The sequence below is a fragment of the Grammomys surdaster genome, unplaced genomic scaffold (assembly GCF_004785775.1).
Source record: "Grammomys surdaster isolate TR1022 unplaced genomic scaffold, NIH_TR_1.0 266, whole genome shotgun sequence".
Lineage (NCBI taxonomy): Eukaryota > Metazoa > Chordata > Mammalia > Rodentia > Muridae > Grammomys > Grammomys surdaster.
Window position 1 is genome coordinate 4,647,463 of NW_021604707.1, and position 69,003 is coordinate 4,716,465.

A 69,003-nucleotide genomic window follows, 5' to 3' on the forward strand; every position below is an offset into this window, starting at 1 on the left:
TTGGGGAGGTGTGGCCCCAGCTGTTGGGGAGGTGTGGCCCCAGCTGTTGGGGAGGTGTGGCCCCAGCTGTTGGGAGGGTGGTGGGCTGAGTGAATAGAGAAGGCAGATCTTCTTAGGCAACTCAGCCCTCCTCTTCAGACTTCTGTTGTCTTCTCTAGGTCTGCTGGTCATTGCATGTTCCTGAATGCTCTCACAGCTTCCCATCCCAGCCTCTCCTACTTCAGATGTGTTGTGCTTATCCATTTCTCTACCAGTACCTAACGGGGCCTCCTTCCTGCACTGGCCTGACATCTTGCTGGGACAGTGCAAGGCCATAGAAGATACTCAGCCTCTGCAGGCCCCTGACAGTCAGGTGCCAGTGAATTTCTTTTTTTTTTTTTTTTTTTTTTTTTTTGGTTTTTCGAGACAGGGTTTCTCTGTGTAGCCCGGGCTGTCCTGGAACTCACTCTGTAGACCAGGCTGGCCTCGAACTCAGAAATCCTCCTGCCTCTGCCTCCCAAGTGCTGGGATTAAAGGCGTGCGCCACCACCGCCCGGCTGCCAGTGAATTTCTTACGATGGAATTTCTGAAACTGACCAATCAGGAAGGAAATATTTGGGGCTGAGGATCTTCTTAAAGCCCCCAAAGTACGCTAGCCTCCGAGACTTTGGAAAGCAAGTGGGGGATCATTGGGTGAGACCTGTTGTGTGTGATAACTCCTGTTTGCTCTCCCGACATCTTAAATCTTTCTGTATTGAATTCTTTCCTTTTCAGTTGTCCATAGATTGGGAAGGGGACAGGTGAAGACAGAAGGAGGAACCAAACTGTAGATAAAGCAAGGGACACAGGAAGAGAGAGCTCTGATACTTGAAACACCAAGAGTATGGTCAGGCACCTCCCTTCTGCAAACGAGAAAGTGAGAAGTGAAGCCAGTGTCCCCATGCCACTCAGTACTGCCCGGTGATGTCACACCACTCAGTACTGCCCGGTGATGTCACATCACTCAGTACCCGGTGATGTCACACCATTCAGTACTGCCCAGTGATGTCCAATACAGACCATAGCCGCCAGCCACATGTGACCACTGAGCACTTGAAATGAGGCCAGTACACATTGAGATGAATGGCAACTTATAAACAGGCTGCAATTTCAAGATGTGGAAAGAATGTTAAATAACCCATACGTAACATTGTTACAAGGGAAAGAATTTTAACTATAGTAAATAAAATGTTTTACCTCTTCTTAGTTTTTTTTTTAATGTGGCAACAAAAATTACGTGTAGCTCATATTATTTTTTTATTGGACATCACTGACCCCAACCAACCTCTCTCATTGTATGGATTCAAGGGAGGGGCTGGTAAGATGGCTCTGTGCTAAGGAGCTTCCCACCAAGCCTGACAGCCTGAGTTCACATGGACTCCTCAGAATCCACATGGAAGGAGAAAATGGACTACCAGACACTGTCCCCTGACTTCTACAAGTAGAGTGAGTCACACACAGACACACACACAGACACATACACACACACACAGAGACACACACAGAGACACACACACAGACACACACAGACACACACAGACACATACACACATATACTGAGACACATACAGACACACACAGACACATACAAACATACACAGACACACACACACACAGAGACACACACACAGACACACAGACACAGACAGACAGACAGACAGACACAGACACACACACAAAGTAAATAGTTTGAGCTCCTGGAAAGTGAATCCATCTCTCTCTTGACTCACCTTTGCAACCTAGCACTGCCCACCTCTAGAGCCCCTAACCCTGGTTCATAAGGGCTTCCCCTGCCCAAACCCCAGAACTATGACTAGATCCTGCTCACCCAGCCTTATCTGGCAGTGGGAGCCGGGCGCCTTGAGTGGGTGAGAACCCTGGCAGGTGAACTCTCTGCCCGCCAGATCACTCTGAGCCTGTAGAAGGTAGACAGCCTGCGAAGAGCTCAGGTCACCCAGGGACTGCTGATGTCTGTCCAGCCAGCTCAGCATTGCAGGAGGTTCACCTCCAGGCCACTCACAGCGCAGCATGATGAACTGGTTACCTACTGTGGCTGTGGTCCAACAGGCAGGGCTCCCAGGAGGTTCCCCTGGAAAGGAAGAAGATCAGTGTGGCCCCGTGGAAGGGGAAGGGCTTGACAGGCCCACCTCTCCCCTAGGTTACCCCTCCACTCACTCTCTGTCCATGTCATTTATCCAGGGCTGGCCGTGGGGCAGCACAGAGGTGGGGGACAGACACTAAGCAGCCACTATAAGTTGGTGAGTATTAGATTATAGGTAGGAAAACAATCTGGGCCCTTTGAAGACAGAACCACATTGGAGCTCTGTCTTGGGCATGGGTGACAGAGGAAGATATGGTGGCAGAAGAGAACACTGGCAAGAGAGCTCTGAAGGTCTATTTCCAGATCAACATATAATAGGCAGAAGCGGAATGTGAGTTTGAGGATGTCACAGGCAAGGGCTTTAGGGCAGAAACTGAAAAGAACGGAGTCCATGATGGGCAGGAAGCTGAGAACTAAATGTTACCATCTCCTTGTTCCCTGAAATGTCCGAGAGGCAGAGCTTAATTCCAGACCCCAGGTCCTTCTAGATGTCCCCTGGTTTATCTAGGTCCTTCTAGATGTCCCCTGGTTTGTACCCACACTGCCTAGAATACTAGCATTCTGGGTATTACCGGTGTCTACTTACAGAGAGTAACCCTGCAGAAGATGGGCATAGCCAAGGTTGGGTGCTGTCCCATACAGGTGAAGATGCTGCCATTTGGAAGTCCGGCGGCTGTATAACTCCAGGTGACATTGCTGGAGGCACTTGGGCCAATCCCCTGGGGCCCTTCCCAGTGAAGTTGAGCATTTGGAAAACCCCCAGGCCAGGTGCATAGCAGGGTCACACCCCCAAGGATGGGGAGCACAGCACAGGAGGGCTGCCCTTCAGGGGGATCTGGGTAGAGAGGTGGGTGAGAAGAAGCTGAAGCAACTTTCCTTGCCAGTGCCCAGCAGGCCTGACCCAGGTCAGGGCATGGAGAACTGGGGCGACAAAGGAGAAGGAAATAGACAAGTGGGGTTGGTAAAGAAATGCTAAGCCTTCAGGTCCAGAAACAAGGGGTTAAGGGTTAGGCAGTTCAGAGGTCCTGCAGGTTCCCAGGGGCCCCATGAGAGGTCCTTGGCTTTCATCTTTGCCCCTGGGCAGCTGGCCTCACTGGCATTGCAGTACCCCTCTCTGTGCCTCAGTCCAGGTCTTGAGACCATGGGGACAACGACTTTGGGAAAGAACCGTGGAAGGCTAGGACCTTCCCGTCCGTCTCCCAGTCTCTCCCCATGGTCTCCCTTAGCCTTTTCCTAGTTCTCCCCGCCCCAGCCAACGGTTTGAGACTGTGTCCCCCCAGGGTGGCTGGAGACCACCTGAGCACATGCCTGGCTAAGCTCCAGATTTGGATGCCCTCCCCACCCAACACTCACAGTATATGGTGAGCTGGACCGTGGTCTGGGTGTGGGTATCTAGGTGTCTGTTGTGGGCCAGGCAAGTGTACAGGCCCGAGTGGGTGCGGCTAGCACTGGCAATGATGTAGGTGGGCCCAGTGTGGACCTGAGAGTTATCACGGAACCACGCGTAGTGACTAGGTGGATTGGATACAGCCAGGCAGCTCAGCGTCACCTCTTCCCTCTCACTGGCCCAGAACCCGTCTTCAGAGATTCCCAGTGGTTCCACAGTGATCACAGGCTTGTCCGGACCGTCTGGAGGACAAGAAGGTCCGTCACATCACCCCACCCTTGTCTTCTCGTTCCCTCACACTACTGTTGCTGACTCTCTTCTCCCATTTCCAGGAGCACATGGTGCACACTGGCTGTCTGTAAGCCCTGGCTGTGCTGGAGCATCCAGTTGCCTGGAGACTGGGAAGGATGGATCTCAGGCACAGTACAGAACTGAGTGGGCCAGGCTCCTGGAGGCAGGAGTCTCATGTTGTGAGAATTGAGCTTGGAGCACAGGATTGGGCTGAAGCAGGGACCCTACTAGGAAGATGAGAAAGAGGTCCAATGAGCAGCTTTCTCTAGGAGTCTGGGAGTGAGGAACGGTTGGCCACTCTATACTCCAGAGAGAAATAAAAGATTCTGGGCCAACCTTCTGAGCATAGACCCTACAGCCAGCGCTATTATTCACTTCACTGGGTGCCTGTCTTGCCCTCTCTTGTTCTCCAAAGTTGGGATCTCCGTTCTTAACATTCTCTCCAACTCCCAGAGAGTTTGGACATTGCTGCTGACTTCCTTTCTGCCTCCACCTCTTTCCCCAGGTCTCCTGCTCACCTCACTGTTCCAAGTTCTCAGTTTGTAATCCCCACACACTACCTAGTGTATGATTGAGACGGTGCCATCTTCTCCTGCTCCTTAAAACCTCAGGACCACTGGGCAAGCTAACATACTCGTGAATACCAAGAGGTAGAGGCAGGAGAATCAGGAATTCAAGACCAGCCTCGGTTCGTAGTGAGTTTGAGGCCAGCCTAGACTGAGGAAAAAAATGCAAGAAAATAAGCAGAGCTCTCTAGACCACCACTGCTCTATAGATGCAGGGGGCTACTGTGTGGATTTAAATTGCAATAGTCAAATCTTAGTAAAAAATAGCAAATTCAATCAATCCACGCACCAGTTTTTACTTTAATACTTATGTTATCTAAATACATCCGAAACAGTATTCCAGCAGCTACTGAATTTCAAAGTTATTGTTGTGCTATTTTGTGTTTTCTTACTTCAAGGAGGTTTTCAAAATCATGGGAGTGGTTTTGCCCTTACTCATAACGCTGAAATTGGACACATTCTCAAGTGACCAAAGACACACGTGTGACCACCGTACTGGATACTGAAGAATCTTTTTCCTCCTTCAGCCTTCACCTTCTGGTTTCTAACTGGTGCATGCCCTCAGCCTCAACTTGTGGACCAGCTTACTGCCCTCTCTGGGTTATGGTCCTTCTTCCCGATCCTCCAAGGGGTCTGTGGCTCAGTTAGAGCCCTACATACTCAACATAAAGACCAACTTCTCAGGCCACTCCGCAAGTTGTAAGTAAGCTCATGAATGCGAGTAGATACCCCTTCCCTTAGGAGAAAGAACTCATGACTTTCGAAAGTTAAAAACCTTGACATGAGAGACATATTTGGCCCCCATGGGAAAAGCATCCTCTACTGCATGTCTTTTGGAGTCTCTGGAAGGCTGGGGGACTCTTGTGAAAGAATGTGGGGAGTTCTGGCACGGGACCAGAGGCCAAACTTGGGGAGTAGGGAACATCCAGTGTTCAACTCACAGATGACATCTAGGAAGACTCCATCACTCTTGAGCTGGTTGACTGTATTGCCCACACTGCACGTGTACCAGCCTAGGTAGGTCCGGTTGACTGGATCTAGCTGGAGCCGTGGCTGTGAAAGACCCACCAGGACCTCTCCGGGGCCTTGAGGCGTGCGATGGTGCCAGGAGAAGGTCAATGGCTCTGTGCCCTCCCTCACAGCACAAGTGGCCGCCACGGAGACGCCTTCTACTGGGGATGAGTCATTCAGTTGCACCCGAGGCTTAGACACAGGCACTGAGGAGAAGACGGAGAAGCCTTTGGTTTGCTACGTAGATCAATCAATGTCCAGGAGCTCACGCCCTGCTGTCTGTGGGTTTGTCTGGAACATCCCTTCCTCTAAACGTCACGTTTCCCGCACTTCCAGAAGTCTGGTGCTCACCATATGCAACGATAACGGAAAGTGCATGCAAAGAGATAGAAAACAGGAGGCAGGTTAGCCGAAGGCTGACCACAATCAGGCTCGGTGCCTTACCCAGCACGGTGAGCGCGAAGTACAAGTAGGTGGTGTGGACCTGGCTACCGGACACGAGCAAGGTCTGGCACAGGAAGTGGCCACGGGCACCCTCTCGGAGCTCCTCTATCACCAGGCTGCTGTTCCTCAGACTCACGACCCCCAGAGCTAACGCCCCGGACTCCACCTTCGAAGAGGCTCCGTTGGTGACTGCCACAGGCCGGAGAACCAGGGAACCCAGTGGACTGAAGCTCCAGAGGACTGCCACCGGGGCAAGCCCTGCTCTGCACTCCAACTCCACAGAACTGCCCCGCACTCCTTGGATAGACAAAGCCTCCTCCCCAGGGGTGTTCGAGGTTGGGTAGGGCTGGTCTAGGAACACAAGAGACAACCGTGATATCTGTGTTGCTAGATTCCAGTATTCCACTCCATTGTCTGGAGCCTTTTTGCATTCTGTAGGCCCAGGCAGCCCAATTGGGGCTAGCGGGCAAGAAAGTCCCTGAAAGAGTCTGCGGAGTTCCCTGTTTAGATGCTCTGAAGGGAGCCTAGCTGTCATACAGGGGCTTCCTGGAGCGGAGTTTCCTCTCCCCACCCCCGCCAGCCTGCATATCCATCCATCAAATCAACTGCTAAAAACACAAAATCATGGCTTCCATCTCAGACTAAGTAAGCAGTTAGAATCCCAAAATTTGAGAGAGTCACGGATCAAGAGTCTGTTTTTTTTTTTTGTTTGTTTGTTTTAAAGATTTTATTGTATTTATCTATGTGTATGTATGGACATGTACATATGTGTCCGTGTGAGTATATGTGTACTTGTGTGCATGCAGAAACCAGAAGAGGGTATTGGGATCCCTCAGAACCCCTCAGGAGAGACAGGTGCTTGCAGGGACGCCTAGTTTGTTACATCTGGGATCCAAACTGGCCTCCTCACGATTGCTTAACCATCAACTCATCCCTCCATCAGTAAGACTGTGTTTTCCACAAGCATCCTAAGGTCAGCCTGATTAGGCTGATGACTGTGGCAATCCTGGGGACACAAGAGAGCTACACAGAGTCTGGAGGTTTCTCTGTAAAGATTCCAGACTAGAATTCTAGCTTCCTCAGATCCTACTGTGGTCCAGGGAAAAGAAAGCAGCTGTTACCAATCCACCCAGTTCCACTGATTTATCAGCTAACAGTGGAGCAGTGCATTGAAGTATTAGAGCTAGCGCATGCTAAGTAAATGTTAGCAGATGGATGGTATGAATGGATGCTGTTAAATGACCATGTGAATGCAAAGGAGAAGAAATGATGCAAGGTGGGGATGGAGGAGGGTCTGAGTGTCACTCACCTGAGGCCCCTGGATGCAGTAGGCAGAAGAGTATCAGCAGCCAGCAGCTGGGTCTGTGACGGGCACTCAGACCCACCATGGCCCCATTAGGGCACCTGAGGCACTCGCCTAACTTCCGACTCCTGCTCTTCAGAGCACAGGAGTCCTGGGAAGATGGGGATCAGGCTCAGGTTGCCAACCTCAGCCCTCCTGATATCTCTGCTCTCCTGTTACCCTCCCTGCCCTGATAACTCATGAATTATTTACCTGATAATTCACTCTATCTATAACGTAGGGTTAGGGAGGGTTGGGCCTGGCTGAGAGGACCTGCATTTCCAACTGAGTGATATCAAAGAGTGTCACCTAACGTGGTGGTGACTAAGGCCTCCAGCCTAAAGAACTGCCACTTGTTCGACATTGGGCTTCTAAGGAAGGGCACCTAAGGTTCAACACATTGATGAATGACTTTCATCCCTTCTTGGGTTGTGCCCCTCCCCCCATTTTGTGAGAAGAGGCTGGCTTAGCAGGAATCAAACATAAGCGGATGAGTATGGGATTTCAAGAAGTTTCTAACTTCTTGGAATTTTGGTAACTTCATAGATAAATTTTGGTAACTTCAGGATTACACGCTAAGTTATAATACATTGTGAACATTGCATGAAAATTTATATTAGTATGTTGCGAACATTGCATGAAAATTTACATTAGTATGTTGTGAACTTTTGGATTTTGGTAATGTCCTATTTCTTGATTTGGGTAGGGCCATAGTTCCTAAAGCCTTAAAATTTTATGCACTTTATGTTTGATGTGATTCATACATCTGTACATGTGAACACATACACAGGTGAGCCTTGCCTAGTATACACTAGGTGCACCATTTGTGCTCCTGACTGGGTTTAACTGATGACATGTGGCATCTGGAGCTGTCACAGAACAGCATTTTCTCCAGGGTTCTCTTGTTCCTCATCTTGGGTATCTGCTATCATGTCCTGCTGCCCTCGTAGTCTTTGAATGACAGTCTGACACGGGGTCAGATTTTTCCATCCTCTTTGGCAGGGTTGAGGGGAGGGTGAGATTCCCAGACCCCAGTGAGACAGGAGATCCGATGTCTGGTGTCAGGTTCTGGTGACAGGATCACGGTAGAGGCAAATGCTAGCCAGGCAGGTTCTTCTTGGGTCCAGAGGTGCTCTTTGCAGCACACTGACCATTTTCATTTTGTCCTAGGACACCCTGAGAACAGACTCTAACTCCCTTTTCTCCAACCCACAGCCAAGGTCTCCAGTGCCCTTTGGGAGTCTTGACTCGCCCCTCCATCCCCTCAGCTCAGATGGAGAACAGAATAGAAGGTGGTTTTTGAGACTCCGATTCTGACTATGTAGTGAAGACGGGTGCTCCGGATCCAGAGACTAGTTCCTACGGGTCAGTCGTTTTGATCTCCTTATTTCTCAAAGTTGGAATCTTCAGAACCTCATTAGATGCTGGAGAGATTGCTCAGTGGTTAAGCACTTGACATGCAAGCTGGAGGACTGGAGCTTGGGTTCCCAGAACCCATGTCAATGTCATATAGGCATGGTGGCCCACCTGTAATCCCAACATCAGAAGGCAGAGACAGGAGATTCCCCAGACCAAGCTGGCTAGAGAGGTGGGCTCTGAGTTTGACGGAGAGATCCTGCCTCACTGAATAAGGTAGAAGAGTGACTGAGGCTTACTCTTGACACTAACCTTAGGCTTCCACATCCATGGGCATTGCCCCCCTAGATGTGTGCTCTCTCTCAAATGCAAACATACACACACTCGTATAGCTAAAATGGGGGCATAGTAGAGGACTTTGTACTGCCTTCCACTCAAGGTATTCAGTAGCCTGTCTCTGAAGAGAATGTAGAACTGAGCCAGTATGAATTGGGACATTTTTACAGAATGCTCCTGTCTGTGAGAGGGTTTGTGCTGCCCCAGAAGTTACTTTACGCTGCCCGCAAAATTAGTCCCGATTTCTCTTTCTTATCTAGGGCCATCAGGATCACAGAAAATTCAGGTGGGTTTCTCAGTTCACACATTTATTTTTTTAAATAAGGGACACCCTAGGAGGGAAAGTTGGGGAAAGAGGGATATTTACCAGTTTTCTTCAAGGAAAAAGAACAAAAAGATGTGTGTATTCTATTTCAGGATAAACTGTTGTCCTGGGGATGACACAGGACCTTCCACATGCTAGGCAAATGTTCACCACTGGAGCACACGCTAGACTCTCAGGAAGAGATTTGTTATAAAGACTCAGTTCATGTGATTCTTTGCATGGATAAGCTGTGGGACCCGAGAGAGCTGATTTATCCTTGGGGGTCTGAAGGTAGGAAGAGATGGATGTTTCAGCAATCCCACGAGGAAGCTCTGCTAGGCACATTCTCCGAACATGCTCAAATTCTCTCCACCTTTGTTTTCCTGGTGCCACACAGCTCTCCAGGCCGGGATAATTTCCAGTTTGTCCCTGTCTGCTCTTGCACCATGGGTCACTCTGCGTAGCCAGGGTTCTGTGGAACTGCTGAGTTACTTCTCTTCTGATGGGAATACTGAGAGTCCTTTCAGCTGTATACAGCGTGAGGGTGTTTATTGTTCCTGTTAGGAGATACGAGTTGACCATTATGAAATGCTTGCATTGCTGCCTCTTGAGCCTTTAGCCAGGCCCATGAAGGAGGCTGGGAAGACCTTATAGCTGAAAGGACATGGTTCTTTAAGCATTCCCTTGTGTCTCTTGACTGTGTAGCAGCGTGAATGACACAGGCACCCAGGTTTCCTACTACTGCCTCCCATTCCCACCTCTGCCCCTGCCACAGGCAATAGCTACATCACACTGGCTTCTTGTTAAACTCAGAACCAGGTTAACTCTCGCCCTTCAGCCTCTTGTCTTATCCTCACCTCCCTGCCTCTTAGACACAACTGCAGACTCAGCCTTTTGTGCTGTGTGTTTTAACCCAGCTCTCCGGCCTGTGGTGACCATTGTGGAACATGACTCTGCAGCGTCAGGGCTTTAGAGGCAGAGTGTGGAAGGATGGGGACAGCTGGAGCAGAGGAAGCAGATGCATCTGGAAGTCGATAGCTTTTCCATGTGCACCTTTTGGAGTCCGACATGGGCCCTTGGGGACACCAGCAGGAGATGAACTGAGGAGCCGGAGAGGACATGGGTCAGAGGCTGCACCGTCGGCATACCCTTGCTGTGCTCAGAATGGAGAGAAGGAAAAGAGGGACAGAGGACCAGTTAGGGTCACTGATCAGCCACTTGGTAAACTGTCCCTCGGAAACTGGAGAGGAAATGAAGGGGAAGCTAATTTGAGTGGCGGGGAAAGAGGAACGAGCAGGTCACAGGAGGAAGGAAAGAGCAGACATATCCAGGGCGTGAGAGGAGCTACCATGCCTGCTTGGGCTGTGGGAAAGAAGGTCTTGTTTCTGGTGCCAGAAGTGTCTGGAAATTGATAACCTTCCACCTGCTTCACCATTCCAGGGTCCTCTTCACACCAGGGCTTTCCTGGGTCAGTTTACGTAAAGTCTTCCCTTTCTCCGTTATTAACCTACATTAAAAATAAAGAAATGTGTATTTTTTGCACACGTAAGTTGAAAAGAGTTAAGGTTAAAAACGTGATTACAGGGCTGGTGGGTAACTCAGCAGTACAGAGTATGTTCAGCTTATGCAAGGTGTTAGCTTCTATTCTCAGTAAAACACACACACACACACACATTTTATTTACTCACTTTTCCTGTGTAATAATTTATTAGATGATGTCAGAAAATTACTGTTATTTTGATTACGTAATGTAATACTTTCGTGAATATGTATTGTGCTCCTCTTTTAAAACAAATACTAAAGTACCCATAGATGAAATATAATAATGTACTTTATATACCTTAAAATCATATGCAGAAATAAAGTCAATGATCCTTCAGCCTTGTGTCCAGTTCTACGTTGCCCACAGTTCTACAGTGCTACATTTAGCAACAGAGGCTAACATTTTCCTTAGTTTTTAAAAGTCTGAATTTATGGAATGGTTGTGCGTGGTGTGCTGGGGGCCGGTAAGGACCAAGGCCTGTGGAGGTGGTTGCAGCAGAGATGTAGTTTTCTTCCTCAGAGGTCAGGAGGCACCAGGAGAGGATAACCCTAGGGCAAGCATGGCCCAGGAGCTGAGAAGTGAATGCTACCCTTGATGCCCAGGCCCCACCCCAGGCAAGCAGGAAAACGTCAGCAGCCTGGATGGAGATGGGGGAGGTGGAGTGGGGTTAGAGGTCTTTTCCCATTTTTGTTGTACCTCCCACATTTCTTAGTCTGCTAACACAGAAGAGCAGAAATGGCGATTTAGAAGAAGCAGTCTCGGGCTGGGATGTTTTAGACTAAGGTGCTGTCTGGGTGTGATAGCTCACACTTTAATCCCATCACTTGGGAGGGAGAGGCAGGTAGATCTCTGAGTTTGAGGCCAGCTTGGACTACAGAGTGAGTTCCAAGGACATCCCAGGGCTACCTAATGAAATCTTGTCCTGGAAAATCAAACACCAAAACAAACAAACAAACAAACAAACAAGCCGGGCGGTGGTGGCGCACGCCTTTAATCCCAGCACTTGGGAGGCAGAGGCAGGCGGATCTCTGAGTTCGAGGCCAGCCTGGTCTACAGAGTAAGTTCCAGGACAGCCAGGGCTACACAGAGAAACCCTGTCTCGAAAAACCAAACAAACAAACAAACAAATAAAAACCCAAACAAATAAAAAGATCAAGGCGCTTGAAGGCCAGACTGACTGGCAAAGACTGCTTTCTGTTGCTAAGACTGTGCCTTGATGCTTCTGCTCTGGAGGAGACTAGCACCATGTCCTAATATGGCAGACGGGCAAAAAGGAAAAAGCTCTCTTCACCAAGGACACCGATCTCACTCCCAGTGAAGGAGTCCTAACTGCTTTCTAAAAGTCCACCCCCTAGTTAACGTTGCCTCAGCAACATGTACCTTTTGGAGAAATGAACCTCCTAGATTCTGGACATTGGAAGGGAGAGGAAACCCCTGGGACCAACTCTGATTTTAATGGAATAAAGAAATGTGTATTTCTGCACACTTGAGTTTGTAGGGTAAGAGTCACTGTTGTGATTGGCATTGCTTTTGTTACTATCAAACAGAGCACGGGCTGTGACATTCGGTCTCACAGGCTGTTAAGTCCTGCTCGGTGCCAACAAAACGTCCAAGTTTCCTTCGCCAGCCTTCAGCTGCCAAGTTCTTCCCTGGATTTTCCCTAGATAAAAGCAGCAGGGACTTCTTTTAGGCCTGAGGTGACGGTACAGGGACAGTAATTTTCTGGTCCAAGGCCTGTCAAGAAGACACACCTGAACTAAATCCAACGAGCATCTCTTGTGTGCAAAGCAGAGGGGGCATCCATCAAAGTCACCCCTCAACCTTTGACTGCAGGCCAGGCACCTGGGATCTGTGGAGAAAACCAGAGTCCTTGGAAATCTCCAACCTCTCTCTCCATCTTTCAGCACTGGCTGGCTTTCCTCTCCTCCTTTCAAAGCCCTCCACCCCAACCTGGCCCGGTGTTCCGAATTTTCTGGCGAGGGCTCAGGAAGGAGTAGGGAGTTCCCAGAATGTCTCCATAGGCTTCAGGGGGAGGCTTGGCAACTGGAAATTGTCAGCCGTCTCCTTGGCAACTAGCAGCCAAATAATTCTGGGAATGGAGGAGGGAGGGGAGCTGTGTGCAGGGCAGCCAAGAGAAGCAGCCTCCAGCCCCAGAAAAACCTCAGTTCCTCATTATTTGTGCCAACTGGGTCCTGTCGGGAGACAGAAACCATGCATTTGCTGAAAAAGAACATTTAGCATGAGGAATTGATGACAAAGCTCAAGGTTAATTAGGTAAGGGGAGGGTAACAAGAGAAGGCTAAGCTATGAGGAGGCTACACCTGCAAGATCACCTTCCGCTCTCGGGGCTGGAGAAAGCAGAGGAAAAGTTCTCCAGACAGGGGCTTCTGAAGAGGGGACGCCACTCAGTTGGTGGTGGAGTCCCGGAGTGAGAAGGAAACACTTAAGGTGTACCCCAGACCTTTGAGTAGCCAGCTGGCTTTGGAGTCTCTTGGGTTGGAGTATAGGGATGGCTGTGGATAGTGGGGTACATGATGATGTTACAAATGTGGGAGACTGGGTGCACCTGATGTTGTAGGACGAGCCTGACCCTGCTGGGAGGAAGAAGGCACCATCTGGGTACAACTTGCTGGGAGCACTTGGTACTTGTCTAGCCTTCCACTCCAGCCTGCACTCTCCCTCTAGTGGCTGAAACCAAAAAGGAGCAGCTGGGAGAGCAGAAGTAGGTTCAGAAGCCTGTTACAAAGTGTCACAAAGTAATACAGAGCTGAACATAGAGACGAAAAGCTCCGGGTTGAGAAACAAGAGCCTACTATTTGCCAAATACCGGAATGTTGGGACTTCCAGCCTTGTTGCTTATAGAAAGAGCAATGCTTTTCGTAGTAGGTGTTGGTTCCAGAAGAAGTACATGAGGAAGCACCCTTGAGCTCACCTCTATGGCCCGAATCTGGCTTGTTTTGAAGGGTTACTGGTATTCTCAGGCTCTGATAGCTGGAAAGCTATCAGAATTCAAGCTGGTTTACATTTATTTATTCAAAGATTTTTTTAAATTTTAAATTATGTTTGTATGTGTGTGTGAGTGTGTTCATGCGTGTGCCTGTATGCATGTATGTACATGTAACTCACATGAATGCAGGTTAGAAGGGTTAACCTTAAGGGTTAGAAGTGTCTGCTTCCAGCCATGCAGTGGTGGCGCACACCTTTAATCCCAGCACTTGGGAGGCAGAGGCAGGCGAATTTCTGAGTTCAAGGCCAGCCTGGTCTACAGAATGAGTTCCAGGACAGCCAGGGCTACACAGAGAAGCCTTGTCTCGAAAAACCAAAAAAAAAAAAAAAAAAAAAGTAACATTTAAAACATTTTCATGAGAAAACAATGTTAGGAGACAATACAAGCTAGAGTCTGAGATTTTTCTTAACAAAATAGAATATCTGAACTCTATCGAGCAAAAGGAAGATAGCAGCTGTAAATAGAGCAGAGAAAATATTTCAATATAGATCATGAATAAAGTGTTCACATCTGTAATACACATTGCAATCCTTACTCCATCCATAAGAAAGAATCACATAACCTAGCATGAAAAGGGCAAAAGATATGAATAGATTATTTATAGACAAGAAAACTGAATGGCCAATGAATTTATGAAAAGGTGCTTCATGAATAGTCAAAGAGATGCATATTTTAAAATGTGATACTGCTTTTCATGTACCAGGAGACTGAAACTTCAGAATGAACTCACCTGGTGCTGGGGAAGTCGAAGGAGAAATAGTCCTCTTAGAAGTTCTGGGTAGTGCCTCAGCCTTTTGAGAAAGGTACCCATCAGGGCATATGAAAACTAAAAATGTGAGTTTCTTTGGCCAATCTAAACAAAGTCTGGGAATTAGGCCATAGGGAGAAAAAAAAAAAAGCAAGAAGCTATATGAGTGTATTTATATATACATATATTTCATATAGTAATGGCAGAATAATATACATATGTCCATATAATGTAACATTTTGTGTGTATGTTTATACATGTTTACATGGGGACATGTGTGTGCATGCATGTATGCGTACATGTGCCTCAGGTGACATACACGTTGGTTTTTGAGGCAGACTCTCCCACTGGCCTGGGGCTCACTAAGGAGGCTAGAATGGATCTGTGTCTGTGTCTGCATGCCCATAGATGGACTTAAAAGTGCAGCTTTTTACATGGATTCTAGGCATCAAACTCAGGTTCGAGTGTTTGTGCTGCAAGCATCTTATTAAGCTATCTCTCTCCCCTATATAATATACTGTTATGCAATTATTAAGACAATAAATCACAGAAAGGCAATTGCTGTATGATTTCACTGATATGAGATCCCTAGAGTAGTCACAATCACAGAAATGGAAAATAGAGTGGTGCTTGCCAGGGTTTGGGAAGAGGCAGTAGGGAATTGTTTAACTGAGAGAGAATTTCAATTTTGCAAGAGGGAAGCATTCTAGAGATGAGTTATATTACCATGTGACTATACTTAAAGCAGCCCTGTTTCAAATATGTACACACACACACAAACACACACACACATATTTGTAAGATAGTACATATTACTTTATATGCATATTACAAATTTTAAGATGAGTGAATTGAAGCGATTTTCTTTTTGTTAAGCGAGAAAACCGGCTACGTGGCATTTGTAAAATAACTGACAGTAAAGGTAAGCTGGGTAGTGGAGAGTCACCAGCCTTGAAGGTGTCTTCTGACTGCATAGCGCTGTGTGCTTTCGCCCCAGCCTGAGTGAGGCTCCAGGTAGAAGCCGATGTCGATGTGAAAGCTTGCTGACGACGTGTGCTTTGGTGGCTAAGCATCTTTTCCACAGACTCCTGCCCTGATGTTCTGGCATGTCAATCCCCCTCCCCCTCTGCTGGCCCCCACAGGTCCTACAGGGCCAGTGGAGCCCCACAGCTGTTTCTAATATTCTACACAAACTTTATTGAAATGAAAAGTCCCGTTTATCATCCCGCAGGCCCAGCTACTCCTGATTAGGTGCAGATGACTGGACGAGCTGTGGGTGGGGCTGGCAATCAAAGAGGAGATTATTTTGAGCCAGGAGGTGAGAGGGGCAGGAGTCTGGGGAACAGAGGAAAACCCCAAGGGAGTCCCAGGCAACCAGGCGAGGAAGGGTGGTGTTCTCAATCTGAGGGGAGAAAGGCATGGTGGGACTGAGGCAATTCAAGGGCCACTGTTTGGTGGCTTCTCTTCTCTGGCCGTATCTTCCCTTTCTGGCCTCCTAACTTCTTTCAAAAGGCATTTCCTATGTTAGCAGCAACTCCCATTTCCACAGAACCATGCTTTGTCTTCAGCTTGATGGTCTGCCAGAACACCTTTTTGGGTATGCAGGAAAGGACATCTTTCTCTGCTTGGCGTCTCCATAATTCCACTCAAACACTGAACCTAACCCAGGCAATAAAGGTCTGGATGTGGGCTCAAGGGGACATATTGTTGGAAGTATAGAGTTCATTAGAAGAGTCATTAATGCCACAGACAGACAGACAGACAGACAGACAGACAGACAACAGAATGAAGGTGGCTCTGAAGGGAGAAAATCGAGATCCATGTGGCAGGTGTGTGTGTGTTTGTGTGTGCGTGCGCGCGCAGATGGGGGTACTTTTACAGCAGAGACCTGTAGCCACGCCCCTCTGCTTCCCAGGCAGGAAGCAGGGAGGGTGGGAACAGGAGGCGTGGCCACCAATACTGCCTCTCTTTGGTGTAAACTCACTTCCCCAGGTGAGAAACCCTGGTACCTGGAAGTCTGTTAGCCAGAGATTCAAGATGTTTTGGTAGGGTGTCCGTCCTGGTATCTGTGAAGGCTGCCGTGGAGGTACCACGGCCTGAACAGCAGCTTTATTCTAACAATACGTTCCTTCAGATGGGTTCTACGATACATCCGCCTCTCAGAGTGGCTGCAACCTGACCAGGGGCAAGGACATTCTATACCGGGCTGTTGTAACACAGTAGTCCCTTGTCAGGTGCAGCCATTTAAAACGAAAATGGAAAATCCAGTTTTGTAGTCATGCTCAATCACATTTCCGGTGCTCAGCGGTTTCAGTGTAATGACGAGTCAAGAAATAGAAGCCAAGCATGGTGGTGCACACCTGTAATCCCAGCACTCGGGAGGCAGAGGTTGGCAGAGCTCTGTGAGTTCAAGGCCCAGCTTTGTCTACGTAGTGAGTACCAGGACAGCCCGAGCATATAGTGAGACCGTATCTCAACAAAAGCAAGCAAGCAAGCAAGCAAGCAACCAACCAACCAACCAACCAACCAAACAAACAAACAAACAAACAAAGAAATAGGAAGGGTCTCTTTTTTTACCCTGATTGCAAACTAATAAGTTAGTCTGCTAGTTTCACGGATTCTGCAGAAGACACTCCTGGGCCAGAAGCAAAGGACTTCCTAGGATAATCAGCAACTAGAACATCAGTATTTTCTTGCCTACTTCCGTGAACTCCATCCATCCCACTGGGCAAGGTGAAAACAGCCAGTCCCTGGCCAGACATGTGACAGAGTCAACTACTAGAAAGGAAGCCTGAGTCTGGAAAACATGGGTCTATTGAGGTTTGGGTAGTGCTGTTTCTGGAGAGATCTGAGCAGGCCACAGTCTGCAATGAGGTCACTCAGGCCTCAACTGCATTTGTAAAATCACACCAACTGTCTGCCCATAGCGCTTCTCAGAACTCATTCAGTCTCTTTTAAGATGGCACACTTCTTTCTCTTAGGTTTCTTACCGACAGGCGCACATGGTCAGTTAGGTACCCAAGTGCGAACGGCTCTAACAGTTCCACCGGCCTTCATAGAGGATCCTGGAAGGGGGAACTAGGCTTAGCATGGGGGAAGATTGGAGGGTTTTATGGGAGTGTTCTTGGATGGGCAGATGTAGAACCTGGGCTGCAGTGTGCACTTCTTCCTCTTCCTCCTCCTCCTCCTCTTCTTCTTCTTCCTCTTTTTCTTCTTCTTTCTCTTCTTCTTTGTCTTCTTCTTCTTCCTCCTTCTCCTCTTCCTCCTCTTTTCTTCTCTTCCTCCTCCTTCTCCTCTTCCTCCTTCTTCCTTTCTCTTTCCTCCCCCTCCCCTCCCCCTCTCCCTCCCCCTCTCCTTCCCTCTCCCCTCCCCTTCCCCTCCCCTTCCCCCTCTGTCTCTCCCTCCCTCCTCCTCCTCTTCTTCTTCTTCCTCTTCTTCTTTGTCCTCTTCTTCCTCCTCCTCTTCCTCCTCTTTCTCCTCCTCCTCTTTCTCCTCTTCTTCCACCTCCTCTTCCTCCTCCTCCTTCTTCCTCTTTCCTCCCCTTTTCTTCTTCCTCTTCCTCCTCCTCCTCCTCCTCCTCCTCCTCCTCCTCCTCCTCCTCCTCCTCCTATGTGCATGGGTGTTTTGTCTGCATGGATGTCTGTGTACCATATGTGTACCTGTGCTCTCTGAGGCCAGAAGGTGGTATTGGATCTCCCAGAATCTAGACTTACAGTGAGCTACCATGTGGATAATTGGAACCCATTCTGGGTTCTGTGGAAGAGCAGCCAGTACTCTTACCTGCTGACCTCTCTCTGTGCTTTTCTGGTCCTGCTTCCTTAAGATGATTTACTTATTTATTGTGTGTCTGTATGTGCATATGAATGCACCTACACCACTGCCAGCAAGTGAAGGTCAGAAGACAACTTGCAGGAGTCATTTCTCTCCTACCTTGTAGGTCCCAAGAATTCAGATCATCAGAATTGGTGGCAGGAACCCTTTCCCTCCAAGCCATCTTGCTCACTAACCCACATGAGAGCGATAGTCTTGCTCTGGCCCAAAAGTCCAATTAGGAAGAATTCATGTTCCTTCTTCTGGAGTGACCAACCTTGTTCCAGGGTTTAGTGATAAGACAGTAACAGCTTAGGAGGAGAGAAGGCAAAATATAGCATGGAACTTGTGGCAGTCCCCTGCCTCTGCTGCATCTCCTGTGTTCTAGCTATAAATGTGTGGCCAGTGCCCAGCTAGTGAGAACTTTCTGGAAGAGCTCTCCTGAAGCTAAAACTCAAAGCAACCAGCCTTCCTCCTGTCTCAAAGGCGGGCGACTGGGAGAGAGAGGGTAGAGCAGACAGCCTTCTCAGTGAACCACCTTATCCATGCTTTTGGCTGAGTCCTTTGACTTTATCCTACTGGGATTTCCATCACACCATCCATTCCTAGGCCCTGCCCCCTGCCCACCTCGGTATAATGATCTCAGATAGACATAAAACGGGCTGAGCTCAGAGTAAGTGACTGAGACGTGAACATTGCCTCAGGTCCCCGCGGACCCCAGCTGGGTACCACGCTGCCCTAGGCTCCATTTGGAGGGGATGAAGTGAACTCATTTACTCAGTTATTTCAAGTGAGCTAACAGGAAGCAGTGCCAGAAGACCAAGACATAAATCTTTCCTAGAACCCAGGTTCCCTGCCAAACACCTTGGATAAAAACTTTTCTGCTTGCTCAAGAGAGTTTTCCCACCCCCATAAAAGTGAGGAGAGAAAAATGGACCAAAGAACTAATGCAAGAGGGGTGAGGAGGGAGGGAGAGGCTTGTGCCTGCAAGTTCTGGGAATGACAAAGTTGTCAACACTTTAGCCTCATAAAAATTCTTCTAGTAAAAAAGAACTTTTCTTCTTGTGGTGCTAGGGATCGAATCCAGGTCTTTACACTTAACACACAATCACTGAACCCCCGTTCCCCCTTCTTTCTTTTAATCAAGATCTCCTTATGTAGCCTAGACTGGCTTCAAACTCATGATCCTCCTGTCTCAGTATCCCTAGTGTTGGGATTACATGTATATGCCACCATGCTCAATTTAATCAGAGGGGTGTGTGTGTTGCTCGAGTGCATGTACATGTGTGCAAGTGTGTGCTCTGAGAAATTGAAGCTAGGACCTCACACATGGTAGGCTCTACCACTGAGTTAGTCTCTTTCTACCTCTCCCCCTCCCTTTGGGACAAGGTCTAACTGCCCAGGTTGCCATTGAATGTGTGCTTCTCCTGCCTCAGGCTCTTGAGTAGTTAGGATTATAGCCCTTCATGAAGTGGTCCAGCATTCGGGTTTTTAAAATAAGGCTCTTGAAAGGTGTTGAGGCATCACTGGTCAGCTGGTTTAGCTGTTTCTTCTGTCTTTAGGATTTTTGTTTGGTCCTGGTGGGACAGCTTGTCCCATGTCAACCTCGGGGCTGATCATACCTGATCATCTTTTTTTTTTTTTTTTAAACAGGGTCTATGTAGCCCCTGGAACTCACTACGTAGACCCCTTTGACCTTGAACTCAAGAGATCCTCCTGCCTCTGCCTCCTGAGTGCCGGAATTAAAGGTTTATGTCACTATGCCCAGCTGTGATCATAGTTTTAATGCTTCCAAACTCTAGCAAAAGTCAAGCAGGCTGTCCACATACACTCTGAAATTCTTCTTAGAGAGAATTTTCCCCCGAGGAGCACAGAGCAGCTCAGAGCAAGGCTGTTGAGAGCTGCCCCACGAAGGCTTCAAATGCGAGCTAATGTCTTCTCCTCTTTAACCAGAGCTTCTTGCAAAGCTTCTGGTTTCTGTAGGAGACAGCGACAAGCATGTGGGAAGTCACCCACAGTCAGAGAGTTCCCATAATGTGTCAAGTGGTTTTGTGTTTCCAAGCTTGTCTGTGCCCAAATTTTATATATATATGCTTTAAGTATGATTGTGACCAGTACTGTAGCCCCTTTCTTCCTTTTGCAGTCTTACCAGGTAATCACTCTGGAATTGTGGGATCCAGAAGCTAACAGGATCCCTGAGATCCCTGTTTTTACACCGAAGTCAGTGTTGCAAAATGCACTGGCCCACACCGACCTGTTCTGTACACAGAGGCTATCTGCTTTTTCCTTTTCCATTCTCTTCCCATGTCTGGGGAACACATGTTGGGTGCCCAGTACTGGTTAGAGTATTGGCCCCAAAGAGAAGAAATACAGTAGACGCTACTATCTGTAGACTGAGGAATCAGCAGAGGCTGGTAAAGGATCTCAGAGCTGGATAGGACCTGGAAGACAGGCCACAGAAGGTAAAGGGCCTTCATCAAGCCAGGAGCTTGCTGTTGAGGCCCCTACCCAAGCATAACTCTCTATAGTGAGATCTGGTGCCCTCTATTGGCCTGCAGGTGCATATGCAGACTAAATGTACATGCTAAATAAATCTTAAAAACAAAACAAACAAAAAACTGGCACAAGAAAAAACAAATTCACAGATGCCCAGGATCTTATGTGTTCAGGATATAGAAACCTATTATGAAAAAGGAGATAGCCGAAAAAAAATGCAAAACAGATTTCTTTTTTTTTTTTTTTTTTTTTAAATTTTTTTTTTTTTTTTTTTTTTACATTTTATGTTTTTTTTTTTTTTTTAGGTTTATTTATTTATTATATATGAATACACTGTAGCTGTCTTCAGACACACCAGAAGAGGGCATCAGATCTCGTTACAGATGGTTGTGAGCCACCATGTGGTTGCTGGGATTTGAACTCAGGACCTCTGGAAGTGCAGTCAGTGCTCTTAGCCACTGAGCCATCTCTCCAGCCCGCAAAACAGATTTCTTAAAGGAGGTGTTAGAAGTATTAGAACTAAACTCTACCACACCCCACCCCGCCCCAGTGTGTTGCAGGATTCTGAATGGAGGGCTACATCTGCAGGTTCATAGATAAATGTATATTTTCAGAGGAAAAAGTAGAATCAGTTTGCTATGCCTCACACTGCAGTGTCTCAGATGGACTGAAGTGAAGCCGAGGCACTGGCTACCAGGTTGACAACTTTAGTTCAGTGCCTGGACCTGATATGGGGTGACAGAGAGAACTGAATTCTGAAGATTGTCCCTCAGACCTCCACACCCATACCGTGGCATGAGAACACACAAACGCCAAGTAAGAAAATGCAATATTAAAATCACAAAATAACCTAGCATAAAAGTCAAATGTTTCACCTTTAATCCCAGCACTTGGGAGGCAGAGGCAGGCAGATTTCTGAGTTCGAGGCCAGCCTGGTCTACAGAGTGAGTTCCAGGACAGCCTGGGCTATATAGAGAAACCTCGTCTCGAAAAACAAAAGCAAGCAAACAAACAAAAAACAAGAAAAATTCAAATGTTTCTAGAGTAGTGTTAACATTTTAGAATAGACTAAGATTATGAGCATATTACAAGATTAAATAATTAAAATATTTTTAAGTGTATGTGTGTGTGTGTGTGTGTGAGAGAGAGAGAGAGAGAGAGGAGAGAGAGAGAGAGAGACAGAGAGAGAGAAAGAGAGATTGTATACTTGAGGTTAAGTGCCAAGTGGATCAGAAGCATTGGAATCCCTGGAAGTGAAATTATTAGTAGTTATGAGCTACCTGATATGGGCTGAGATTCGAACTCGGGTCCTCTGCAAGGGCAGTCTATGCTCTTAACCTCTGGGCAATATAATTTTATGTTGGGCTGTTATCTAAAATTGAAAAGGCGGGCATGTTGGGAAAAATATATTCTCGATAAAAGTTAATACCTTTATTGTATCTAGAAAAAAAACCCACACGCATGTTTCATACAGTTTGATGACATCATGATCTTACAGGACAAATGATACTACGGATGGTTTTCACATGACGGATCACATACAAAGAAATGATCTTGTCTGCCTGGGGGGCGGGGAATGTGAATCAAAACAAGTGCGCACGCAGCCTGCAGTGAAAACATCAGCTGAGGGTAAGGTAAGGACGGATAGACGGACGGTGATGGGAGGTGAGGACAGACTGATGGCATAGTTTTGGTCTCAGGAGGTAGTTTGCTACTATCTGCTGACTGTCATAAAAATGCTCCAGTCTTTTTTTTTTTTTTTTTTTTTGATTTGGCGCTCAAACTTAACATCTTTAGTTTTAAGAAAGAATCCACAACATTGTGCGGCGTTACTTCTCATGTTGGAAAGCCGGATACCGCTGGTCATGCACAAAGATGGGGTGCAGAGTTACTGGACGAGATAATCTAGCTAATTGGTGGTAATAAATGATACTCCCGAAGACTGGGAACGACAGGCAAAACACACTGGATTATTCACTCTCAGACATGCACTAGGACGGACTCTGTTCCTATCAAGATGGAGAGCAAGACATAACTGCTGCAGCCGAGGACAGTTTTCCATGGGGTCTTTGTTACTGGCACTTGCTGGTTTATTGTTTTTATGATAGAAATAGGACGCTAAAATAACCTATATTCCGCATAAAGACGCAGTCGTGCGGGGATGAAGCTAGTAGCTCTGGAAGGAAGGACAGTACGATTAGGAGCTAATCCCCACCCATCCCTCGCACTTGTGAGCAGCAGTCTGTATGAAGCCTCCGGGGCTTATACTCTTCACACCTATTGCTTCTTTGTGGTACTGTGGAAACGTGGTGTCTTAGTGGGTCGAACCTCAGAGATCATTTTAATGCCAGATCTGCACCGATTCTACAATCCAGTACAAGTAACCGTTTGCTCTTTGACTGACCGTTCATTGCGGCTTAGGACATTATTAAAATAGGACATTATTTAAAATTATTAAAATAAATTATTCAAAATAGGCGAGCAGCCCTAGTCCTTGAAGACGCATTTCAAAATGGAAATAAACGCATAGTTATTCTGATCAGGAGGAACAGTGAAGTCCTTGGGTTGTCGCTCATTTTCCTTATAGCATTACAGCTTTTTGCTTGTTTCTAACTTCCCCAGAAGTGGAAGGCTTAAATGCTGGTCAGTGTAGATCTGGGCCCTGGGGCCTTCTGTGGGGCAGCTAGACAGTTACTTTTACCAAGCTCCAGGACTCTTCATGTGCACTTCCGGTTATTTTACTAGAAGTGTGTTAAATTCTGTCGGAAGCAGAAACTGCGTACAGTTAAAAGTGGAGAATGGGCACATGCCTTAATCTAACTCAGGGGGCAGAGGCAGGTGGATCTTTGTGAGTTTCGGGCCAGCCTGCTCTGAATAGCGAGTTCCAGACTGGCTAGGGCTGTACGATGAGAGCCTGTCTCAACAACAATACTCCTGGCAAACATGGAGGGGGTTATGAATAGGGGCCAGGGAGATGGCTCACTAGCAAAGGCACTTGCTACTAAGCCTGAGTTCCGTGTCGGAACCAACATGGTGGTAGGAGAGAATCAACTATGAAAGTTGTCCTCTAAGCTCCACATGTGTGTTGTGGCATGCATGTGGCCCCTCCCACATCATTGTAGAAGATGTAGTTACAACTGTGAATGATGCTTCAGTCTCACTTATAAACAATTGTTTGTAAAGCAACAGGAGAGGTCAGAACACTGTCTAGAGAGAACGGGCCAGGCAATACCATATGAACAGGCCAGAGCCTGGCTCAACTGACCTGGGATACCTATGGCAAATAAGAAGGCAGAATCTGCATGAAAACGTTATCCCAGAAGTGAGGGGCAGGAGGAGAGGGGGAAGCAGCCAGCAGACAGGCACGAGGGGGGTGGAGTGATATATCATTCTCCCAGTGTGGAATATAAAAGTTAGCGTTCCTTAAAGCATATAGCTAGGCTGTATTTCACGGGTTGCGGAGCAAAGTGACACAGGTCTTAGCAAGGTCTCCTGATTATTTCCTGGAAGTGGCTGAGGGCTGGAATGGTCGGGATTGAAGAGATTAGAACCTTCTGTAGCTCCCTTGAGAGACTAGTAGACACCTGGTGCTAGCTCTGCGAGGCCCACTGAGATTGGTAGGTATGACTGACTGTTTAATGGTGCCAGACAGAAGAAGGTCCAGGCCCAGCCAGAGAGGCCCTAGGTCTGGACATGTGTTTCTGTTTCCAGCCCAACAGCAGAGAGATCTCTGCTTAGGTCCTTTTTCTAATCTAGGTAACCTGATGAACTAAGAAGTCCAAGAACCAAATGCAGGTTTGGCACAACCAGCACTCCATCCCGTGTCCTGTAAGGAGCTGTTCACTTCCTCACTCCCACAATCCTCTAAGAATTTCCATCATTGCGCATATGTGCAGACTGCCGCCAGTGGCTTTCACGTGACCAAGCCCCACTGAGGAAGATCAACACTTTCTCTAAATACAATAGCGTCCCTTGAGCCGTCAGGCATCCTACCAGACCGTGGGGCAACTCTTTTGCCTTTCCAATTATTAATAGCTGCCTTAGATCCTGCACCTAACATCATAGCCGCGGGGCTCAGGCGAGGTGATCACTCACAGTTCCCCTGAAAATCACAGCCCTGCCACATGTAATCACTGAGTTCAGTGGGCTAACGGTATTGAGATGGCCAATATAAACCTCCTGGGTTTGGTTTAGTCTCTGGTGCCAAGGAACACACAGCTGATTAAGCCAGCTCACAGATGCTCTGAAACCATCTGGATCTTTCTCGTTTCTCCATTTGTTCCCTCTTCCAGCCGGCACTCAGAGAGAGATGACCTCCGCCATGCCAATGTGGAGATATGAAAACTGCTTACAGCTCTGAGCAAGGGGACGCTCCTGCAGAGTCTCTGGATTGTTGACTCACCAAACAGGGACAGCAGTTTAATACGGCTGTGACCTTGTTGCCTCCTGGGTGGTGAGACAAACGGATGGGAGGAGGGAGACAAAGGGCTAGACAGAAGACTGTCTAGTGTTTGCAGGCCCTGGGGAGGAGTGCTGCCAGGTGGAGCTTACCAACGCTCTTGTAGTTATGGGGACCTGCTCAGGCCTTTACCAGAGATCTACACTGGGAATAGTGCATATGTGGGGTTTATTCAGGATACACGGAGGCTGAGCTGGGTAGGATGGAGAACTCCTTTCTCAAACCGTGAGACAAAAATACCTTATGTCTCTCATATGTATCGTGTCTTACTGTTGGGGCTCCAACTGGGAAAAATGCTACGGAGGAGACAGCAAACGAAGAAGAACATTTCCTTATCGGGAGGAGAGTGATACTCATTGCTGTCATGGGTACTGTCGTGCATGAGGTACCGAATACACAAGAATGATGGTTTCTAATCATAGAGAGGAAAGCAGATTCAGTGTAAACAGTGGAGCAGAGATTCCCCAGTGATGGTGCCACTGGCAAGCTGTCTCTGAGAGTCTGACTCCACGTCTTGTTAGACAGTGGTCTTTCTACCCATCACTCTGCCAACACTTTCCGCTCTCTACCTAAACACTTCCGGATCCTATCTTGGCATCTGCCTTTGTTTACCCCGGACAAGGGACTGGTAGGTTTTCCTAGGATCTCTTGGTAATTGCCAGGATGAGCTGGTCAGGAACATTGCCCCCACTCCCCTGGGGACCCACACTAGGAGACTGCCATGTTGCTAAGTATGTCCCACCCCTCTGCAGGAGGCCTGGTCTAGCCTCTCTACGGCTGGCCTAGAGGCCATTGGGGACCCATTGGTGTGACGTCAGATACATGTTCTCCTCTGATGCTGGCTTATGCTGGGTCTCTGTCATTACACTCTCTCTGCTCTGGTGTCTTGCTCCTTCCCCTCTCCGTGATGGTTAGCGCAAGGATACATGATACATACCTAGTGTTGCATGAGAAGCCTGCAGCTTGGGGATTAACTGGGGCACCGTGATATCCAAGTGGAGCGTCCCAGCAGGCTGGTGCTAACTCACTGGAGGTACCACTGGCAGCGTGGGGTACGGCAGAGCTGTAAGTTTCTGGCACACGTGAATTGCCCTTGTGAGAATCTAGCCATTCATCCCGTGTTTCCAAGCTCATGGTTTAATGTCTAAGCAGCAAATGTGGAAACTAAGAACATTTTTGCTCATAGAAATATGTCCATGGAAGATTAGAATTTTTCTTGAAACAAACTTTTAAAATTTTTTTTTTTTTAATTTTGGGACAGTTCTTGTGGTGCTGACTATTCTGGCCTCAAACTTGTGGAATTCTGCCTGACTGGGCTTACTGAATGCTATGATTCCAGGTATGCATCCCCACGCCCTGCTACCGTGAGATTTTTATAAACAAACTTTTGACTCCCTTTGGTTGTGCTTAATTTTTTTGGGTGAGTTTGTGTGATGCATGCATGTGTGTGGGTGTACAGGTATGTGTGAGTGTGCGTGCCTGTGGGTGGGTGGTGCGTGCACCTGCAGGTGAGGGCAGAGGCTGACGTCACAGCTTGTTCCCTTGTTGTCTCTGGCTCCCAGCTCTGTGCGGTCCTGTTCTACTAGGTCTGGCCTTTCCATGCCTGCAGGGGATGCAAACTCAGACCCTCGTGCTCATATAACCGCTAATGCGTCTCTACAGGTCCTGCCTTGTTGTTTTTAAAACCCTTATGGCGTACTTTTTGGAAATATCTAGAATAAAGCCACATTTTTAAAGTCTATGAGATAATATGACAGAATAGATCTTTTCTAATCTCAAGATAGTAACAAGCAGAAGAGGAAGATATTTAGAAGTTCTGGATGTCACCTGGAATATTAAAAGACAAAATGCTCTCTCTTTCTCTCTCTTTCTTTCTTTCTCTTTCTCTTCATAAGTTTTAAAGTATACTTTCATCTGAGAGCATGGGGGTGGGAACAGGGAAATGAATACTCAGAGAGAGCAGTCTGCGAGTGAGGCCTGAAAATGGACTGCTTTTCCATTTATCCTGCCAGCTGAAATTCTAAAAATTAGTGACATTCTACTGCCCCCTTGTGGCCAAGTTCATAAACAGGCACAATCTGCACAGTGTCTAGACTGGACAGCCCTGTGAGCAGCACAGGGAACATCGCTGCCTAGAAACAGGTTAGAAGAAATCCTGCACTCTCATTTAAAAGGATCCCATGGTTCAAATCAATTTAGTTTCCAACAGCCCTCAGGTCTCGGGTGAAGAGAGCATGGCGTTTATTTGTTATCTGTGACAGTTTCACCTTGACAGAGCCTTAACATAGAAAAGTATCTTCAAACTCTGCTGAAACATTCTCACGTAATCTAGGACAGCCCACAAACAACAAAGGTCCCTCTCTCTTCAATATTCGATCTTCTCAATCTCATCCATGTCTTCTGGGTCGAGCTGCTTAATATTGCTATCTGGAAGAATGAAAGGGAAAGGAACCAGCGTCATCCTAGGTCCTAAGTGGACGTTCATTCTGGCCAGCGGTAAGTTTCTGAAGAGAGTGGCACCTTTGAAAATTCAATCTTAAGCAGGGTGTGGTGGTGCACGTCTTTAATTCCAGCACTGAGGAGGCAGAGGCAGGTAGATCTCTGTGAGTTTTATCTGGTCTACACAGAGTGAGTTCCAGGACAGCCTGGGCTACACAGAGAAACCCCATCTAAGAAAAAAAAGGGGGGGCCTCCTGTGAATTTTGTATAGAAAGTCCGAGATAAGTAAGGGACACTCACCAAATAGCTAACCCACATAAACTAACACAGCATCAAGTGGACTGGGTCTGGCATGTACGTATCTTGACACCTTGCACAAAAGACAGGCTCAGTGGGAAACGCTAGGGAGGCCCAAGCGTCACTATAGTGATGACCCAAGAGCCCAGCACTGCAGGAGCGGCCTTCACGGGTGCTTCTCACTCTACCACCCAGGTAGCTTAAGATGGGGTGCCTAGGCAGCTCTTTGAAGAGTCAGTGGGATATGCAGCAGTCAGCCTGAAAACCTTTACAAATTCCATTCCAAATGTTCTGTGAGTCCACTGCTTCCAACAAAGTTCCATCCGAGAAGACGGCACCTAATGCCTCTCTGCCATGCTCCCCGCCTACATCTGTGCTCTCCTGGGTGGAGGTAATTTTTTGTTTGTTTTCTTTCAATGCAGAGTCTCACTTTGTAGCTCTGCCTGTCTTTAAACTCACAGAGATCCCCTGCCTCTGCCTCTTGAGTGCCCTCATTAAAAGCATGCGCCTCTCCACTTGGCTTTTGGAAACTCGTGTAAGAGAGGAGGCAGAGCTATCGGGTGGGGAAAGCCTTGAGGTTCTCATGAGTGGAATTTGCCAGTTGGGGGCCCCAGCAGACTAACTAAGCCTGCTTGTTTAGGTGTGGGGCTGGAAAAGGGTTGCAGAGCTCAGAAGTCAGGCCTGTCCTGCCCAAGGTGGTGAGACAAGAGGAGGGGAAACTGTAAACAAAAGAGGAAGCTGGGACACAACAAATCCTATTTTGTGGTACCACTCACTCTACGGGCATGAAAGTCTACAGATTGCAGAACGATTTTCTGTGACTTCTACTTGACACTTCTATTTAACAAGCATAAAGGAACTGTGTAGCCACTTGGCCTGTGTTATGACTCTCATCCTATGAATGAGAAACTTTTCCCACATGGCCTCTGCTTCACACAACCCCTCACTGTCCACACGGCCTCTAAGCTCCTACCCAGAATGTGGAAGCCTGCTACTTACTGAAGTGGTCTTGTATTTTCATAAGCAGGGGCAACTTGTCCACTTCAATCATGTTGAAGGCGAGACCTTTTTTCCCAAAGCGTCCTGTCCGCCCTATACGGTGGAGGTAGGTCTCGTAGTCTGGCTCTTCTGACTGGTTTACAGGGAGGTCAAAGTTCACAACGATGGTGACCTGCTTCACATCAATTCCTAGGAGAAGAAAGACACTGTAGCACCTTGCAGTATTTTCTTCAGGACAAATCCACCAAGAACTGTATTTGCCAAAGGAATTAATTCTTGCTTGTGGAAAAAAACCTGGAAATTAAAACTGGTTTTATGTCATAAAATATGTCAGTTTGTTTACACACGGTGATGTCTGTGATGCTGGTAAGACTGCTAATGAAGGCTAATTCTACAGAAATATAAATAAGTACAAAGCACGTATTACGTATACGTGAGTGGGACAGGGGAGAGAGAGGGGAGCCCTCACCAAGCCTATAGGGCCAAGCTCCTCCCTACTTCAGTGGGGCTAAGCCACAGGTCCAGGGTCTTCTTACCCATTACAGGGTACAGCTCCACTCCCTTCCATGGCTACGTTCCCGTCAGGTCTTTTATCTATTTTTTAAATCTCTTGCCTCAACTGTTACAATGTCCAGAATGTTTTCTCCTCTATCTCTTCTCCCGCTCTTCTAAACATCTCACAGGATGGTCACCACAGCTAAGGCCAGGCCACTTGTGCTCAGGGCCTAGGTTACAAGTCCCTCACACCCTCAAACCATCACCGGGCTCACTTCTTCATGTTCAATTCCAGTTTCAAGGGCTAGTCATTTTCCTACCAATTGAACTTTTCTCCTGGCTAGTGACGTGGCTCAGTGGTCAAGTGCCCACCTAGCAAGCACAAGGCCCTGGGTTTGATCCCCAGCATAAAGACAAACCAAACCAAACCAAACCAAACCAAACCAAACCAAACCAAACCAAACCAAACCAACCAACCAACCAACCAACCAACCAACCAACCAACAAAAAACCCCAACAAAATAATAAAAAAACCCAAAACAAAGAGACAAACAAAAAAAACCCTGAACTGTTTTCCTCCCTCTAATACCAATCCACCTAGTGCTGCCTAGGAGACTTCCTTGCGATCAGGGCCTTCCATCTGTCCTCTCTACTCTGAGCTTTCACTCCCCCCACCCCCTTTATCCTAGGGCCTGAGATTGTTCTATCCAGAAAGGAAGCTATGAAACATTATATAGCCATTCACATTTAAATTAGCCAAATTAAAAAAAAATCCAGTTCCTCAGTCACACTATGATTGTTTCAAGTAGTCAGGAGCGGATACAGTTAGCAGTCACCATCTGGACAGTCCCTTTGGAGAGCCCAGGCAAGAAGTCCAGCCACGGGTCATGGGATTCACCCTTTTTCAGGCAGGCTTTGCTTCCAAAGGTCAAAGGCTGAACCCACTGAATACAGCAGTCCCTCCATTCTGCTTCCTAAACTCCCAGTGACCTAGAGAACATGGTTTGAGTATAGGGTCCAGGCAAGGCCGTGGGAAGGATGAAGAAACAGCCTGTCTCCTTTCTTAGCACTCACCAACCCACAGCTGTAGCTTTAAAACTTAAAACCCCGAGATACACCTGAGACACTAATAATGTTGACATTATCAATGAACGGCAAAAGAAAACCATGTGGAGACACTATCCATGTTCCTGTGAATCGATGAAACGGGGAACTGACAGGCTGAGTGAGTGACAGGGACACGGGACAACTGCTATGGGAGGGCACAGTGGCTGAGACAAAGTCAAGAGCTGTGCAGTTTCTTAGAAGGCTGTCCCATTGCAGGGACATTGCTGACCTAAGAGAAAAGAAAGCATGCGGACACAGGACCTACACATAAATTTCTATTACACACGTGTTCAGTTAGCACCTAGCTGCAAGCAACTCCAATAGCCAAACAGTCAACTGGGAAATGACTGAACAATCAATGGAAGAGCATTCCCAATGAAAAGGAACAGGTAGCCAGCGAAGCTGGGCGAGTTCAGCAGCAGCATGTCAGGTAAAGAAGTCAGAGACTAAGGATGTACACTGGCTCAACTTAGGTGGCAGTCTGGAAGAAACAAAAGTACACACTGAAATCTCATCGGCAGTTGCCAGAGGCTATGCCCTGGGAGGAGGCTGACTGCAGAGAACGGTCAGGCAACGTTGCGAGGCTGCAGGGTGCTGATTACAGCGGTGGTCACGTGACTGTGCATGCCAGTCAACTCTAGGGTGCATTGTGTATACACTGCACAGCAACACCCAACTGTGACATACCTCGAGCACAGACATTGGTCGTTATAAGAACCTTCTCTTTGCCGTCTCGGAACCTCTGAATGATGGAAGCTCGCTGCTCCACTGTGAGCTCTCCACTTAGCAGAGACACCTGGTGGCCGTCCTGCATCATCTCCACAGTCAGCCACTTGGCGTTCCGACGCGTCTATGAGAGAGAAGAGACCCCACGGGCTATCCCTGTCATGCTTGTGTGTGCAAGGTGAAAGCTAGGGAAGGAAGAATTTGGCTTCCTTCCTCCCTCAGCTTTCTAAGAAGTCTCAGCACGCAGCAGGGCATTCTCTGACTGCGTTTCTAAGTCATGTTCTCTTAAACACAGCCATGCTTTCACCTGCTCTTCCACAAGCGGATAACAAAACCAAGCCAACAAACAGTGCAAGCGTTCTTTGTAGGAGCCCTCTGTCTGATATCTTCATGTACACAATAAAACAGCTACCCAACTTCCGGATCCTGTTCCTCTTCCTCCTCCTCCTCCTCCTCCTCCTCATTTTTGTTAGATGAACCAAAAAGAAAACAATTCTAAAGCTAAGTATCTTGCCCAGTGTGTATGGCGATCCTGGAGCAGAGCTGACTTTGTTTTTATTCTACAAAGGATTTCAGTTCTGTCCACATGCCAGCAGATGCCAGTCTAGTGTGGGGCACATGCCTCAAAATCCTGCTCATGAGGCTTAGCATGTTCACGTGGTAGGAACAAAACCAAAACATACCAGCATGAAACATGTCAGCAAAAAGCAAAGCACAGTACCCCCCAAACCCACATAAAATAAACAATAGTGGGACGTCAGTATTAAGTAACACCCAGGAAACCTTAGGACAGGAGCGGGGCCTCTAAGAGGGACCTTACTTAACATCAACTTAAGGTCCTAGTCCACCTTCTCATTTCTAAGTTTTACCCTGAAAGATGTTCTAATCAGAGCTGTCTGAGGATTGAACTGAACACAGCGCCGGGCTAGAAAGCATTGATTAATAGGATAGTCTCCCACCCCCACTTGTGTGGACCTCTGTCTGCGGCAAGGACACAGGCAGCAGGCTTACCTGGCAGAAGATGATGGCTTGGCCAATGGTGATGCCACCATAGATGTTACAGAGGGCCTGGTATTTGTCTTTCCTGTTCTCGCACAACACATAATACTGCCGGATGTTGTTCAGGGTCAGCTCCTCTTTTCGCAACTTGATGACGTTGGGGTCAGGAATGATTCGTTCAGCAAACTGCCACACAGAGTCCTCAAAGGTTGCTGAGAAGAGGAGCATCTGGCATTCAGAGGGTAAAGCTCTGGAAGAGAGAAAGGAAGATGGCCGTCACCCAGCTAGCAGACGGTCGGTCGCTCTTCAGGCACGGCCATCGGCTGCTCTGTGCACACGTGTGGATAGGTCGTGCTGTAGGCTGTGCTCAGCTCCACCTTCACGCAAGATGTCATGCGTCCTGTCAACCCTCCTGGGTGTCAATCTCAGAGCAAAGCTTAGGTAACCATCCTGGAAGGTCAGCAGCCGTGCACGTCAATCTCCTCCCTGCTGTCAGACTCAGCAATCTCACACTGGAGATACATCTAAACGGAATGAAATGAACCACTTATTTAATTGTTTTAACCAAACAAGAGGAAAATGGCATGGGGGGTGTTGAGCACCCAACATAAATACCCTACTCATTATACAGTAGAAAGTAAAAGGAGCCCTGCCCCCCTTGACTCTCAAAGCCTTTTACTCCACGCCGGACCCCACTAACTTACTGGTTACAAGGTGGCTAGAGGGAGTCTCCCTTGACCTCTGGCCATAAGAACAGTTGGATGCCTTACATGGAGGCAGCTAAGCACACACTACCAGGAGCCTCCTGCAGAGGTTCCAGAGGTGGCACTCCGAGCCTTAATGGTAGGTGGAGATAAATCACGTGGCTGGAGGGAAAACATGCCTACTTCCTGGCAGCCTCTTCCCAACCCAGACTGTCAGCAGCCAAGTTTTACCTCCTGGAAGGGAATCAGATGTCACATAGTTCTATGTCCTTATGACAAGCAACCTAGAGTAAAGCGTCCAAGTTAGGCGTACGCTGAGCCGTCTACTGGAATTTTAGTCCCTCAGATAGTGAAAGAGTAGGCGAGTACTGCCAGATAGGGAGAAGAAAGTGCCACCTTTTGTGAAATACAGATGCAGCGAACAAACCAAACAGGAGAGCCGGCCAATTCAGAGATGATGTTAAAAACGGGGCCTGGGGGGTGGGCAGGCCAAACCCAAACAGCCACAACACTATCCTGCAAAAATACTGAAATTAGTAGAAAGAGAAGGTGGGTGTTGTATCTGTAACACAAGAAAAGGAAATAACGGGAAAGGAACAACCAGAAAACACCACCAAGTAGGATCCAGACAGGAAAAAGAAGGCTAAAGACCCTCATTTAAGCCATTTAACTCCAGACAGAAGGAAATGCATAACAAAACACAGATTAACACAGGCCCTGCATGCACGAAGAGTTTAGGACAGGGATGTAAGAGGCCTGGTAGAGGCAGACTTCTAAGATCAGGGGGAGAGAGAGGCAGTGCTTCTGGATTTCTAACACTGGCTTCCTCGAGAGCCCAGTGCTGGGGTGAAGCCCAGTCGCTCAGCCACCTCAGCCCAGCTCCCAAATGAGCATGCGTTACTTTGCTGTCCCTGGGATGGACCTCCACGACATGGAGTAGCTGTTAACTCAGGGTTACAGCTTCTTCAACTGTGGGCTGTGGCCCCATCTGGGCTTGTGTGTGACTGAAGGTGGGGGTTGTGACATAGTCTGCAGTTCAGTAAAAGGTATGAATGGCCAATGACCAACAATTAATTCGGAATCAAACATGCAACGAACCCTAAGGGGTTTCTAGCAGAGCCTGCCTGGGTGGCACAGTGTGACTTCATTGTCGTCCTGTTTCCGAGCACGTAGAATGTGCAGTTTGTGCTGTGTGTGGCACTGAAGCCATAAAAACGCCAACAAATGCTACTTGAGATGCCCGGCCCGAACTGGCCACCACTGTATGCATATGCGCTTCCTACAGAGCTTTCTGCTCTTATAGGAACGCCCCTTAGCACGCTCTTATCAAATTAGTGTGTTGTAATTTGATTTTAAAACTGCTGAGTTGCTGATGTGAATTTCATAAAAAATCATTCTAAGCAATTTCCAAAATGGTATGAGACACCTTCCTGCTATTTGTATTACATACTTATGCAAAGTGGTATTCCTAGCACTGACAAGTAAAAAAAAAAAAAATCAATCAATTCCAGAAAATATTGAACATATTCTGTTGCAGACAAGATTGAATTCCTGATATAAAGATAGGAGGCAAGTCTATCTCATCATTATATAAATTGTCTCATATGCATACTAACAAACTTTTAAAATAAATCTGTTTATGATTCATTTTCAGTAAATACTTGATATGCATACTTATGCCATGTACCTAAATATCTGGGGGTCATGCAAAAATTTCTTCGGTGAAAACAAGTCCCACGTAGAGAAAGTCTAAGACTTGGTTCAAACTCTAAGTGGGATATCTCCATCAAGCCCTTCAGCTCAGAGATCAGAGAGCATTACAAAAGAGGACGCAGAAAGTGTATAAAGCCAAAGGGGACGGAGGACACCAGGAGAACAAAGTCCTCTTGAGCAAGGCTTATATGCGCTCACAGAGACTGAAGTGGCAAGCACACAGCTAACACGGGTCTCCACCAACTCCTCTGTGCACATATTACAGCTTTGAGCTTAGCCTTTTTATGGGTGTCTTAAGTGAGTGAACAAGTGGATATCTGACTTTTGTGCCTGCCCTCAGGACTCTTTCCCTTCTGTTGGGTTGCCTTGTCCAGCCTCGATGTGATGGGTTTTACTTTATCCTATTGCATTTTATTTTGTCCTGTTTAGTTGTTCTCTCTTTCCTAATGAGACAGAAAGGGAGTAGATTGGGAGGAGAGGAGGAACTGGGAAGAGGAGAGGGAGGGAAAACTGTCATCAGGATAGATTGTATAAGAAAACAATCTATTGGCCGGGCGGTGGTGGCGCACGCCTTTAATCCCAGCACTTGGGAGGCAGAGGCAGGTGGATTTCTGAGTTCAAGAGTTCGAGGCTAGCCTGGTCTACAGAGTGAGTTCCAGGACAGCCAGGGCTACACAGAGAAACCCTGTCTCCAAAAACCAAAAACCAAAAAAAAAAAAAAAAAAAAAACAAAAAAGAAAACAATCTATTTTCAATAAAAAGGTCTAAATAAAATGTCCTTCGAGTAGATGAATGCAGAAGTTCTGGTAATTGATGACACTGGTCTTTCGTTGTGAAAGCTGACTCTTTCAAATCTATACTGATCAATTAAGACCACACTTCAGACATGCATATCTCATGCATATCCTAGCAACAAACACATGCCTATGTCAAGCATGTTGGTTCATGCCTGTAATCTTAGCTTTTAGGAGGCTGAGGTAGGACTGCCATGAGTCTGAAGGACAAGCTGAACTATACAGTTAGTCCTGATTAGCCTGGGCTACAAAGAGTCTCTCTCAACACTCCCCCCCCCCACCCCCCAGACACAGACACAGACACACACAGAGAGAGAGAGAGAGAGAGAGAGGTTAAAAATGGAGATATCTATGAAATTCTCATAAAGCAAAATAAAAAAAAATAGGTTTCTTCGTATCTTATCCAAATATAAACTAACAGTAGATATAAAGTCTAGCAAATTCTATGTATCCCATAAACTACTTATCTAAACAAAACAGAATGGTGCCAACAGCTCCAAGTCTTGCAGACTTTGCAACTGAGATCTTACAAAGCCGGTAATACCTGGCCCACAGCACTGAGCCTTTCATTATCAAAGTCTCTGGCCACATTTCAGTTTCCAGTTTGTACTCTGTAAGATCTCTAGCTATGAAGACATGTGCTCATATGATGACTGTTGTTGCTGGTGGCGCTGGGAGGATGTACAGGGAATGGAAAAGCATGGCGACACAGAGAATGAGAACCGAGAGCGGAATGTCAGGAGACAGAAATGGCTCTAGTAACACTCGTACAATGAGTTCCACTTTAAATACTCCTCGTCTGTGTTGGCTGTGGCCTACAGTTGGTTCTCTCAGCAGTTTGTCATTTTAGGAAAAGAAACAACTCAGAGAACTTCCAAAACTTGCAGGCACAAGTTCTGAAAATGAAGGGTCAACAAACGTTAGTGAGAAATCACAGGACATGGAGGAATCAGGGTACCCCAAGAGTGGAGGGAGCAGGGGACCCCAAGAGTGGAGGGAGCAGGGGACCCCAAGAGTGGAGGGAGCAGGGGACCCCAAGAGTGGAGGAAGCAGGGGACCCCAAGAGTGGAAGGAGCAGGGGACCCCAAGAGTGGAGGAAGCAGGGAACCCCAACAGTCGGCTAAAAAACTCAAATCTGGGAGAGCAGGGTGACATGAAACCTCTCAGTCACAGAAGTGGAAGCTAACAGTATTGCCTGCATAGAAAATAACCGAGAAAAAAATTTTTCGTTTTCAACACTGGATGGGGAAAAGGAAAAGGGGAAACAGTTTAATTATATTATAGTATAATTATAAATACTGTAACTATAAGAGAAATTAAAATCATAAACATAATAATCCATGAATTGACTACATGAAGATAGCATTTGGTATAATGAAATGGTCAGGGAAAAGCTAAAGATCCCTACCCGGGGATAATGCATGGGAAAGGCAGTAGTCAACTGTAGAGGGAAAGCGTGTAATAAACACAAAATGATAACACTGCACTGCTTGGCCCAGAAGTGAACAGCGTGTGTATGTGTGTGTGCGTGCATGTGTGTATATGTATGCATGCGAGTGCGTATGTGTGTGTGTTGGGGTGTGTGTGTGTGTGCACACGTGCATGTGTACCCAGAATGATGTGACCAGTGTCTGTCCAACCAAACTCTTAAGATTTAAGCACCGAGAGGAGACAGAGGGACTGGGCAAAGGCAGAGTTTAAAAGAACTCAGGCCTACTTTCTATACTGGGACATGAGGGAACAGTGATGTGAGCATATTATTTAAGAGATGAAAGCCAGCATCAGAAAAGACAGGCGTGTTCTTGGGAATGGGCAGGGCAGGGGATTACCCTTCTTCAGTGTAAGCCTTTCATTACTACTGAATTTAACATTGAGTAAACACTAATTTAGAAAAAAAAGAACCATGCAGACTGCTAACTTCCCTTCCCAAGTCCCCATTCAGTGAGTGTGAGGAGGGACCCAGAAAGGTGATATCTGAAGCCCTTCAGATGATTTGAATAGAGAAACCTGGGGAACTGGTAAGGTTTACTCACAGATTAGAGGCAGAGTCAGGCCTAGACCTGCCCCAACAGCACTGTGTTTCTAGTCTACCCCATGAGCCATTACGTGGCCCCAAGGCAGCCTTCAGCAGATCCCTTCAGGATCCTGCCTAGGATAGAAAACATGATTGGCAAAGCCTGGTGCGACTCAGGACACTCACTTCATCTGGAAGCCTGCTCTGCAAAAGTCAATCCAGGAAGCAGGCATCACAGTAGTCTGAAGGCTCCCTGAGCTGGCCAAAGACAAGACTACACACAGTCAATTTGGAGGTGAGGATGGCAGGAAGTGAAGCGGGGAAAGTAAGCAGGAAGGGTGGACATACGCAATCCATCGTTTGGTCTGGAAATCCGGGAGGAGAGGATGGATGTGAAATTACCTTTGGATACGGATGCTCTGATCGGAGAATCCTTGGGTATCAATCATCACATCTGCTTCATCCAGGACAAACACACGGATCTTCGTCAAATCAATCAGTTTTCGCTTGAAACACCAATCTAGGACAGTCCCAGGAGTACCGATGATAATCTGTTTGGTGACTTCAGTGCCCCTCGGAACTGTGGAGACAAGGGTTTTAAGTCTCCTGTAGCTATAAACAGACCCACTCACTCTAACGGTGCACAAGCCAGGGCGACAAGCCAGGGTGACAGGGAATATTTCTTGGTGACAAGAACATAGTACAGTATCATTTTTCAAGTGCAAACCCCGAGGGTCATGGGTGTATTTAGATTTTGCAGAATTTTAGGATGGATCCTAGAGTACTAAGTTTATGGCAATAATAGCCTTATATATTTGATTGTACTTTCTGTGCTCTTTAGAAAACTATGCTTGGATAAACTGGCTATCGTGGCATCCTATGGCCCAGCTACTCAGGAGGCTGAAGTGACGTGATCTTGCTCACATAAGTTCAAGACCAGACTGGGCAACACAGTGAGACACTGTCTAAAACCAACCAACCAATCAACCAACCAATCAACCAACCAACCACCCACCAAAACAAAGCAAGCAAACAAAATCCCATCCAGAGTTTCTATTGGCCCATGGAAACAATGGCACGGCTGTGGTGAAACTGTTGAGGCTTGGGAGCACAGGCAGGGAATGCCAGCTTCTCTGGAGACTGGCAGGAAGGGTGAAGCTCAGGACCAGCCTGCTACTACATGAGCTGAGAGCCCAGCCTCAGTTACAGGAGCCATACACTGAGTGGGATCCGTGAAGAATGGGAGCACTCACCTACCAGGCACACCTAGTGCGTGTCGCCTTCACCCCACCCCCAAACAGCACAAAACCCTCCAAACTGCAAAGCTCTTCTGAATGGGAAACAACCAAGATACTCAGTAATAGGCCAGATGTGAAAACCATGGGGTCCTGTGAAGCTACTCGGACGATGGTGTGACATGCTGCCAGTGTGTGAGCTCTCGATGGAACACATGTGCAGAGAAATATCTACAAGAGTTCAAAGAAGAGCGAAGACTGGCCTTCTGTCTTTCTCTGGAGGGCAAACTCCCCCGAACCTATTCTCCCTGTCCTTTAAAGTTTCATTTTTCCGTGATAAGCGTGTAAGACTCTAATGGAAAAAAAAATCCCCAAATAAAACTTGTTTGGCACAACATTGCCATGTCTCAAAAAGTAGAATACATATAAAAAAAAGACATCTTTTTACAAGATGGGGAAATAATGTACTGTTTGCTGTGTCCTCATTAGATTCCAGGGCTGTGCCAGTGCTTAAGTCTGGACCACTTCATTTACTAATATTTCCCCCACTTTAGAGACGAGAAGGCAGAGAAGTTACAAACAGCCTCGTTAGGTGTGAAGCCAGGGCTTAACAGATAGCCAAGACAGGCGGACTGGTACATACTTCGGTTTCCTCGAATGGCGTACATCACTTCAACATCCACACAGAATTTCCCCATCCTTTCAACCACACGGCCGGTCTGCAGAGCCAGTTCATAGGTAGGAGCCAGGCAGAGGCACTGTGAGACAGAAGGGGGGTTGGAGGAAGGTTCATACAAGCCGCTGTATGACATCAATCAAATGTTGTACAGGAGGAGGCATACAAATGACACTGAACGGAACGTTTTCATCTGAATATAATTTGGCAGTCTGAGAGAGATGGGAGGCTCTGAAGGACTAAGAAGTAGTTACTTTACTTAGGGCTATATAGAAGCACGAGTTACTGCTCACTGTGTTTTGATGGAGAAAGGGAAACAGGGAGCTGGGATGGGAGGAAGGCAAGATAAATCACGGCTGGTACAATACTCATCACTTCTTGCTTGCTCTGAAGAGTCTGCCTGCTTCCAGCATGCTCTGCTTAAACCACATTATGAACATATGATCCTGCTAGAGTGATCTCCCTGCTCCCGTGGGCTAGGCCATCTCCTGTAGAAGTGGTGATTACTGAAAGAAGATGCTGATGGAAGAAAGTCGTGCTAGTTAATGTGTCATGTGCAGGATCTGTGGTAGGAAGGGCCACTACAAAGGCGCTAAAAATAGTTTTCACACATTTTCAACACGTGGGCTCCAGCATGGCTCTCTTGCATAGTTCTGATCCATACCACACTTTAAATATAAATCTCAGTAGCCTTATCTGGAAAGTGCACTTGCTGTGCTTGGCCTCCACCATATGCATCTACAGTTTATGGGAGTTTAGAAGCATTTTGAGAAGGGCTTTGTGTGTGTGTGTGTCATGTGGGAAATCAGCCTGTGAAAGAACCTGACGAGTGCCCTTTGGAGGAAACAGGGAATGAGTACCAGATTGTTTTTGTGAAAAGAAATGAGGCCAGGAGAACGGTGAGCTGGGTGCCTTGACCAGCCACTCTGTGTGACCTCAGGAAGGCACTTTTCTCCCCAAGAGCCTCTGATAAAGGAGTGGGGTGCACGGGATGCCCTTCTTGCCCTGGAACTGAGCAGCTATCATCACTGTATGCTTACTTCTCCCAAACACAGCACTGAAAATGTGTCTTCTCTGAATCCACATGCTGACCTTACGAGACGAGCATTCACTCACTCATTCATTCGTCACTCGATGCTTAATGAGTCATTTCTACAATGCTGGCACTCTGCTGGGTGTGAGCAGTCACGTGTGACAATATCAAGGGTGAGCCAGGGCTTTGGAGTGCTGTCTTTACAGAGAGGAAACAGACTGGGAGGTCTGCTAACTTGCCCCCTGACGCTCAGCCAAGGTGGCCGGCGGTGGCAAGGCTGGAATTGGAGACACCTGGGACCCTGGCCAGTGCTGGGTGCCACTACCAATATCCTACCCAATGCTCTAGGATTTTACGAAGGAAGGCCAATTCTACACTTCACTGAAGTAACCATATATTTGCAGAAGGACTAGGCGTTGCTGAAACATGGCTGCCACGGCGGTTACAATCATTTCCACCGTAGCCCTCGCTTACCTGTGGAAACAATTCCAAGGCATTCACTCTGCTTAGCATCGCTAAGACAAAGGCAGCGGTTTTTCCTGTGCCCGACTGGCTCTGTGCTATGAGGTTCTGGGGACTGTGAAAAGAGAGAAGACGACTGGGCATAAACGGAACACGAGATCCTGGGTGTAAACGGAAGAAACCTCAAACAGCCAACTTGAAAGACCACGACCCTGTGAACTCACGGGTGTGCGAGCATCATGGGGAGGGCCATCTCTTGGATTTTGGATGGTCGGTTGAATCCCATTGCATAAATCCCTTTTAGTAACTCTTCTTTTCTGTAAAAGACAGACAGACAGACAGACAGACAAGATTAATTCTCAAACGTGCAAAGCCTCTGCTGGTCAGTAGCTTCATTGATCTGTGTACCGGCAGCCTTCAGAAATGCATACTTGAGTGGTGCACTTCTGAGGTGCCACTCAGCACTTTGCAACTGAGCACCGTCACTTTTCTGTGATACAGTGCCTGAGGCTTAAGAAGGATTTATTTTAGCTGGCGGTTTAAGAAGGGGTAAAGTCCGTTCCGGTGGGGAGAGCATGTTGGTGAGGGTGTAAGGTTGCTGGTCTCGCTGTGCCTGTGGTCAGAAAACAGAGAGCGACTCCTAATGATGCCCAGCTGGCTTTCGCCTCTCCTGTGTTTTACTCAGTCAGAGCCGCCAGCCCGTGACAGTACCAGCCACATGCAGGCTGCTCTTTCCTCCTCACCTGAACCTCACTGCAAACACCTCAGACACATACCCAGATGTGTGTGACCTGGGTCCTTCCAAATCCAGTCAAGCTGGCAATCAAGATTAACATTCTTTAAGCATTGAGAGTAATACTTAGAAATACATTATTTATACGTCAGCTCTATCCCAGACTATATACGGTCACGCCTCTAAGTTGGGCTACTGGAATAATAAGCTAGGCTAGAAGCCTAGGTTAAGGGAAGGAGTAACGGCCTGAAGCTAAACGTTGTGTTAAGGAGATAGTTGTGGAGGGGCGGGGGAAGGATTCATCTGATAAAAGGAACATATCCACTTACTGCAAGTGCTATTTTCCCATAAAACTGGGAAACCAAGTGGAATTTATGGTTTAATTCCTTTTCATGAATGATAGAAATTTTTAGAAAGGAAAAAGATGATTGAGGTGACCCTTATCATTTGACTCAGTATCCTATAATCCCATATTGCTGATGCAGGGACTTTAAATGCATCTTTCCTGTACTCCTCTGCAAAATGTCTGAATGAGAACAGGTCAAATGGGCTGGAACGTTTCTGTTTCTCTCTCTCTCTCTCTCTCTCTCTCTCTCTCTCTCTCTGTCTCTCTCTCTGTCTCTCTCTCTGTCTCTCTCTCTGTCTCTGTCTCTCTCTCTGTCTCTCTGTCTCTCTGTCTCTCTCTCTGTCTCTCTCTGTCTCTCTCTCTCTCTCTCTCTCTCTCTCTCTCTCTCTCTCTCTCTCTCTCCTTTCCAGTCTGGCTGTCCTGAAACTGTCTCTGTAGACCTGGCTGGCCTCGAACTCACAGAAATCACCTCCTTTTGCCTCCCAAGTGCTGGATTTAAAGGAACGCGCCGCCAATGCCTGGCTGCATTTTTTGGTGCGTTACTTGGTGGATGACAAACGTGGATTAAACGTGGCAGCCACGTTTTAATCGTAGGCTTCTCTATCACTTAGAAAATGTCTGGGCATCGGGATATTGGACATTTTCCTTTATGTAAGTTCATATGTTACTGTGTCCTTCTCTTCGAAACCATACATTTGGGTATTCCTGATTGAGAACCTGGCAACAAAGGCCAAACAAGAATCAGAAATCCAACATTCTATAATCAACGAAGACATCTTCCAGACCCATAAACCATTTCTCTACTACAAAGTAAAACCGTGTGCTAAGTAAGTATAAGTGACACTGAGCTACAGCCAAGTCCCGAGGTGAGTGCTCCAGCTGCTGTTCAACCACAGGCTCTTAATTCAAGCAATGGGCCCCCCCCCCAGGCATGGGCAAAAGTTGCCTTTTGGGTAGTTGGCCAAGCAGCTACCTAATCAGGTCCATTCTGCCTATGTACACATAGCCTGGTTTGGCCTCACATACCTGATGCCTATTTATTATTATTAATTATTATTATTATTATTATTACTGGTTAGAATATATTTTCTTCATGGCAGTTTTAACCCTAGGGGATGAAAATTCATTTGAGAAAGTTACTCATTTTAGTACCATTCTAAATAAAGTATGGTTAGAAGAGCAAAACCTTCTAACTTTTTAAGAAGTGCTAAGGGGATAATGTTCAAGTCATCAACGCCCGTGTCTGGATTCTGATATGGAGAGTGACACCAAGCACGGCTGTGCTTGGCTTAGGTATCCCCAACTCCTGCAGGATTAAAATATTTTCTACCAAAAAGGTGCCCAGGTTGCTAGGCAACTTAGGTATCCAAGTATTCCCTGAGGTAGTTGCATGTAAGTCATAGGATCTCCTTTAATACAGCGTACTAGGAAGGGAAGGTGATGCTGACGGCTTTTAGTAAACTAGCATAGTAGCTCATTGATAACTTGCTAGCATAAGCATCCGTATATGTTAAAAGTTAAGATACTCACAGCCGAAGCTCTTCAAATGTTTTCACCGAGTAGAGCGGAGAGCTGGGATCCTTCTGTAAGACTTCTACTCGGTGGCTGGATTCTACTAAGGACTGACGGATTAACTTGTTTAAGAGTGAATTGGCTGCCAAATCCACTGAAAGAAGCAAAACCAAAAGCGGGCATCAAACCACCTGAATGACACCTAATTGTTATCTTCTCCTGAGTAGCAGTATACGTAAACCAGCTGCAACTTATTTCTCATCTTCCTTACGAAAGAAAGCCCTAGAAGGAAAGCCGTTAACACTGGGAATCCTCTCTTTTTACAGAGATCCAGTTTCTTACGCTCTGTTGTACCAACCCTTGACCTCATGCAAAGCAACATCTAATGGCAATGTCTTCCTTGCCAAACTGAAAATTCTTAATGTACACCTTGCGATTTTCATTTCAATGTAGTCTAAGAAAGTACACCCCCTCCTAATTTAGTTTTTTTTTTTTCTGATAGTATTCATTCAAAAATAAAACAAAGGTAGTGCTTTCCCAAGGAAATCCTATTAACACCGTCAAAGCGATGATAAGCCAGGCAAGCAAAGCTAGTAGGTACATTCAACCGAACTTGTCTCCTACCTATGTCTTCTTCATCATCATCTTCTTCCGTGTTAAGAGAGCCGTCTGTGAGGGTAAAAGAGAAATAAGCAGCATAAAGGAAGATGTTGAGCAAAAATATACAATGCCCTCTTAGATCGTCTCACAGACTCTACAGTGTATGCAAACAGAGCCATCTCCTGGAAGAGTAAAGTGAGGTGACTGAGGAGATGGAGGATTTTCAGTGTAGAGGAAGGGAGCCAAAGCTATTTCCGCTGGAGGTACACGGGGGGAAAGGTGTTGAATTAAGCCAGTCTTGCTTTAGTCTAACAACACTCACCTATGTTTGGGACTGTGTTACTCCTAATACCACGAAGGTTCTTCCTGGGGTGGACGAGATTTGAAAACTATTGAAAGGCACAAATTTCAACCAAGGTTAGAAAGCAGGACTTCAAGCCGGAAGCATGGTGCTATTCTACAGCAGGGGCAGGGAAGCCCACCCCCAAATGCTTCCTTTTGCAATGTTAAGGATTAATGATTTCATTTTAGGAACCCGTGTTATTGTATGAATTCTCATATAATAGGACGGGAGTTCCCATAGTCTCTCTTTATAAGGGCTCTTAGTCTGAACATGAGCAGTATCTGGGTGATGGGTGGTTTACAACACCTCCAGGGAGAAGAAGGTGGCTATGAAGATGAAAAGCCTGTTAAATGGTCAAAACTATGACAGGAGAAAACTCAGTACAGCTGGCACTAGCTCTAGTTTCCTGGGGTCTCTGCCCTTTCAAATCAAAGGTCGGTCCTTTCTGTGAGTCTCCTTTTCTGTGGTCCTTCCAGCCCAGCCCCCCATCATTTGACACCCCACTCCACACGCCGGCGGGGCGCTCCCCTTCCCAGGGGACTTCCCTCGGGAGTTTCTGTTCTAGCCTCCGCCCCCGGGCCCTCCCCTGCTCAGCGGCAGTTACGTGGCTGTTGAGCCGCTCGCTCTCCGCCGCCCCGGCGTCGCCTCCCCAAAGTAACGACGCCATAGCTGCGGTCTCCGCTCTCGCCCCCGGCACGTGCTGCCACCCCCGCGCGGGGAAGCGCCGGCTCGGCTCAGTGGCCAATGGTCTGGCTCCGGGACCGGCGTCCGCCTCGAGACCACCCGTGGCGCGGCGCAGTGCGCAGGCGCGGGCCCGGCGCGGGGTGGGCGGAGGGAGAGAGGTGCGGGGCGCAGCTGTGCGGGATACCCGCGAGCTTTCCGTTTGGCCAGCCGGCCATCCGCACAGCAGAGGGAAAGTGGGCACGGAGGCGGTACACACACCGCGCTGCAGGCCCTCGTGCGGGTATCTCTCCCGACAGCCCCTCTTGGGCATCCCAAGGTGTGAGATTGCACAGTGGAGGGACAGATGGGCTTGACCAGAGGTTCGGAAAGAAAATAGAATTCAAGTGCGGACACGTCTCAGTCCTGGATCCCTGGGATGCGCCCACAGAAACACGTATTTTAATTTTTTTTCCTAAGGCATGGTCCCCTTTTAAAGCAATCTGGACCACCACTACCTAAGATATATATTGCACAGCTCCGGGGTAGATACCTTATGCTAAGTTTGGACCAAAGAATCAGGATTTTTTTCCGACTGGAATTTTAAGAGTGGGGGCAACATTTCTATAATTGTCAAAAGCAGAAACTCAAAACTGTAGACGTGATCTCTCCGTGGTGCTGAAGCAGAATTCCTTGGCTCTGTTCTGTCGCAATCTTTCAATGTTTTCAGGTCATAGCATTTCCCTTTAGCCCTTACGTTTACATTCTAATAGTAAATATTTCGACCCTCAAGGTTAAATTTCTGTTAATTAAACGATGTGCAAGATTGGGACAGGATCTTCAATCTCTTAGTTTTCATATAGGATAACCAGCATTTGAAAAACTCTTTTCTCTCATTTTAGACCAGACTAGAATTTTGCCATTTGTTCTTGTATTGATTTTATCTTGCGGTAAAGAGGAAGCTGCATCAGAAACCTGCGCATGCGGTGGGCTTCGGCTTAAAAACCACGCCGGGCCTTCGGAACTACATTTCCCAGAACCGCAGGCGCACGCTTAGTGAGGCTGCGCATGCTTACAAAAGACGGAAAGCCACAGCTTCCGCATGGCTAGTCGCATGGCCGCGCACTGAAGACCGGAAGGTAAGTGTGTACTCTTAGGTGGCAGCTTTGAGTTCTAGAGAGGAATGAACAGAGGGAGGCTGAACTTCTACCTCCTACCCTGGTACTTATGTGCTCCAAGAAGGCCTTGGTGTATGAAGTAGGACTTAGGACAATGCATGCCATGTGGTGCCTGGAACTTCTTGGAGCTAAGAAATCTCAGCAGCGGGGCTTAGAGTCTGCAACTAGTTTAGAGGGCCTATACTACACCAAAATCGCTCAAATATAAACAGTACAAGTCCATTAAAGATGCCCTGGGAGGAAGGGGTGGCGGGAAATTGCTTATTTTGGGTTGTACTTTACAGGATACTTTTCAGAGTTAATGATCGTAGTGAGACTCGAACCCTTTATTACAAAGTAAATGTGTACCCTCACCGTTTTTTTTTTTTTTTTTTTTTAAACATTTAAAGAAGTTTCGAACATATGGGTCTTGCTATTTTAGGACGAATGCCTAGTGCATCCAGGAATTCCCTCTGTGGGTATTTGGTCACTGCCACATAGTATCTGCCAACCTTCTGAATTCCACTAATAAACAGTGTGCTGGAGCAAACAATACTGGGCCAAGAGTCTTGGGGTCATGACTTAAAAAAAAAAAAAGTCTGCCTGGTGTCTGGATTGATCTGGCCCAATTCATTCTTAGAATAATACTTAGTAATACTGGGATACTTACCTTGAAAAACCTTCTGATTTTGGTAATTTGAACTTTGAAGTTCAGGTAAAAGTCAATTATTTTTTCCCCCCAAACCAAGCGTTTTGAAAAGCTGATATGCTTTTAATCCTGCACCTAGAGTTGAGTTTAAACTTTTCCCTGTGCTCTAAATGTATGACTTTACAAAGTACCACTTACTATGTATTCCCAGGCATTTGTGGCCTAGTTCTGGCTCCGACACACCACTGAGTTTGCAGTTTTTACTTTCTTGGAGTGAGTGGACTCAATAAGTAGCTGTGTCCTGATTATTTTTCTTCTTGATAATGTGTCTCGCAGTGGGTGGAACTGGGTAAATGTATTCTACATTAAATTTGTTCAGAAAATGTTTTAGCAGCTAGTAATTGCCAGTGCTACTTATGTTTAGTATTTTTCCTTCTTGAACAAACACTCAGCTTTCAGGCCTAAGTTTGGTGCCTGAAAGAGACAGCTGATTTTTAAATATTCCTTACTGGACTATCAAGATCGATACCAGTCCAGTTAATTTGTATCTGGTTTCGTGTCAGGCTGTATGCAAAACCTTTTTGAGTATCATTAGGTGATCAGAGGGAGAATCACAGCCTAGATCTAAGGTCCTCTTATATTGGGAAATACTTAAAACAAGGTTCAAACTCGTCGTTTTCCAAAATTCTTTAATAGATGAGCTTAATACTAAATTAAAAAAAAACTCACTAGTTTACAAGTCTTTTCAAAATGGCACTTATTTTGACAAATTTCAGTAGTTCCCCCCCACCCCCAATTGCTGTATTTGAGAATGGCAATTTGGAAATTCAAGTGGTGCATGGTATCTGTGTGACATACCAACAATGCTAGGAAGAACCAGTGAAGTATTTATTCTGTGTTCTGCCTCTTTTCAAGGCAGTTGTATTTAAAGGAGAGATAAAGAACTAGGTTATTCTAAATCCTTTGGTAGGAGAAACAGGTTTTTTTTAAAAAAGGACTTAAGAAGGAGAAAGAGGGAAGGGAAGCTTCTTGGGTATGACACCATTTGCAAGGTCGCAACGGACACCCCAACGGAGGGCAGATCTTTTCTTCTCAGTTGGTACTAGGTAATTGTTTGGAACATATACATGTTGTGGCTTGGACTGAGGTTCTGTTCGGGAAAGCATTTGCCCTCGGACACTCCAGCGTAACTCCTTTCTATGATCCTCACCAGGAAACCGCATCGCATCCCAATCCCTTTTGTACTCAAAATATCTGGCTACTCGGTCTATCTTGCCTCGGTTTCGGCTTAACTGATCCAGTCTGGGGAGAATAAAGGACTTGGGTCTGCTGGCAACAATCAAGTCTTGTTCATAAACAGGAGGGCCCATTTCTTCTCTTCGTAGATAGCAAATGAGCTGATCTTCTTGTGAAACTCCTTGGTATTCACACGGAAGGTTATATTTTTGTGAGGTGTCAGCTGGGGATTCTGTGCTGTCTTGGAATTGTAGGTTCATCAGCCTGTGTCTCAGGTCCCAGAGATCCAAATCACTTTCCGTGCCAGATTCAGACTCACTGACAACAGACTCATCTGTCACTAGCACTTCCCCGTCTGGCTTTCTGCGCAGCACCTTCCTCTTCATCACTGGTTTTCTGCATTTTTGGGAAGTCTCTGAAACTGTTGATGAAGTGACACGGCTTCCTGTATATGGGAAGTGCAGGTGCATAGGAAGAGCAGGTCTCTTTCCTGGTGTTATGGAGGCTTTACTGTAGGGATCATACTGGCCAGCCTGGGCTTCCCTCCTTGAATCTCCTTCACCCTGCCCTGCACAGATATGTGTAAATGCTGTAGCTGCAGCTAACATCCGTTCTTCTGGATCCATATTGGCCCACTTTTGTCCACCAGGTCCTATTAGTTGCTCCATTGCTTCTTGTACACTATAAGCTTGTCTGTAAGAGATAATATTGGTCAGATTCTACCTAATGCCCTCGTTTTTTTTGTCTCGATCTTTTAAATGGAAAATGGCAAATAGTTGTCGTAGAGATACCTATTTCTTACATTCATTTCTATTCATTTCTTACATTTTCTATTGCCTTATCACATGATATGGCCTGAGTTCTACATATGTAAAGCTATGTAAAGCTTGAGACTACATGTAATGGAGCATGATGCTTACTTAGTGAACATTCTATAATATGCTTAGAGAATGCTTTATATGTACGGCCTCACTCTTAGGTGTTTTATTAATCCATGTAATTTTATATTTTAGGCTTAGTTCCTTTTCACAGGAAGCTCCAAGAAGTTAACTTTGTAAAAGGTACATAGCTAGTAAACAGCAGAGCTGGAGTTGTAGCCCTGGCAGTGTGAATCACACTTAGTCCTTGCTTTTATTCCTAAGTGATACAACTCGAACAACAAAAGAGTAACATTATACATGCACACAACATACATGTGAATGCATATACTCCAAGATAAATCTGTTCTAAAAAAATAATTTGAATATACATTCTCTTCAACACCCAGTGGTTGGTTTCCTGACTGGATTTAAGGTAGGTAATCTATTGCCTGCTACTTTGTTTCTTTCCTTTTCTCTTGAGATTGAAAACTCATGCATAATTTTAAGCACGGATTTCCTCTCCTTAATGAAATTTCTCTAGAAGGCAATTTCTTAGCAGTTTTCTAGAATTTTCCACATTCAGACTGATTTTTTTCCCCCACTATAAAGCAGCATGGGGTAAGGCCTTTCTGAACTTTACAGAGTTGTGGTTTTCCTGTCAGTACAGGAAAACTTACTTCACCATTTAACATTTGACCAAATTCATCCAGTCCCTTACTGACGCAATCCAGACTTATAATCACTTGTTTTCCACCCCTCCCTCCATAGTGCTAATACCATCAAATGTTCTCGTCTTTGTGGGCTATTCCATAATTCCAATTCTCTTCATTTGCTTGAACAGATTTTCATAAGCTTTTTCTCCTTTTGCATCAAATAGCTGGTCTTTGCTCCTTTACCTCTCAGTTTGTTAACGTTTTATTCCTCTCCATATTAAAACTGATTATACTTACATCCTAAGCTATATGCAAGTTCTAAGTGTGAAATCAAACCTAGGTCTTGCATATAAGTCAGCAGGTGTTCTACCATTGTGCTACATCCCAAGTTTTGTTTGTTGTTAACCTTTTAAAGTCGATTCTTGCTAGCCTAAGTGTTTTATTTTTTAGGTAGTTGGTTTTCTTTCTCCTACAGTTCTTGGGTTTTATAGTGCTTTACTTAGAAACTCCTTTCTGCTAGGGACATAGCTTAGTGACAGGAGTGGCCGCGTAGCATACAGGAGGCTGTAAGTGCAGTTGCTAGTATTGCTCCTCCCAAAGCTCTCTCAGATGACTTAATAATATAAGAAAAGGCTTAATCCTAGCAGTTGGGAGCTAGAGGCAGGTAGAGCTCTGAATTCAAGGTCAGCCTGGTCTACAGATCGAGTTCTAGCTTAGCCAGGGCTACATAGAGAAACCCTGTCTTGAAAAACCAAAAGGGCATTTCCTGTCTTCTAGTAATTTTAGTTTGACCCACAAGATTTAAATATTTAACTTTCTATCATAAACTCTAAGGATTAAAATGGAACTTTAAGACACAGCCTTAGAACAGATATAGAAATGCTAACCAAGTCCTCACAGTCACAGAACCACCTCAGTATTCAGACTGTCATCACTGCCCTTTGGTTACTGAAATACATCACAAATTTCACCTTCTAGATCCAAATTATGTCAGACTAACCCAACTGTGATAGAAATCTTTTATAAACACATGAAATTTGGTTGTAAAAAAGTTAGTAATTATTACCTTTTTTCTGCCATTAAAACTGCTTAAAGTAAGGAAAATTTGTCTCCAGGTTCTCCTCCCAATGGGAAAAAGAATCATGGATAGTATTTCTTCAATTAAGATAGCTTCTGTTGTGCCACCTTAGAACAAAACAGAACATTAGATAACAATGTATAGGCCCCTTACTTCAAATATTATAAAACAATAGAAACATAGAGACAGTCATAAGTAGCCCACATAAATAATTCTTACCATTAAAAATACTGGACAAATGTACCAAGAAATCAAGAGGAAATGTTACAGGGAGAAAATGGCCAACCTGAGTCCTCACTCATCTTGGCTAGTGACAAACAAATAAAATTGAGACATTTCCCTAAATTTAAAAAAGGGTGAATTTTTTTTCCCTTTTCCTTTTATGAAGTAGCCAGATGACAAATGAAAGAACAGTGTCTGAGTGATGAATCCATAATAAACTATTATTGTGGGCATGCTGGGCAAGTCAAACCTTACACTCGTCAATATCAACTTAAATCTTAGCTATTCTTGTTTTCTGGAGGTAGTGTCTTGTTCTGTAGTCCTGACTGGCCTCCTAAAACTTATCCTTCTGTCCGTCTTTCAAGTACTAGGACTCGAATTTTGCACTACCATGCTCAGTCTAGATATTTAATCATGTGACACATCAAAGGAACCAGCACTGAAATTGATATATCACCTCACTTATCTTTCCACAGGGTGGACCTGCAGGATTGCCTCCTGGGGATGTCATGGCTGAAAACACAGACAGAAACCAGATTGAGAAGCTCCTCAGTAGAGTAAAGGAACTGGAACAGGAGGTGGAAAGACTTAAGAAAGAACAGGCCAACAATACCAAAGACTCAAGCCTCAGAGAAAATGCTTTAGGCTCTGGAAAAGCTAAGCGTGCTTTTGATTTCAGTGCTCATGGCCGTAGACATGTAGCTCTAAAAATAGCCTATCTAGGCTGGGGATACCAGGGATTTGCCAGTCAGGAAAACACAAGCAATACCATTGAAGAGAAACTGTTTGAGGCTTTAACTAAGACCCGGCTAGTAGAAAGCAGACAGACATCCAACTATCACCGGTGTGGTCGAACAGACAAAGGAGTCAGTGCCTTTGGACAGGTAAGGGCCAATACTTTGTTTCTCAGCGCCAGTAATAACAGGAAAATCTGAGTGTACATCCTGAGTCTTGATAGCTCTGAAACAATTTCTCTCTATAATTCCACAGGTGATTTCTCTGGACCTACGTTCTCAGTTTCCAAGGAACAGGGTTTCAGAAGATTCTAGTTTAAAAGATGAAGCTGATGATGTTGCTAAAGAGATCCGTTATACTCACATTCTCAACCGGGTGCTCCCTGCAGACATCCGAGTATTGGCCTGGGCCCCTGTAGAACCTAGCTTCAGTGCTAGGTTTTGCTGTCTTGAGCGGACTTACCGCTATTTTTTTCCTCGTGCTGATTTAGATATTGCAACCATGAATTATGCAGCTCAGAAATATGTTGGCACTCATGATTTCAGAAACTTGTGTAAAATGGATGTAGCCAATGGAGTGATTAATTTTCAGAGGACTATTCTGTCTGCCCAAGTACAACTAGTGACCCAGAGCCCAGGTGAGGAGAGAAGGCAAGAACCATTCCAGTTATGTCAATTTGAAGTGACTGGCCAGGCATTCTTGTATCATCAAGTTCGGTGTATGATGGCTATCCTCTTCCTGATTGGCCAAGGAATGGAGAAGCCTGAGATTATTGATGAATTGCTGAACATACAGAAAAATCCCCAGAAGCCTCAATATAGGTAAGTTAAATCAAACTAGTATATCCTGTCCCTCCCATTATTGAGATTACTCACCAATGAGACTGCCCTCATTAAACTTTATACTTTATGTGTATGGGTTTTTTGCCTACTTGTATGTCTGAGAACTACCTGTGTACCTGTTAACCACATAGGCTAAAGGTGGTGTCAGATATTTTGGAACCGGAGTTATAGAAGGTTGTAGGTCACTATGTGGGTACTGGGAATTGAACCTGGGTCCTCTGGAAGAACAGCTAATGCTCCTAACCACTGAACCATCTCCTCAACTTTCTCTATAAACTTGTAATGTGTAGAATGTTATGAACATTTAAGAGGGGGTGCTATCTACTAGTTTTTCTCACTGTCCCAGTAGTTCATTCCTAGGGTGTGAGAATGTCACAGACAAATCTGGATAAACTGCTTTAACTTTTCTGTATGATGGGGAGCCCTATCAGCTCATGTCTTGATTCATTACCACTGACATTCACTTAGTACAGGTCAAATTGATTGTCACTTTTTTTGTTTTGCTCCAGATTAAGATAGTTGCCATTGACATTAGTGGCTCGTCCCTGCCCCCCTAATTTCAACTAAAGCTCAGTATTTTAAAAAAGAACCATTGGCTAACTACTGTGTATTCTCATACTTGTTTCTCTTTAGCATGGCTGTTGAATTTCCTCTAGTCTTGTATGACTGTAAATTTGAAAATGCCAAGTGGATTTATGATCACGAGGTTCAGGAATTCAATGTTACCCACCTACAACAGCTATGGGCTAATCATGCTGTTAAAACTCATATGCTATACAGTATGCTACAAGGACTAGACTCTGTTATGGTAACATGTGCAGCAGGAACAAAGATGGAGGAAGCAACAGAATGGAGAAACATTCAACCCTCTGTCATAAAGCACACTAGTGCCTTTGTAGAAGGAGTGAAGACGCGTACATATAAGCCCCTCATGGATCGCCCTAAATGCCAAGGACTGGAATCCCGGATCCAGCATTTTGTACGAAGAGGACGAATTGAAAACCCACATTTACTCCATAAGGAAGAAAAGAAAGCCAAGAGGGACTGTGCTGACAAAGAAGAAAATACTGTTTTAGAGAATCCAACAAAGAGGGTTTGTATAATAGATGCAGAAATTAACACCATTGTATAATCCCAGGAACCTGGTATCTCTACCAGGATCCGGGGAGCAACAACCAATTAAAATTCTAATGACTGGCAAAAGGCCTAACAAGTTCTTAAACAGTAAAAGGTATATTCTCTAATCTCTGTCCAAAAGAATTATGAAATGAAAGAAGCAAAAAGCACTTGACAGTTATGTGCACCTGGAAATTTATGCCTTGTGTTCAAATCCATTAACGCCTGGTCTACCAATATATTTGTTGTTCTTTTTCAAGGCATATGTGATAACTACTAATCTGAAAGATCTTTGCCACAGTGTCTTACTTCCTAAGAATTCATCAGTTAAAGATAGATGAATTCTGTGTCAGGCATGACACTGCCTGGAACCCACTGAGCTCAAGGCTGCAGAGCATGCTTTAATCAGGCAGCTAAGTGCAGAGGCTGGCAAACTTGTTTTTACTAAGGGCAGGAGTAAATACTTCTTAGGTTTTGAAAAAAATGGTATATTGAACTCATCTTAGGGCCCTTTAGAGTTGTAAAAACATTTTGGTTCTTGTTGACCAAGTTCTGGAAGGTTCAACTCTGGAGAACTTGAAGACAGAGGAAGGAAAGAAGTTTGAGCCTTGAGGTGCAGAGACACACACCTATACTCCCAGCCTTTGGGTGGAGACAGAATCTAGTTCAAAGTTATCTCTTCACTACACAGTGACTTCAAGGACAGCCTGGGCTATTAGAAACCCTTTCTCAACAACCACACATGAAAAAGCTTTGAGTCTAAGGTGGAATATACAAGTTGTTTAAAGGGTTGGAAATTAGCAAATACTTAGTATGGCTGGAAATTGACAAAAGGTTAATTTAGGTAAGCAGTGTGTCACATTCATTATTTTCTAGAGCCATGGAGAAGTTTAAAAAAAATTATGTAGGAAAAGCATTGCTAATATTTATAAATGCTAATATTTACTCAAGCATACACAATTCTTAACTCATTGTCCTTTCTAACAATAAATACCATAGCAAAATAACTTAGGTGTCTACCTTAGTAACTTGTCAATGCAGTAGTGTTATGCAGATTTACTAGACAAAACCCAAGCATTTTTTATTTACCAATCAACAAGTAACTAGTTTGTTCAAGACCCAAAACACATCATGTTCTGAAATTGCTAAATAAAGGAACATATAAACACAAACAGTATTACAGTATTCTGGTGCTGCCTAAGTGCTAGAGCTCCTCGGGGAGAGTATAGTATAGAATCAGAGACTTCAGTAAAGAGGTCCAGTTAGCTTCAGGGAAGTGAGGAGTGGTGCAACACAGTACAGCTTTCACAGCCCAGCAGAGGAGCCAGGAGAGCAGTGACACAAGCCAGCTGTCATGTAACAGTCTAGAAAGGACTGTTTTGTCCTTTATGTGACTCTGTACACATGGGTGTCCACAGAGGTCAGGAGAAGGCATCTTTAGATTTCTTGGAGCTGGAATTAGAGGCATTTGTGAGCCATGCATTGGGTGCTGGAATCCCAACTCTGGTCGTTAGAGCAGTTTCTTACCTTATTTTGGTTTGCATTGACTGGCTGTCTTTGAGTTAACAAAAAGGAAACCTAGAAAAGAAAAACTTACTTTAAGAAACATTTACAAAGTCAGCTCCAAAGCAACAGTACACTGGGGAGGTGGGAGGGGAAGCCCTAACTAAAGGGTGTTACACTCCAGGAGTTCAGGGCTGAGGCAAATCCTTTCAAGAGGTTGTCTGGGTATGAATAAAAAGAAAATGGATTCAGTTACCTTACTGGTTGTCAGTCATCACAAAAGCAACAAATGAGAAGCTCCAACATGTATTTTTACAAAATTACTTCAGAGAGGTAGTATTCATACAAACTCCGAAGTAGGACTGAATGTTAGAAAAATGTAAAGTAGGGCTTAAAGCTTATTTCATTTTAAAAGTGGGATTATTTCCAAAGGTTTTGAAGTTTGAGACATCTATGTGTCTCTTCTGGAGTTGGCCTGGGGTGATTTTAGACTAAAGCCAAGATGATTTTTTTTTTTTTTTTTTTTTTTTTTTTTTTTTGGTTTTTCAAGACAGGGTTTCTCTGTGTAGTTCTGGCTGTCCTGGAACTCACTTGGTAGACCAGGCTGGCCTCGAACTCAGAAATCAGCCTGCCTCTGCCTCCCAAGTGCTGGGATTAAAGGCGTGCGCCACCACCGCCCGGCTGCCAAGATGATTTTTAATGGCATCCTTACCAGTGATAAAGTCCTGTTCCCTGGTGTTCAAATTATGTCCCCTTCATTTTTACACCTCAAATATGTAGATGCTAATAAAGTGAAATGCAACTTTTCATGTTTACGGGTTATACTCAGTTCCTTTGCTTTTTAAATAAAACACAACGATCTCACGAGAAGCTAAACCATCTTATATTTTGAGGATAAATATGGGTAATATTGACTAAAATACCTCTTTTATCTTTCCTTTAAGAAAAAAAAAACAGTTTAATACTCAGGATTAGTTAATTACAGCTGAAAAGATTCAGAGGGTGGGATTTTTAACCCTTTAAATTACTGGATTTGGCTATAACTGAAATTATAGTGCAATTTAACTTCTAAATCAAATGAAAAACGATTACCTCGACACACGCGTTAGAGTGCTTTTATTTTTTATTCTATTTTTTTTTTCATCAGCACTGCACACTGAAAAACCTAACCAACTTGAAAGAAAGGGCATTGTAGTATTTTTGTTTGTATTGTACAGCTTTCATAAGGTTTCTCTCTCCCTGGAGTAGGATCACCTAGAGGGGTTCCTTCAGTTTTACCTGCTATCTTAAATCCTTCAACAAACGGTATGGACAGCCGGTTGTACGCACGAATCCACGAAAGGTGTAACCCAAACGGGAGGCTACTTCCCTGCTCTTCCAACAATAACAACACCGGTCTCACCATCTGGCCACGGGCGTGCCGGGAGCTCGTCTTCCCCAGGGACCCATCCCCGTTTCCACGCTGGCAGGGAGAGCTCAGTCCGCTCGCTTGCCCGCCGGGAAAAGGTGGCGCAGGCAGGGTGTACATTACATTGTGACCTGCAGGGGTACGGGCGGCCTGTGCCCCGGCAGCGGGTTAAAGACGTCCCGAGCGGCGCACGCCGAGATTTACCTTGAACGCAAGAGCCTGGCAGGGAAGAAAACGGGAATCCACGCGCAGCAGCCGAGGAAGGAGCGCGGGTCTCCGCTGTATCCCGTCGCAGGAAAAGTCCACCGCCCCCACTCCGCGATCCTCACCAGCCTCGGCCGCCGCTGCCGAGCGTCTAGCAGTCTCCGCTGACTGCCGAGCAGTTTCCCACCCGCGCAGGCGCACAACTCCCCCACGCTCAGAGTAGTCGTTAACGGTCCTCTGTTCAAGTTTAAATCCCGGAGCGAGCCCACGCCCTTGGCTCCGCCCACCAGCTCTCTCGTTGGTCCAGAGGCCAGACGTTCTCCATATCTACATAACGATTGGTACGCATTTTCTTTAAGCCCTCCTCCTCGGGTCCGGAAGCGAGGTTCGGGGCGTGGCGCTGAGGTGGGAACCCGCCGGGCTGTGGCGCGGAAGCCGTCCCCTGGTAGTCTGGGTGTTAGTCTGGCGGTTGGACCACGGACTGGCCCTGCTCAGTGCCGCAGCCACTCTTGGTAGTGGCCAGCGTCGTCTGAGGGAAGAGGAGAGGAGGGTTCTGGGGCGCGGCTGGCCCGGCTCGTGAGTCGGCGTCCTCTGCAACCCGTGGTAGGACCACCTGACCAATGCCAGCCGCAGTCCCCGCGGCACAATATGCGCTCTTCCAGAATACACTATTACTATTTTCTGAACGTACTCTTAACAAAAGCAAAACTATTATAAATTATATAAATATTTTATATATACAATATATGTTAATTATATATAATAATAAATATAAATAATATAAATTATTAATAAATATAAATAAATAATAATATTATAAATTATATATTTTATATATACAATATATGTTAATTATATATAATATTTAATGTATAATATAAAATATAAAATATATAATATATAATAGTTTTGCTTTTGTTAAGAGTATGTTCAGAAGAGTAATATCTATACTGTATATAGTATATATACATATAGTATATACTATATTATATATATGCCTGACGTTTAAAATTATTTGTGTACTTACCTGAAAAAAAAGAAAAAAGGGCCCTAGTGCTTTGGGGATTTTTGAGGGTAAGATTGGAAAAGAGGCCCACATAGTTTAACTTTCTAGTCACTGGTATGCATCGAATCCAAATAATTTTGTCCAAATTCTAACAGTTGTGTTTTCTAACACAAATAGGCAGGTGTTTATTTCTTAAAATCTAGAGAGCTGGGCTGTTAAGATAGGGTTAAGAACACAGATTGCTCTTCCATTGGTCCTGAGTTCAATTCCTAGTAACCACATGGTTTGCTCATAAAGGGATCGTACGCCCTCTTCTGGCAGCAGGTGTTAATCAGACAGAACACTCATACATAAACACGGCCCCTCAAAAAAAACAAAACAAAAGAAGGAGAGGAGGAGGAGGAGGAGGAGGAGGAGGAGGAGGAGGAGGAGGAGGAATGTTTAACTCTTCAAACAATCTCATCGCTTACGTACCTAGCTTTTTCTCAGAGCTTTTGCTCTACCTCTGAGGCAGTTGAGGATTTATTGAAAACTGAATAACTATCCCTTGATGGACAACGTACCACTACTTTAGTACACATATTCTTTCCTCAGGACAAACACGCTGTCTTCACGTAATGTTTGCACGGAATTTTCTTTAGCATAGAACCTCCAGTTAATGTGTCGCAAACAAGGTTAGGTGATTCATTTTCTTACCTGCTTTTGGACATTCAGCATTATTTCTGTACCCTCAAGCTAGGAGCTTGCCGTGTAGCCCAGGCTGGCCTTGGTAGCAGGCTCCTCTTCCCTCTGGTAGGAGGACTGTGCTTTGCTGCCCAGCAAACGAAGATAAACATTCCATTCCATTTCCCTTATAGTCTCCTTTCTAAAGGAGCCAAGTCCTTGGATTTCCGACGAATCCTAGTGTCTTCCTTACCTTGTGCCTGCCGCTTAGTTCTCTTTTGTTTGCTCCCCCTAACTAGGTGCACTATTTTAACCCCCTCAGCATCTTTATTTACAGGTTCGAACGTTTTCAGCTGGTTATATGGTCATGCTTAAGTTAACCAGCCTTCTGTGATGTCTTTGCTTTCCTTACCCCCTTTGTTGACATTTTAAATCCCTCCAGTTGCAGCTCTCTGATGATATCCTGTCTCTGTCCTTTTCAGTTTTGTATTTCTTTTGTCTTCCCAGTACAGGGGAGTAACAGTAAAGACAAAGAACTCCAAACCGAGCACAAGCGACTTCCTCTTGACACTGCTGCCGCGTTCTGTCGACTTGTTCCGCTTCTTTGGATCTGTGGAGTGTACCTGTATTTTATGGCTAATATCCACTTACAAGTGAGTACATTCTGTGCATGTCTTTTTGGGACTGGGTTACCTCACTGTGATGGTTTGTGTATGCTTGGGGCAGGGGATGGAACTATAAGGAGGTGTGGCCTTGTTGGAGGAGGTGTGTCACTGTGGGCGTGGGCTTTAATACCCTAGTCCTAGCTGCTTGGAAGTTAGTCTTCTCTTAGAGGCCTGCAGAGGAAGACGTAGACCTTTCAGCTCCTCCTGCACCATGTCTGCCTGGATGCTGCCATGCTCCAGCCTTGATGATAATGGACTGAGCCCCTGAACCTGTAAGCCAGCCCCAAATAAATGTTGTCCTTATAAGAGTTGCCTTGGTCATGGTGTCTGTTCACAACAGTAAAACCCTAAGAAACTCACTCAGGATGATATTCTCAAGTTCCTTCCATTTGCCTTCAAAATTCATGATGCCCTTGTTTTTAATAGTTGAATAGTATTCCATTGTGTAGATGTACCACATGTTCTTTATCCATTCTTCAGACGAGGGACATCTAGGTTATTTCCAGTGTCTGGCTATTATGAATTAAGCTGCTATTAACATAGTTGAGCAAGGGTGTTGGAACATCTTTTGGATATATTCCCAGGAGTGGTATAGCTGGGTCTTGAGGTAGAACTATTCCCAGTTTTCTGAGAAACCATCAAATTGCTTTCCAAAATGGTTGTACAAGTTTGCACTTCTACCAGCATTGAAGAAGTGTTCCTCTTGCTCCACATCCTCGCCAGCATGTGCTGTCACTTGAGTTTCTGATTTTAACCATTTCAATGGATGTGAGATAGAATCTCAGGGTTGTTTTGATTTACATTTCTCATACGACTAAGGACTTTGAACATTTTTTAAAGTGGTTCTCAGCCATTCAAGATTCCTCTGTTGAGAATTCTGTTTAGCTCTGTACCTCACTTTTAACTGTTTTATTTGGGTTGTTGGTGTCTAACTTCTTGAGTTCTTTGTAAACCACTTTTCAAAATGGTTGTACAAGTTTGCACTTCCATCAGCATTGAAGAAGTGTTCCTCTTGCTCCACATCCTCGCCAGCATGTGCTGTCACTTGAGTTTTTGATTTTAACCATTTCAATGGGTGTGAGATAGAATCTTAGAGTTGTTTTGATTTACAAATTTACTAATTTGGATATTAGACCTCTGTCAAACGTAGGGTTGGTGAAGATCCTTTCCTAATCTGTAGGCTGCCAATTTGTCCTACTGACAGTGTCCATTGCCTTACAGAAGATTTGCAGTTTCATGAGGCCCTATCTGTCAATTGTTGATCTTAGAGCCTGTACCATTGGTGTTCTGCTAATTGATTTCAGCCCTGATTTTGATTATTTCCTGCCTTCTACTCTGCTTTGGTATGTGCTTTCTCCTTCTCCTCTTTCTCCTTCTCCTCCCTCCCTCCTCCTCCTCTTCCTCCTCTTTCTCCTCTTTCTCCTCTTCCTCCTCTTCCTCCTCTTCCTCTTCTTCCTCCTCTTCCTCTTCTTCCTCTTCCTCTTCCTCCTCCTCCTTCTGATTTCAGGTGTGCTTTAAGTTGCTGGTATGAGAACTTTCTAAATTCTTTATGAAGGCACTTAGTGCTATGAACTTTCCTCTTAACACTGCTTTCACTGTGTCCCATAAATTTGTGTATGTTATGAGTTCATTTTCATTGAATTCTAGAAAGTCTTTAATTTATTTATTTCTTCCCTTGTCCAGAGATCATTGAGTAGAGAGTTGTTCAATTTCCACGAATGTGTAGGTTTTCCAGTGTTTCGGTTGTTGAAGTCCAGCTTTAGTCCATGGAAGTCTGATAAGATACAGGTTGTTATTTCTATTTTCTTATATCTGTTGAGGTTTGCTTTGTGACTGACTATATGGTCAATTTTGGAGAAGGATCCACAAGGTGCTGAGAAGAAGGTATGTTCCTTTGTGTTTAGGTGAAATATTCTATAGATGTCTGTTAGTTCTGTTTGATTCATAATGTCTGTTAGTTTCATTATTTCTCTGTTTAGGTTTGTCTGGATGACTTATCAATTGGGTGAGAGTGAAGTATTGAAGCCTCCCACTATTAATGTGTGGGGTTCAATGTGGGATTTCAACTTTAGCAATGTTTCTTTTACAAATGTGGTGTCCTTGTATTTGTGTTCAGAATTGAGATATCATCTTGGTAGATTTTTTTCTTTGATGAATATGAAGTGTTCTTCCCTGTCTCTTTTGATTAATTTTGGTTGAAAGTCTATTTTATTAGATATTAGAATGGCTACTCCAGCTTGATTCATGAGTCTGTTTGCTTAGAATTCTTTTTTCTAGCCCTTTCCTCTGAAGTAATGTCTATCTTTATGTCTCTGGTGTGTTTTTTGTATGCAGCAGAACGATCTATTTGGTAGCCCTTTTCTTTTTATTGGGGAATTGAGTCTATTAATGTAGAGAGACATTAATGACCAGTGATTGTTATTTCCTGTTATTTTGATGTTGGTGGTAATATATTTGTGTGTGTGTGTGTGTGTGTGTGTGTATGTATGTTGTGTATGCTTTCCTTGTTTTTTGCTGGTATGGAATTGCATATTTCCTGTGTTTTCTTGGATATAGTTATCCTTCTTGGGTTGGAGTTTTCCTTCTAGTATTTTCTGTAGGGATGGATTTGTGGATAGATTTTGTTTGAATTTGGATTTGTTTTGAAATGTCCTGTTTTCTCCATCTATGGTGATTGTGAGTTTTGCTGGCAACAGTTTAGGTTGGTACCTGTGGTTTTTTAGAGGTTGCAAGATATCTGTCCAGGCCCTTCTAGAGTTTGTAGTCTCTGTTATGAAGTCAGATGTCATTCTGATATGGCTGGCTTTGTATGTTACATGGCCTTTTTTTCTTGCTGCTTTTAATATTCTTTCTTTGTTCTGTAGAATTTTTGTTTGATTATTATGTGACAGGAGGATTTTCCTTTTTGGTCCAGTCTAATTGTTGTTCTATAAGCTTCTTGTATGTTTATAGACATCTCTTTCTTTAGGTTGGGAAAGTTTTCTTCTATGATTTTGTTGAGAATATTTTCTGGGTCTTGAAGCTGGGTCTCTTCACTTCCTTCTTTTCCTATTATTCTTAGGTTAGGTCTTCTCATAGTTTCTCAGATTTTCTGGATATTTTGTGTCAGGAATTCTTCAGATTTAACATTTTCTTTAACTTATGTATCAAATTCTTCTATTGTATAGTCTATATCTGAGATTCTTTTTTCTATCTCCTCTATTTTGTTGGTGATATTTGTATCTGTTGTTTCTGTTCTCTTCCCTAGGTTTTCTGTCTCCAGGATTTCCTCAGTTTGTGTTTTCACTATTGTGTCTGTTTCTACTTTTAGGTCTTGCAGAGTTTTATTTATTTTCTTCACCTGTCTAATTATGTTTTCTGGTATGTCTTTAAGGGATTTATTCATTTCCTCTTTAAAGGAGTCTATCATCTTTATAAGATTGGATTTAAGGTCATTTTCTTGTGTTTCAGTTGTGTTAGGGTATCCAGGGCTTGCTGTAGTGGGGTAGCTGTGCTTCAGACGTGTCATACTGCCCTGGCTTTTGTTGATTGTGTTTGCTTGTGGGCCTTTAGCCATATGGATGGTTTTGGTCTCTGGATGTTCTTGTTGGTATTGGGTATTGGGAGGGAGGTGAATCTCTATGGTCCTAGTGTGGCAGACCTCTGATGGGTATCCTTCAGTTGTATGGTTCTGGGCCTGAAGGTCTGTATGGTTTAGATGCCTCAGGTCTGATGATGGTGGGCAGAGAGGTGGCAGGAGAATGGAGGTCCTGGGTTAGCAGGCTGCTCAGGGCAGCTTGGCTTGGCTGAGAGAGCAGGGAAGATGGGTTGGGGAAGGAAAGCTAACCTGTATGGTTTAGTAGTTTCAGGTCTGATGAAGGTAAGGGAGAGGAGGCAGGAGGATGGAGGTCTCTCTGGAATAGCAGGCTGCTCAGGGGCTAGTTGTATCTTTTAGTGGTGCTGAAAAAGTCTTTTCTATTTTCATATTGTTTTTCAAATGCAAAAGCAACAGTTAATCATCAGTGATGCTACAAACATGGAAAGTAAGCAGCATTTATAGCCACAGTGGCATCCGCTACCACAGCAGAAATGGCAAACTTTGTTTGATAGATTTTTCCATCTTTTTCAATTCACCCAGCTAATGTCTGATGAGACAAAATGCTTTTTATGAACATTACTGTAGCAGCCTGTTCTGTCCCACATGTGGGGGCCATTTTGTCCTGGCCCAGGCTGCTGCTCCGGTTCACGGGTCAGGGTCTAGCAAGAGAGAGAGTGAGGATGGAGGGGTGCAAGACAAGAAGAATGAAGACAAGACAGAGGGTCTGATCAAGTCTCTTTTTACTGACAGGAAATCATGAGTATATATACACTTTACCATGTGCCTTGCAGCCGTGGACAAGCAGGGAAAAACAGCTGAAGACACTTTACCACGTGCGCCCTGCAGCTGAGGGCACTAAACAGCAAAACAAGATATGGGAGAAAACAAGATGTTTATCAGAGTGTGCTCAGCTGTTTTGGGCTGTTGAAAACAAGTCTCTTGTCAGAGTATATGGCCTGAGATGGCTGCAAAGATGATAGCCGCTTTCGGCTAGGAGTCAGCTCCCAACACATGACTTCTTTTAAACTAGGCACACTGTCTTAGTCTGGATTCTGTTACTGTGAAGAGACACCATAACCAAGGGAACTCTTACAAAGAAAAGCATTCATTAGGGATGACTTACAGTTTCAGAGATTTAGTCCATTATTGTCACCTTGGGAAGCATGGCAGCATACAGGCCAACATGGTCCTGAGGGCAGACCAAAGAGTTCCACATCTTGATCCACAGGCAGCAAGGAGAGACTGTGTTACTGGGTGTAGTTTGAAAGTATATATGTATGTATGTGAAGATATATATGTATAAGTGTGTGTATAATCTCCTCAAAGCCTGCACACCTCCTGATAGTGTCACTGTATATGGGCCAAGCATTCAAAGCCATGAGTCTGTGGGGGCCACACCTATTCAGAGCACCATACACATTTTGTCTGTTATGCTCTTCATACATTGCTTCATAAACTCACCATCAGTATAATCTTCTTGTTATTAAATATGCTACTATATAACTAGTTTTATAATCTGAATTGAATAACCGACTCGATATAGTTAGAATCTGAAGTGTAACTTTTAAAGATTATTGCTGGTGAGAAGACAGATTTACTTTTCTGTTCTGCTACTCTGTCTTCATGACACAGCCTTTGATAAACCAAATCCATCATTGTCATTGCATTCTGCACATTGTCAAGTGACAGTCTTTGAAAGCATGAACAAATTCCCTCCACAGCAAGCAGAGTGTCTTATATAATTTACCTTATCAAACAGGAGTCACCTGCCACATTTGTTGAATAATCTTTCTTCATCCATAATTTTGCATTTTTTCTTTACACAAATATACATGTGGAAAACAAAAGTGAAATGATACGATTTTTAAAATAGAAGTTCATTTAGTGATAATGTGCATTTTATAATATAGTTTGCATGAAATTTACAGTTGATAGTTTGATAGCCCTAACACAGGAATTATGTTATAAGGCTGTAGACATGGGTCAGTGGGTAAGAGCCTGTACTGCTCTTGAAGAAGAGGACATGGATTTGATGCCCAGCACCCACACTGGGCAGCTCACAACCACATGTGATGCCAGTTCTAGGGGATCCAACACCCTCTTCTGGACTCCTCAGGCACATTCATTCACAGGTGCATAAACTCACGTGCACACATATACATACAACTAAAAATAATAAATCTTTTTTGAAAACGAGTTATGTTTAGAAAAGGAATCTAAGCTTTCATTAGAAAATTCACCATTCAGAAAAGTCCATGCATTGTTTTAGACTTGCTTTTTTGGGTTACTTTATTGGATTTTTATACCCACTACACTTCCAATCCTTATTCCAGTGTAATCCCTTCCAACCCCAACATTAGGTAGGAGAAGAAGAAGCTTAGAGGGGCAAGGGGGTGTAGACCTCTTTAGACTACTTCCTGCTGATTATTGGCACTGAACTCTTTGTGGGCAAGTCCAATCTTTGTATTTAGGATATCTCTAATTTCTCCTCATCTCTTTGCTTAAGACCTCTTGACAAACCACAGTGACAGGAACCAGCAGCAGCAGAGGGAGAAGCAGCTGAGGGAGCAGCAGCCTCCACAGAATGTGCCTGGCTCCTCTTGTGGTGGTGGCATTTATACCACCTCAAAATTTCCCAGAATTCCAAATGTCACACAGTCACAGAAACTGTCTGAAGCTGACAAAGCCAAGCCCCTGCTAGAGCACCAGGCAAATCATAATCACCTGCTGTGAAGCAGCCTCTGATTCCATACCTAGGAGTAAAACAAAAACATAGTCATGTAACATATCTGGGATTTTAAAGAAACCAAAATTCTCACTACAGATTGTGTTAACTGAGTGAGAACATCACCATACATTTCCTAAAGGCACAGAACAAAATTTACATGCTTGACATTCAGTGTGCCAAAAACTTGTACTGAGTCTACTTAGACTTTGGATTTACTGATACGTTGGTTAGTGATTTGAAGTAACTGATTACATTTCACAATGAGCTGATATTTTATCTTATAGTCAATCTGTTCGTTTTTACAATGCATCTAGTAATCCCTCTTTTAACCCACTTCTCTTTCTCAATAAAATAGGAGGCTCAAAGTGAAGGGCCTTCCAGCTCATCACTTACATATGATGGTTACATACCTGGTTATTTTGGAAAAAAATAGGAATCCTATTATGTGTATGCTCCCTCCTATTTCCAGAGGAACTGGACTGTTACAGCTTGTCCACAGACAGGTGCTATTTCTTGGAATGTGCTCCACAGAACCCTCTGTTTGGGAGGCATATGACCAGCTGAGGCAACAAGCCCCTTGTGATGATTTGCAGAAGCCTGGCCCATGGAGTGGCAGTATTAGAAGGTGTGGCCCTGTTGGAGTAGGTGTGGCCTTGTTGGAGTGGGTGTATCACTGTGGGCGTGGTCTTTACTACCCTCATCCTAGCTGCCTGGAAGCTAGTCTTCTCTTAGAAGCCTCAGATGAAGATGTAGACCTTTCATCTCCTCCTGCACCATGCCTGCCTGGATGCTGCAATGTTCCCACCTTGATTATAATGGAGTGAACCTCTGAACCTGTAAGCCATCCCCAATGAAATGTTGTCTTCACAGGAGTTGCCTTGGTCATGGTGTCTGCTCACAGCAGTAAAGCCCTGACTGAGACGCCCTTCTTTGTTCTCTAGCCTTTCAGAAAAGGATATGGGCTACTCACGAAGCAGAACAGTTTTAAAGAGAGAACATTAATGCCCTATGAGACATGACAAAGGGATTGCATCTCCTTAAGGACGCAAAGCAAGTTTGACTTCTTAATAAATGGAATGTAGTGGTAGACACAAAAGGGACCGCAGTACCACACATCCCTGAGTGCCATCGAAGTTCAGCTATCTTCTTTAGGCCTTTGGTTTCAAACCATGTGTGTGTGTGTCGGGCGGGGGGGGAGTATAAAGAATATAGTTTTTAATTCATGTGAAAAGTCTGTAGTGAGGATTATTTCTAGTGATTATGGGGACCTTGACAAGCGTGGCAAAATAATGAGACCTTGAAGAAGATCACAGAGTCATAAGAACCACAGTGTCCAGTGTGATGAGCCAGGCATCTGCACAGGAAATCTGTGCAAAGGAGCAAAGAATAGAGAAATCATGTAAAACTTGGCTCAGAATAGCACTAGTTTTCTTTTCTCACTGTCTAAACGGCTCCCCCTTGCGGCCACAGGGGAGATTATTCCTAGCATAGTTTAAAAGGGTGATGAGGAGAATCCATTTCTCCCCTACTCTAACTCAGGCTAGCTGCCAGAGTGGTTCTGATTCTCAGAGTGCAGCCCGTTTTGGCTTTTTCACATAACCTTCACCTCTCTCTATAGATTGTGTACGCCTGTCCCTACTTTTAATTTTTATTTTACATCCTTTTTTGAAGTGACTTTCACTGTAGCGAATTAAAAACATTTTAACATGCTACTGGGCCTTTGCCGTTACAATCAGCTAGTCAAGAAGTATCAGAGCAGCAAAGTGCTTAGTGTTATAAAAGGTGCCTAACTGGTGACAGGCCCTTGGTATGAACTCATGGCTGAGAGACAGGAGTGGGGAGGGGAGAGAGGGAGGGAAGGAGGGAGAGAAAGAGAGAGAGAGAAAGAGAAAGAGAGAGAGATAGAGACAGAGATTGAGAGATATTAATTAGACTGTTACTTTCATCTGTAGTACAAAGTTCAGCAGGCAGTCTCCAGGTCTAGGAGATGTGTCTTCTTTTTAAGTCTTTTAAGGATATTTGTTGTCACATTAAAGGTTCACAGAGTTAATCACCTCTGCAAAATCACTGTTTCCCCCGAAATAAAGTACCTTTTGCAAGATACAGTGATAAATTTATCTCAGCTGACTTTACCATATCCTCCCGTTTCCATAGTTCCCGCAGGGCAGATGTGTAGTGAGCAGAGCCTCCAGGAGATGGCGCTGTGCATCTACACAGTAAGAGGGTGAAAAACCAGAGAATATCAATGAAGGTTCTGCAGATTGGTTGCTCTAGATTTTATGTTAATGACTCATTATTTTCAAGCCCAGCGATGGCTGTGTTTCTTCACAGTGTATCACTCTCACACTGTCTCCATTCTTTGTGATTCCATTGTGACCACGCAGGAGAGCTCCCCTAATCCCACTCCAAGGCAGCTGAATAGCAATTTAAATTCTATGTGCAGTGTTAACTCTGCCTTTGCCACACAAGAGGAAACATGCACAGGTAGTTGTTTTATGCGTTCATTTCTTCTCTGTGATTGTCTCACTAGAACTGTATCAGGATTATGAATCTTACAGGTTCCCCAAATCTAGCTTTATTGATTTAGCTGTAATTTGCTACCTCATTGAAAATTAATTTATCTTTTCACTTTGCTTTTTTGTAATTCTCTTTCTCTCTGTGTACAAGTATGTGCTTGAATGCATGTACACACACACACACACACACACACGATGGAACATTTGGAGCCAGAGGTTGATGTTGGGTCTCCACCTTAGCTTTTGAGACAGGGTTTCTTACTGAATCTCGGCTCTCTCATTCAGATGTAATAGCTGGCCAGAGAGCTCCCAGGATGTATCTGATTCTACCAGAGCCCTAGGGTTACAGACAAAGCACCATGATGCTCAGGGTTTACATGGATTCTGTGGATTTGAGCTAAGGTTAACATGCTTATGAACAGATGTATTACCTACAGAGCCATTTCCACAGTTCTACCTGTAGTCTTTGCTATTTTTCCTTTTCTGCTTTCTCTCCTCTCCCCCACTTAATTGGATGATTATTTAAAAACCCCAACAACTTAAGGCTTCCTAAGTTGTTGCTTTTTCAACCTTTCTTTACTACTGTACACAACACAAACATCTTTCAATTTTGACTCTAACTCATATGTAAGATATCTATTCTTTAACATGTGATTTTGTTTATTTGTTTTTTTAAAGTTATTTGTATAGATGTTTTGCCTGTGTGTATATCTGTGCACTACATGTGTGCCTGGTCCCCATAGTATCCAGAAGAGGGTGTCAGGTCCCCTTGAGCTGGAATTACAGATGGTTGTGGGTGCTGGGACTCAAACACTGGTATTCTGCAGGCTTAACAAGTGCCCTTAACTAATGAGCCATCTCTCCAGACCCAGAGTTTTTTTTGGATATTTTATTTTCATTTCAGATGTTATCCCCTTACTCCATTCCCCCCCACCCCCCTGTACAGGAACCCTCTATCTTATCCCCCCTCCTCCTGGTTCTATGAGGATATGCCCCCACCTAGCGCCCCCACTCCCACCTCTCCACCCTTGAATTCCCCCACACACAGTGTCCAGCCTTCATGGGACTAAGGATCTCCT

General features: G+C 45.1%; 4 protein-coding genes across 6 annotated transcripts in view; 1 reads left to right on the forward strand and 3 right to left on the reverse strand.

Annotated features, from left to right (window-relative positions):
* The window catches only part of Vsig10l2 (V-set and immunoglobulin domain containing 10 like 2), a 10,010-nt gene extending 2,804 nt beyond the window's left edge, over positions 1–7,206 (reverse strand). Inside the window, exons 1-6 of the mRNA XM_028776169.1 lie at positions 7,128–7,206; positions 5,819–6,169; positions 5,305–5,580; positions 3,473–3,748; positions 2,706–2,954; positions 1,847–2,107 (exon numbers count right to left, since the gene is read on the reverse strand). Of these exons, the coding sequence (XP_028632002.1) occupies positions 1,847–2,107; positions 2,706–2,954; positions 3,473–3,748; positions 5,305–5,580; positions 5,819–6,169; positions 7,128–7,206 (1,492 nt within the window). The remainder of the gene's footprint in view (positions 1–1,846; positions 2,108–2,705; positions 2,955–3,472; positions 3,749–5,304; positions 5,581–5,818; positions 6,170–7,127) is intronic.
* Positions 7,207–27,443: 20,237 nt separating this feature from the next.
* Ddx25 (DEAD-box helicase 25) lies at positions 27,444–45,177 on the reverse strand. The gene is made up of 12 exons (XM_028776194.1): positions 45,051–45,177; positions 44,426–44,492; positions 44,128–44,172; positions 43,522–43,657; positions 41,137–41,229; positions 40,925–41,027; positions 39,385–39,499; positions 37,909–38,086; positions 32,294–32,531; positions 31,244–31,406; positions 28,955–29,143; positions 27,444–27,646 (listed from the first exon to the last, which is right to left on the reverse strand). Exons 1-12 carry the CDS (start codon positions 45,111–45,113, stop codon positions 27,585–27,587), a joined length of 1,452 nt encoding a protein of 483 aa, XP_028632027.1. The 5' UTR covers positions 45,114–45,177; the 3' UTR covers positions 27,444–27,584.
* A 1,024-nt stretch (positions 45,178–46,201) lies between these two features.
* On the forward strand, positions 46,202–54,826 carry Pus3 (pseudouridine synthase 3). Of its 2 annotated transcripts, none has more exons than XM_028776196.1 (4): positions 46,202–46,245; positions 51,438–51,845; positions 51,952–52,517; positions 53,172–54,826. In XM_028776196.1, exons 2-4 carry the CDS (start codon positions 51,471–51,473, stop codon positions 53,668–53,670), a joined length of 1,440 nt encoding a protein of 479 aa, XP_028632029.1. In that variant the 5' UTR covers positions 46,202–46,245; positions 51,438–51,470; the 3' UTR covers positions 53,671–54,826. The 2 variants fall into 2 exon arrangements, with proteins under 2 accessions (XP_028632029.1, XP_028632030.1); XM_028776197.1 differs by lacking the exon at positions 46,202–46,245 and adding an exon at positions 49,426–49,441.
* Positions 47,585–56,960, reverse strand: Hyls1 (HYLS1 centriolar and ciliogenesis associated). Of its 2 annotated transcripts, XM_028776198.1 has the most exons (4): positions 56,770–56,960; positions 55,182–55,232; positions 50,728–50,846; positions 47,585–48,841 (listed from the first exon to the last, which is right to left on the reverse strand). In XM_028776198.1, exons 3-4 carry the CDS (start codon positions 50,739–50,741, stop codon positions 47,911–47,913), a joined length of 945 nt encoding a protein of 314 aa, XP_028632031.1. In that variant the 5' UTR covers positions 50,742–50,846; positions 55,182–55,232; positions 56,770–56,960; the 3' UTR covers positions 47,585–47,910. The 2 variants fall into 2 exon arrangements, with proteins under 2 accessions (XP_028632031.1, XP_028632032.1); XM_028776199.1 differs by lacking the exons at positions 55,182–55,232; positions 56,770–56,960 and having other exon boundaries at positions 50,728–52,093.
* Positions 56,961–69,003: the final 12,043 nt, after the last annotated feature.

Coding starts and splice junctions, on each gene's coding strand:
- Ddx25 (XM_028776194.1), bottom strand. CDS start 45,113: ATGGCGTCGTTACTTTGGGGAGGCGACGCCGGGGCGGCGGAGAGCGAG. Junction 39,500..40,924: donor CCTTGGAATTGTTTCCACAG/GTAAGCGAGGGC, acceptor TCTGTCTCACAG/TGCCTCTGCCTGGCTCCTAC. Junction 31,407..32,293: donor AAGCCATCATCTTCTGCCAG/GTAAGCCTGCTG, acceptor TCTCTCTCATAG/ACGCGTCGGAACGCCAAGTG.
- Pus3 (XM_028776196.1), top strand. CDS start 51,471: ATGGCTGAAAACACAGACAGAAACCAGATTGAGAAGCTCCTCAGTAGA. Junction 51,846..51,951: donor GAGTCAGTGCCTTTGGACAG/GTAAGGGCCAAT, acceptor ATAATTCCACAG/GTGATTTCTCTGGACCTACG. Junction 52,518..53,171: donor CCCCAGAAGCCTCAATATAG/GTAAGTTAAATC, acceptor GTTTCTCTTTAG/CATGGCTGTTGAATTTCCTC.